The sequence below is a fragment of the Vulpes vulpes genome, chromosome 10, assembly GCF_048418805.1.
Source record: "Vulpes vulpes isolate BD-2025 chromosome 10, VulVul3, whole genome shotgun sequence".
In the NCBI taxonomy this organism is placed as follows: Eukaryota; Metazoa; Chordata; class Mammalia; order Carnivora; family Canidae; genus Vulpes; species Vulpes vulpes.
The window spans coordinates 32,606,554-32,678,642 of record NC_132789.1 but is presented as its reverse complement, the minus strand read 5'-3'; positions in this window follow the sequence as shown (position 1 = coordinate 32,678,642).

Below are 72,089 nucleotides of genomic sequence, written 5' to 3'. Positions count from 1 at the left end.
ATGTAAGAAGTTATAAAAATCTTCTAAATATATTAATAGCTAAAAAAAGAATATGTATTGTGTTTTTTATGTAAGATAGCAGAAGTAAAAAGGATGTTCACTGAAAGCACTCAAACCCACCAAACACAACTTCTCCACATTCTAAAGAGACCTTGAAATTACTACAAACAAATACACACACGCATAAAATGTTCCATATCTTCTGAATCCATACACAGGCTTATTATGTTCAAACTGCAGAAAACAAAAGGCAAAAAGAAAAAGATATTATTACAGTATATCCCCTCACTAACCATGCAAGACAGATAATAAGGGGACATCTTTAACAGGCTGAAATAAAAACGAACATAACTTTAGAGTGGGATTCTATTTCAGACAAACACTAAATGTGTTATCTCTTTGGTCTTTTCCTTAGGAGCTGATGACAACACTCTGTTGTCTCCAATGAAATGTTCCTGATATTCAAAAAAAAAAAAATAATTCATAGACTCCTTGGCTGAGAAAAGAAAGGATGATATTAATAGTTCATACTCAGCATCATTCACTTGATCTCAATAATAGATATAAAATTAAGGAAAAAATCTAAAGTCAGAGTTTCTTTTAGTGATATTTAAAAAAAATATTATAAATGCTTTGGTAATACTGGAATGTATATTCAGGAAGACATGCACTGAGCAACTTCAAGAGAGTGGACCTCCACTAAGAAAAGTGTTAAATGGAATTGTTCAGGCAAAATGAAAATAATACTAGACAGAAACACAGAAATACATAAATTAATGAAGAAAAGAAGAATAGATAAATATGTAGGTATATCCAAGTCATACTGACTATACAAAATACTGATAAGATCTTATGAGATTTCAAATATATGTAGAATTTATTTTTTTAAGATTTTATTTATTTATTCATGAGAGACACAGAAAGAGATAGAAAGGCAGAGACACAGGCAGAGGGAGAAGCAGGCTCCATGCAGGGAGCCGATGACTCGATCCCGGGTCTCCAGGATCACACCCTGGGGTGAAGGCAGTGCTAAACCACTGAGCCACCAGGGCTGCCCAAATACATGTAGAATTTAAATATAAGACAATGGCATATAGATGGAGTAGTATCAAATGCACTTAAAATATTGTAAAATCCTTTCATCATCTGAGATATAGTAAAAGTATTGATTTATAGCAGATTTAATAAGTTAAATTTATTTGTTGTTAACCTTAGAGGAAACACTAGTTTAAAAAATATGTGACAAATTAATGTGAGAATTGAATAATATTAAAATAATTGATTAATCCAAAAGGAGGAAAAAGAAACACAGAAGAGGTGAAAAAATAGAGAAAAAATTAAATAGTGGATTTTAACCTGAGTATATCAGAAATTACAATAAATTATAAAAGATTTTTATACCACTTAAAGACAAAGATTTTCAGGCCAAACAAACAAAAACAAACAAACAAAAAAACCCACTATGATACAAGAATCAAACTTTAAATATGAAAACACAGATTTCAAAATTAAGGATTGAAAAAAGATATTCTCTGCAGATACTAAGCAAGGAATACTCATGAAAATTAGTGATATTAAAGTAGACTTTAAGACAAAAATCACCAAAATAGATTCAGAAGTATCGTTTATAGTGTAAGATAAATATAAAAAGGACAGTCAATGAGGAATAGATAGTAATTTTAAATTCCTGATGCCTTAATAGCATGGCTTAAAATACATTTAAAAATTTGAAAAAAAAAAAAACTAAAAGAGAAAGCGTTCTGAAACATTTCATAAATCTCTGTGAAATATGGAACAAGCAGAAATAGTGATGAGATAGGAAAACTGAAACATGATTAACAAATTTTCTCTTTGTCTTTGCTCTTCGGGCAGTTTGAATATGATAGGATCTTTAAAGGAAATTCTATTTGTTGAAGTTTTGGGATCTGTGGTTTGCTGTCTGACATCAATTTTAGAAAATTACCCATCATTATATCTTCAAGTATTCCTTCCACCCTATAACCACTCTCTTTTTGGGAATTCTGATTAGTTGTAGGTTTCTGCAGATATTTCTAAGATCTCGAATGCTGACTTGTTGTTGTTTTTTCCCTCACGCATTTTTCATTTTGTATTTTAGTTTGGGCCATTTTTATTGACCTGCCTTCAAGTTTCTGATTCCTTTCTTGGCTAGACTGAGATTACAGAAGAGCCTGGCAAGGTTGCGTTTCATCTCTGCTACTGTCAGTCCATAGCTTTCATGCCTGCAACAGGTGCATCTTCCCTACTGCTGGATGATCTCCAGGCTTGGATGTGGGAGTGGGAATTACCTGAGTTCATCCAGTTAGAAGTGGGACCACGTTGCTATGGTTACCTTTGGTGCACCTCAGACTTCAAGTTCCTGTAGCAATCCTTGGTTTCTCAGGTAACGATAGGTTTGCTAGACAGTTTCCTCCATGCCTGCTCTATCGTCCTCCTTAGGTGTTCCTTTGCATTGCACATCAGACAAGCCCTGTTTGCACAGACAGGCCTGTTGAACCTCCCCCACCAACATCCCCTGGACTGGGAGAGAGAGGGTTAATGGGAGCAGCACCCAATGTCCAGTAGGGTAAGCCTCAGTCTCAGGCAGTCTCTGTGCCCATGGGTCTAATGGTGTGGCCTCCTCCACTCAGTCAATGATGATTTTGTAAAGAAAGCCTATTCCTGTTCCTCTTCCATGGGTAATGTGGTGGGTAATGTGGTGAGTGAGGTGGGAATGGGATACTGCCAATGCTGGAAGAGCAACAGTGTTTGTTCTTGCACTTCCTCCCAGAGAGTAAAGTCTTTTGTTCTGCATTGGAGATAAGGGATAGGATACAGGTCCAGATGGTATTTCATGCCCTTCCCACACAGGCTGCTGTTCTCCTTTGTTAGGTTCAGCATCATCCGTGGACTTTTTAAAAACTCTCTGCAGTCATTTCTGTGAACATTGTTGCTGAGTTCATGGATACAAAGCATGAAGAGGGAGCAGGCTTTTCCAAGTTCTATGGTCCCCATGCTGGTGCTTCCCACTCTCACACCATCATTTTACTCATTCCCTGACCACCCCAGCCTGACCTTCCTAAGGTAAGGCTAGTTTACATCCTGTATGTTCCTGTGTGCACAAGTCTCTTCTCAAAACCAGCTTCATATTTGTGTGGGTTGTTGTCACAAGGATCAGGATGATGCTCTCTCCAACTGTCTATATCACATAGCTCAATCTTGAATTAAATATTTTTTTGAAGTGAACAAGGAGCTATTACTAAACAATTAAAATACCAAGGATGTATTCAAGAAATTTTCAAAACCTTAAATCGCCTAAACTACTTTCTCATCATTGTGCAACTAAGATATAGATCAATGACATTTCGAATTGGAAATGATTCAAATGTCTAAAAATTAAGCAATATACCTTTAAACAGGCAATGGGTCAGGCAGAAGTCATAAATTAAAAATATATATATATGATAAAATATTACATATTAAACATGCAGGGAGAATTTAAAGCTTAGAACAACTTTTATTTTATTTTATTTATTTTATTATTTTATTTTATTTCTTGAGAGAGAGAGAAGGCATGGGTGAGTGCAGGTGGGAAGGGCAGAGGGAAAGGAAGAGAATCTTAAGCAGGCTCCATGCCTGGTGCAGAGTCTGATGCAGAGTCAATCTTACAACCTGAGTTCATGATCTGAGCTAAAGTCAAGAGTCAGACACTTAACTGACTGAGCCACTCAGGTGCCCCTAGAGAAACATTTATGACATTAAATTCACATGTTAGAAAAAATACATCTAAAAAATCAAGTATTTGCATAACCAATCTCAAGATACATTAAAAAGAGTTAACAACAAAGAGTTAACAAAAGCCAAATATGTGAGAAAAAAAAGACAATAAATATAATTATCTATTAATTACATAGAAATACAATAAAAATAAAACCAAAATATTTTTACTTTAGAGGAATTGTAAAATGTGTATTCTCTAGCAAGTTTGACATAGAATTAAAAAAAAAAACCCAAATCCAATATCCTGTATTTAAAAGGGAACAACACTACAGAGCCTACATACAGTAAAATGTAACAAGGAAATAAACTATTTTGCAGCTTTAAAAATTTTTTTTAAAGATTTCATTTATTCATTTAAGAGAGAGAAGCCATAAGCAGGGGGAGGAGAGAGAAGCAGACTCCTCACTGAAGGAACAGCCCCATATGGGGCTCAATCCCAGGACCCTGAGATCATTACCCAACCTGAAGTCAAATGCTTAACCAACTGAGCCACCCAGAAACCCCCACATTTTTTTAATTTGAGAAAAATTTGGTACGTTCCTTGTAAAAACACTACAGAACTGATCTAAAAAATATTAGAAAATTGGAAACCCTAAATGACATTGTCTTATGTTAAAAATCCCCCATAAAGAGGGCATCCCAAGGGGCTCAGTGGTTTAGTGCCACCTTCTGCCCAGGGCCTGATCCTGGGGACCCAGGATAAAGTCCTACATTGGGCTTCCTGCATGGAGCCTGCTTCTCCCTCTACGTGTGTCTCTGCCTCTCTCTCTCTCTCTCTCTCTCTCTGTCACTCATGAATAAATAATAAAATATTTTTTTTAAAAATCCCCCATAAAGAAAGTTGAGATCAAGAAAGATTCAACAGTGAATTTTTTCATTTAAGGAAAAATTAATACTAATCTTATACAAATTCCTTCAGAAAATAGAAAAAGAGAACATTTACCAGCTTGCTTTGAAAATCCAGAATAAACATAATTTTCCCTAATAAGAAAAAACAAATTAACCTTATATTTTATAAGATGGGAAAATCAGAGATCAATTACTTTTATGAACTTAAATATAACAATCCTAAATAACATATTAGCAAATTGAGTCCAGCAAAATATAAAAAGCATAATATCACAGGTCTGGTTAAGCCTATTTCAAAACTGAAAAGTGAATTTAATATTAAAAAATAAATGTAATTCTTGGGGCACCTGGGAGGCTCAGTGGGTTAAGCGACCAACTTTTGATTTGGCTGAGCTCATGATCTCAGGGTTGTGAGATTGAGTCCCCCGTCAGGCTCCACACTCATGTGGAATCTGCTTGTGTTTCTCTGCCTCTCCCTTTATTTATTTAAATAAATAAATAAATAAATAAATAAATAAATATCTTTTTAAGAATAAATATAATTCACAGAATTCAAAAATAAAAAATTCTCTATCATCAAGGAAGAGATGCACAAGAAGTATTGCACAAAATTCAATATTTTTTATAAGTACACTAAGAAATCTAGCAATGAAGACCAAAAAGCAAAAAAAAAAAAAAAAAAAAAAAAAAAGACAAAAAAAAAAAAAAAAGAAGACCAAAAAGCTTCCTTCATCCAATGAACTATATCCACAAAAAAATTCAAACAATGGGAAAACATTACACATTTTTCTCAAAGTTTGGAAACAAGATCACAACATTCATGGAACATTATGCCAAAAGTCTAGATGGTACTAGAATTTAAAGAAAAATAAAATATGCAACTAAATCTAAATGCATTATGCCTTGCATCCCGGAAATTGAATCCTGGGTATATACTCAAAAACCTGCAAGAACATACTTGTAACAAAATGGATGAATCTCACAGAATAATATTGAATGAAAGAGCCAGATTCAAAATGAAAACACACTATATTTGTTACATTGTTAAGGAAATCAAGAACAGGAAATACTAATTTGTTAGGATAAATGTCAAAATAGCAATTGACTTTTGGTGTGTTTGGGTGTGACATTGCCTGATAATGCTGCACAGAGAAGCATGCCATAAATTCCTTAATTTGCATGGTGTTTTTTTTTTCAGATACATGCATATGTAAAAATAATGTAACTGTACACTTAAAGTTTATGTATGCTTTTATGTAAATAGTGCTCCAATCAAAAAAATTTTAAAGAGTTTATTCATGAGAGATAGAGAAAGAGAGAGAGAGAGAGAGAGGCAGGCAGAGGGAGAAGCAGGTTGCCTTCAGGGAGCTCGATATGGGACTCAATCTTCCAATCAAAAAAATTTTAACTAAAAATTAAAAATAGAAGTCTTGTTTCTGAGTTATTGTCTTAACCCTAAGAAGTCTTGGAGCAAAATCATCTGGTAAAAAAGGAAATTAAGACCAGAGAGAAAAGTTAACATCAATGTCACTATGGCCTGAAGCTCACAATGAAGATTTAACTGGCACAAATGTGCAGTCAATATAGAACGTTGTGTCCTGTAAACACTTATTTTCCCTGATGTTATAGATCCTCTAAGCTCCTCTACTGCCTTCAGAATAGCTGAAATCCCAAATGTTGACCTTATCTGAAGAGGCTCAGTCCCTTCCTAAACACCTGCAGTTTATCCACCCCCATGTTAGGTGTACGATGATAAAGAGATAAGGGACACATTCTCTCCTTGAAGGAAATCTCAGTCTAAAGTTGGCAGATTTTCTCCTTGACCAATTTTGAACAGTCTCCTCTGAGCCCTCTTTTAAAATAGGTTTCCAGCTTGGCCCCCATTCTGTCTTTTGGTCTACATAACCCAGTTTTAGGAAGAATCCCTCCATCCTTGATATCTGACCACCTTCAGCATCTGGTCAAGTTCTTCACTCTCCACACTTGATATGTGATCACTCTGTGTTGCCTTCCGCGAAAATCTCTTTACGTTGCTTTACCCAAACTCCCCTATCCTTGTCATCTCCTTTCTACAAATTCCATCCATTGACCTCCACCCTGCACCCACCCACCCTCAAGCTCTGCTCATTGGCTTTAAATTTCCAACCGTGTTACTTTATTCAGAGTTGAGCACTCTTACTCTCCCCTGTTTCAATTGTTCTGAGTAAAGTCTTCCTGACCATTTTAGCAGGAGTCAGAATATTTTCTTTTATCATTAAGAAAACCAGATTTGTGAACAAATATTAAAGTATATTATAATAGAAGAGTAGGGATAACACAGAAGATAAATACTACCTTAGAATGAATGGTTTATCTTGAACACTGTTGGTTAGGTGTTGGTATAGCACCAAAGAGGTATCATCGGAAGAGGATACTGATGGATAAGATGCATTTGGTAGACAAATGAAGAGGAAAACCATTTCAGGAAAAAGCCACACCATTACAGAAGCATGGGTGAGTGTAAAGTGTTCTTGGAGCTAAAAATACTTCATTGTCATTTGGGTGCTAATGCTATTGTGGAAAACTAGTGTACAAATTAGCCTGAGGAATGTGAACTATGGTTTATAAGTAAAGAAAGGATATTGGAGGTTTCAAGCAGGGATGGGAAAGGATCACATTCGCATTTTTGGCAAACATCTCTAGAAATCTAGCAGAGAGTGATTTCAATGGGTAACATAGGAGACCTGTAACTAAATTGGAAACTTCTAGAAAAATACAACTAGGTAACAGTAGGAACCAGGAACTGCAGGGGTAAAGAAATGACTAGACATTACAGATTTAGGAATTCCTGACAGCAATATTTGTTCAACTAGCTAGAGAAGCAAAAGGCAAGGTTTGGGAAAAGGCAGGAAATATTAATGACTCCCTAATTGGAAGGATCATATTGACATCAGTCATATGAGAGGCATAGAATTCCTTTAATTAATTTATTTATTCATGAAAGATATACAGAGAGATGCAGAGACATAGGCAGAGGGATAAGCAGGCTCCCTGCAGGGAACCTGATGTGGGACCTGATCCCAGGGCTCCCGGGGATCACAACCTGAGCCAAAGGCAGATGCTCAACCACTGAGCCACCCAGGTGCCTCGAGAGGCATAGAATCTTTAAAAATGTATCTTAAATGAAGATAATGCCTGTGGGAAGATTTATTTGGACATAACTCATAAGTATCGATTGGCAATAAAGGTCATGATGACAACCATGACCATGGTACCATGAAACTGTTCACCGCTTGTCACTTTCCAGGCTCTGTATTAAATGCTCTACATACATTAGTCTATTTAATCCTTAAGTCTATTAGTATACTTATGGATCAGAAAGTAAATTATTACAAGGACCCAACAAAAAGTTAATTTTCTCCACAGGCACCTATATTGTGACTTCTTTTTGAATCACAACTACCTTTAATGATATCAGAGCTAGTAAAGCAGGAGTTGAAGTTTGGCTAGTGATTATGCTATTTTATTTAATTCAGCCATTTCAAGGTTAATTTATAATCATCTCTTTTAAACACAAGTGGTGTTTTGCTGGATTCTTCTAGGGAATTGCACCGAAGTCAGGAAGTCAGCAATAAACTGTTTTATGTCATCTAGGTCAGGCACTTATCTTCTCTGAGCAGGAGTAATCAGACCAATGGGACTGGATCACACAACCTCAGATGTTTAATATTCTATCAGTCAGCTCCTAAGGACCTCTGAGCATTAGAAAAACTCATTTACTGTTACTGACATATTAATTCCAAGACAGCAGTCAAACATTTTGAAAGCTGTACCTGGAAAAGTCATTTTTTAAAGCCACTTATGCCAGATGAAACTGGAAGGGAGTTTTCATAAACAGGTGGCTGCTTATCAACAATAAGATGAAGACAACTCTCCCCCATTGCCTCCTTCATCTGCTTTCATGATTCCTCCTCGTCAATGCAATGTTGTTGGCTTAAAAATGCTTAAGAAAAGCAAACTCTTTGAAATGAACTTCAGCTTTGTATCTGATTGGAAAGGGGCACTTTCCATCTTTCATAAATTTTTTCGTATGAAGAAATGCATGTTGTTTATACGGCAGTGAGACACGACAGGATACTAAAGTTTCGTGTTCTTCGACATAAACCACGTGATCTTCAAAAATTTAACTTTTTTGGGAAAAACCTACTTTCTTTTACATGGGCCAAGTACTTTACATGGTCATTTAGGAGCAAAAAGTTCTGTATTCTACTTTCACTGACATGGGAGTATCATTTTCAGGAGAATGGGTCGGCATGGGAAATAGTGGGTTTTAGAGAAGGGAGGACTCAGTGAAGCTTGGATTAGCACTACCATCAGCTTTCTTCTTGTTGATAGTGAGGACCTTGGGCCCAGAGAGGAGACACGAGCAGTGCATGGGGACCCAGGGTGACAAGAGTAGAGGGGGGAACCCAGAACCCAGGCTCTGCCCTCCAAAGCCAGAGCCCATTGGATGATACTTCCCCAGCCTATGAGGCTCATGCCAAAGTCTGCACTCCAACACAGCAGAATTTCTCACTCAAATATTCCTAGGTCAGTGTTGCTGTGAACACAGGATGTGTTTTATTCCAATTGACTACTTGGCCTCTCCAACTGTGTATTATGCAAGATGGCTGAGACAGTTAACTATGGCTAGTCCACTTCTTACCTAACTCTGTCCTCTTTCAATCAAGCTAGAAGGGCACTCACACAAAAGGAAGGAAACCTGAGGAGAGAGTTTGCTGACAGCCACTGTCCCAGTGGCGGACTCCCCATGCCAGCCCAGCATTTGCCCACACAGTGGGCATCCAGCTTGAGCTGCCATTGCATCCCAGGGTTGAGATGTCTTTTGAGTATTTGTCAAACTGATCTGTGGCACGAAGACTGAGGCATCTTCTGAGAATGCATTAAAGGCTCAGGAAGGAACAGTGAGATGATTTGTTTATTTTTCAGTTTCTGTTGTTCAACAAATATTTACTAAGCTCCTACTGTGTGCCAGGTATTTTCCAGAGCCCTGGGGATGTTGTGGGGGAAAAAATACCTGTGTTCTCCTGGGCAATGTGCCAGGCTGTTTATTATTAAGGTGCTGCATATTATTCTCTTGGGGGAAATCCTCCTAAAAAATTAGGTTGTGGTCAGTACTGAGTATTATATGGCTTACTGAAAGTCAGTTAGCATTCACAGTTGGTAAAAAAATAAATGATTTTAAATATGTTTCTGTTTAGGGAAGAACAAGGTAATTGAGTGTTAGAATGACTGTAGTCAGAATGAGAACAACAGTCCCAACTTTCCTTCCTTTCCTTATTTTTTCTGCAAAGATGAGAAAAGTATCTGTATGGATTGAACAGTTTACATAGTGCATTTGATGGCTGTGTCTCCCCCACAACCACCACATTCATTAACTTCTATTTGGAAACCAGCTCCCTCGCTGTGGATTCTGTTGATGGATACTCAGCCTGCTATTTAGCGCATTCCCCTGCCCCTGCGTTTCCTATAAACTGAGTGTTACATGGGGAGGCTTAGATTTAATTAATTTTAATTTTCTGGCAACACATTAAAATCTCCAGAGCAATTATTTATTTTAATAATAAAGAAACTTGCCCATTTCCAAAATCCTTATTCATGAAGCCTAGACAATACATATTTATGACTGTTTCTTATACAGCAAGGCTCCTACCATGCTTCCCCCACATAAAGGTAATACCGAAAATTATGGTTTTAATATTATGTTCCCCTCGCCATGGAAAAACTTCAAGCATAAACAAAACTAGAGCAAGTAGGACAACGAACTTCTATAGAGTCATTACCAAACTACCAAAAAAATCCAGAGTCTTGTTTTATGTTTCTAAACTGGATTGTTTTGAAGTAAATTCTACAAATCATAACAGTCGTCTTTGAATATTTATGTGCTTATTTTTAAAGGAAAGGACTCATTTAAAAAAAATACATTCAATAATATTTTAAAACTGAAAATAAAATATAAGTAATTAATATCATCAGATATGCTGCCAGAGTATCGATTTTCCCAATTGTGCCCAAAGGAAGTTCATACGTGAGCATCTGCCTACATCTCAGAAAGCTCTCTTACATATATGTTTCTCTCCCTCGTTTTTTTCTGTTTTAACTTATTTATTAAAGATTCTGAGTCATCTTTCCTGTAATATTCCCACATTTTGGATTTTGCTAATTACATCCCTGTGTGGTACAGTGTTGTATGTTCTCCCATCCTTGGATTTTTCTGAACTGGTGTTAGATTCTTTCCTTCTTTTCTTCCTTCCTTCCTTCCTTCCTTCCTTCCTTCCTTCCTTCCTTCCTTTCCTTTTGGTATATTGTGTCATTCTGATGTTGTATGTTATCATTCAAGAAGTTAACTATGATGTGGTTGTTTCATTTTTTGTGATATTAGCACCCATTGGTGATTGTTGTCTAGTTTCATTATTTGACTAGATGTTTAAAAATAGGTTTGATTCTAATTCTATTTATGCTAGTTTTGTCCCAGCTGCAGAGAAAAAGCAATGAGAATTGCATGTGTATCTTCTACAGGGTACTGTGAGATCCACCTAAAAGGCTAGTTCTTGCCTACTCATACTGTCGGTAAGAAGTCACCACAGGCCCCCAGGATCTTGCTTGAGTCTATTTTGCACAGATTCTGTAAGATTGTCGATCAATCATTAACATATTGGAGTAGGATGCAAGCTCTCTACTACGTTCTCAGAAGGCAGAAAGGAATCAAAAAGATAAAAATCCTTTAGCTCATGTATTCCATATCCTATAGTATATCCTATCCTAAGCAATGCCTGAAACTGAGAAAGTAAATTATTTTGAATTCCATTAAAAATGGAGAGAAAATAGAGTTATTGATCAGCATGAGAATGTGCTTTATAAAAGGTGGTCTTGTCTTCCAAGTTATGTTCTTGGAACTTGCCCTAATTCCCCCAAAATCCCTGAAATACTATGGACTCAAAATGGAAAATCTGGACTTGATTTGGAACAAAACCAACTAAAAGGAAAGTAGTTAGTTTGGAGATGGAATGAAAAGAGGACATGTGGATGGATGAATCATCTGTACTCAACTCCGGTCACTGGTATTCACCAACTATGCTTATGATTTTAAGAGCAACAATGTTCTCCCATGCATTTCAAATCTCTGGAATTCTTATAAATATAATTAGATGGTACATAAATAATAATTTAATCCTGGAAACTCTACTAGATCTACTTATAACAGCAAAGTATATAAAATAATTGGATATACCCTCTAAAAAACAGTGTGTGTGTGTGATTCATGTGTGTATGCAATGCTTGTGAGTGGAACTCCTTCCATTCAAAACAAAAGAAATCAGATCTTTTTTTCACTCCTTGCCCATCATTCAGACCCTCCTGAATCCATACCTTGAAGGTAGCAGAAAGGTAGGATGGGAAGATAGCACAAATTGAAGTGAAGATTTTAGAGGTTATTTTTTAAGAAGCAAAATGTAATCAGAGGGTTTTGAATAATAATTGGGAAAACTTCTCATAACTAAATTAAGAGTTTAAGCTCCATAATATGGAGTTTAAGCTCCATAAGTGTCTCCAGAGACACTGAACCAAGAGGATACAAATTTATAAATTTATAAATGCAGACACGTATAAGAGATTTATCATATAATTGACTCAGGTGATCATGAAGGCTGAGAAGGGTGCCACCTGCCACCTGCGGTCTGTGAGCTGGAGAGCCAGGAAAGCTGCCTTGCAATTCAATCCGAGTCTGAAGGCCCAAGACCTGAGTGTACATCCCAGGCCCCAATTTATATCTAGATAGATAGATAGATAGATAGATAGATAGATAGATAGATAGATAATAGATAGATAGATTTAGATTTTATTTATTCATGAGAGGCACAGAGAGAGAGAGCCCAGGCCCCAAATTAAGAGCACTGGTGTCCAACAGCAGAAATAGTCCATGACTGAGCTTGAGTCTACGCAAGCCCTCCTAGGATCAATGATGACCAGTTCAAATGTCTCTTTCAGAGAAACCTTCACAAACGCAGACACAAATCACGTTTTACCAGTAATCTGAGCATTCCTCAGCACAACCATGGTGACACATGAAATTAACTATCACAATAAGTATTTAGTGAGAAGACATTGGCTCTTTTTCTGCCTAAGAGATACAATTCTTTCATTAATATTGTTGAATGACCTTCCAAGTCAACTATCAAATATCCCCTTTTAATACAGGGCAGTAAGAGCAGACTTGGGGTCATAAAAACCTTTCGGTTTTGACCATATCTTTCCAGGCAACTGCAGTTCCAAGTACTTCCTAAACATTTTCAGTACCTGCCTGGCCTCGGGGTCCTGGGTGAGTGAGATTTCCTTGTTGACACTCCACCAACATGTCACGTATAAACTTGCCCAGAGTACAGAGGAGCCAGTCCTAGAGGAAGTGACGGATCTGGGGGAGCCTGATGGGGTTCCTTTGGTGGTGTACAAAAACTCCAAACAGCACACTTATTGTGCTTAAGATACATGTGAAAGGATCAGCACCGCTACCCTATTTGCCTGTGGTGACCGATGTGCAGGAGATGACATGACTTGCCCAGAGTCTGCAAAATAAGAGCATTCCTGCAAGTCTGCTCAGTCTTCAAGCCTCTGATATTTACTACTTTAACTTCTAATATCCAAAGTATAAATCTCATCTTCAGGGACTTATTATTTTTCTTATAAAAGGGAAACAAGCTAACCATTAGTCTATGGATTTCTTTTCCTTTCTTTTATCTTTTTTTTCTGAGACTTAAGAGCACCACTGTCTGTTGCTATAGTGATTAGACTACGATTAAGAACATTATCTACATTAAACCATGTGGGGATGTGCACTTGGACGTTCTTCCTTTTTATCTCTCAAACACCCCAGAATCTCTCCTAATAAGAAACATAAAGAATGCATTTCTTTTCTGTCTTCAAAATAGTCAATGAGAGAAATACAGTATTTGGTCTATATTGTTAAAAACAAGACAACAGGCCCAAGTAGAGTCACTTACGCTAAGCCTGAGACTTAATTTTGATTTTGGAAGAGCCCAGAAATGGGATCTTAAACCCGTCAATCAGGAGTTGCCTGACCAGCACTGGTTAGACCCCTGCCATCCCCCATAAGGAAAGTGACCCTGCAATCACCAGCCTGCTGTTTTGCCTCATCTAATTTCCTTGTTTCCGTTCCCATCTGTCTATAAGTCTCTCCTTTTGAACAGCTGCATGAAACTCCTCTCCATCTGTTAAACTGTATGCTGAGCAATTCAATAATCATTGGACAAAACCAATATGATCTTTAAAATCTATATATTTGGATTTTACTCTTTAACATAAGTATTTCATGTAATAAGCACTTGCTATGGACTGAACTGTGTTCCCTAAAGAGTATATCTATTGAAGCCCCAACCCACAACATAATGGTATTTGGATACCAGATGTTTGCCAGGTGTTAAGAGATTAGCTAAACTACCAAAACATCGTGGCTTCTGCATCCATTCTGGAGGACCTTGAACTGTCACTGGACCTCCATTAAAGTTCATGACCTGGATATGAGCCCACAGACTGACAGGTAAAAGTAAGTTCCTGTTATGACTCCACTAACTACCATTGTCACAGAATTCTCCCCCTCCTCTTGGGGCTTTTCCCTTATATAAGACCACTGTGAAGCTTGTCAAAACCTACTCTTTGGGATTTGAATTGACCAGTCTGACTTTAGTCTAGGAACTTCAACACAAGCAGGTACCTGTGTCCCGCTGTGCTCTCTCTCTCTCTCTCTCTCTCTTGCACCCTGCCTTGGCCTCCCCACACTGCCCCTGCAGGACTGTGAGTAGTAAACTTCTCTATTTCTATTCCCTTAGTTCTTTTTTTGAAACATGGCTCACCATCCAATACCCCAGGACTCTACTTAACACATGTTAATTAAGCAAAATCACAACAAAAGGTAATTAGGTCAAGAGGTGGAGCCCCATGATGGAATTGATGTCCTTACAAGAAGATACCAAAAAACATGCTGTCTCTCTCTCTCCCTTTGCTCTCTGCCATGTGAGGATATACTAGGGAGGCAGCCGTCTTCAAGGTAGGAAGAAAGCTCTCACTAGACCTTGACCACGTTGACACTCTGATCTGGGACATCTTAGCCTCTGGAACTGTGAGAAATAAGGCCCCCAGTCTACAGCATTCTGTCACAAGGCTCCAGCTGACTATGACTATACTCACATAGTCACTCAGTGAGTACAAGCCAGGAAGCCAATCACAGTCTCTCCATAGTTACACACATTCCCCAACACATGTGTACCTGTTAGTGGCCTGGCAGACCTAGTTAGGGCTGGTCATGAGTTAGAGCCCTGGGTATATAATAGAGTCGCATCATTTCAGAGAATGTAGAATATAGGAATGTGACCAACCCAAGGCATAATTCAAAGCAATTTTTTCGGTGCTGTATCTTTATCATTATGTAATCCTTATCTCCACAGATCCACTCTGGCACCTCCCAAGAACTTAACCCTTCCTACTGCTCTGCCTACTAACACATTTCTCAGTGTGAATTTCCTAGGTTTGCCTGATTACAGTGTCACATATTTCAAAACCAAGTCTCTCTCCTTTTTCACAAACTCTCCATTCCTCACCTGGATATATGTTATCAGGCAAGCGAATAATTTACAATGTGATGCCATCACTCTTGACCAATTCTCTTAATCTTATCAAAGGCATTTTATTTTATTTATTTATTTTCAAAGATGTTATTTATTTATTCATTAGAGACACACACAAAAAAAGGCAGAGACACAGGCAGAGGGAGAAGCAGGCTGCCTGTGGGGAGTTTGATGCAGGACTCGATCCCAGGACCCCAGGATCATGACCTGAGCCAAAGGCAGATGCTCAACCACTGAGCCACCCAGATGCTCCCCTACCAAAGGCATTTTAATCCTAATTATAAGAATATATAGCTAAATTTTATAATAGACTTTTTAAAAAAGTAGTTTCTAAACTATTTTTAGCTTAGCATTTTTTTATACAAGAAAAGCTTTCACAGAAATAAAATATATGAAACAGATTTTTAAAATGGCCTGATATCCAAAGCCAGTGGGAAGACACTGGAGAGAAGCTCTCAGGGGCCTCAAGTCTTGTTTCCCTGAGCACAACCTCGTCTGTCAGAATAATGGCTGGAGTCAGCCTCATCAGGGAAAAGAGGGGAGCAGGAGAAGTTCTAATCAACACCTTCCATCCAGAAAATGAGTTGAAATCGACAAACACAACATACCCCATTTTCACCTACCGCAAACATCTTCGGTGTCCATAGATGTTCTCTCAGGAGAAGGAATCAAGAAGAGACCAGTGTTAGAGGCTGTCCCATCTACTCAGTTTTTTATCTCAACATTGATGCCTGAAGGATCCCTATTGATTTTTGACCTATGACAAAAAAGAAGTCAAGAGCTACAAATGCACAAGGGCATTTGATGATAAAATCTGTCCAAAATCCAGCTACACAAAGCATTATCAAAAAGCTGCTTGGGTGATGGAGTAAATCAATTAGATTAAAAATAATATGAGAAATATATTTGGAAACTTCCTTTTGAAATATCCTTCAAAGAGCCTTTTGTTTTGAAGATACGAAGCCTTCAGTCATGTCAAATAGCTTTCCTTTCATTAATTTTAAGTTGGGGAATAGACAGAAGTCATACATAAAACATAATGAACAAGGGAAATGCAATAATACTGGTGCATTGCAGATCATACAAACAAAAAAATTGTCAGATGGCACACAATACACTCCAATACCAAGCTGTACAAACTATGATGTTTCAAATAGTTAAAAATAAAATAATTAATAATAATGAACTTTTTTACATGCATGTCATAACCTAATCTTTGTACTTTTCATAAATTCTTGAGATTTTCACTACACCTTTCTGTAACATTTATAGTAACCTGCTCAATTAAATGTTGTACGTTGAGACACAGAGAGTTTAAGTTTAAGTAACCTGATGTGGTCACCCCAGTAAACCCCTTGGTCTTTCCCCAAAAATCAGGCTGAAGCTATGTAGGGTGTGGCAAAGGTAGCTAAAGTTCTGATAGAAAACCTGTTTTCTGGCTAGAAGAAAATCCAAGAAAGAAGACAAACAGATGTGGCTGGTTGCCAGAGTATGGGGGAATGTTGGTGGGAGAGAGCGAGGGAAGGATCTGCAAACTATGCACATGAACACCCCGCCAGTCCCTGGGTCATCTCTGAACGACACAGGCTTCACCAAGGCTGATACGATGAAACTGAGGTGTGGGCTTCCATCCACAGAGTGGGAACGATAGAGCTTCATACAAGTCTAGTCCACTACCTGCTAAGACAAAAACATCAACATTCTTCAAGAGCAGGAAACAAAGTACAGAAACTTCACAACGTAATATCCACAATGCTGCTAAGGATATAATTCAAAATAACCCAACACACAACAACAACAACAAAAATGGAACCCATTTCCAAAGAAAAGAGCAATCAACAAAAGCCAAACAGATGCCAGATGTTGGAATGATCAGAACAAGCCTTTAAAACTTTATCATATGTTTAGTAAAGAAAGGAAAATGCACTCAGCATAAATTTTAAAAAGACATAAAACTTCTTCAGGGAAATAAAATAGTGGGGAAAATGAAAATAAAATTTTAGGATTGCAAATTAAATATTGAAAAAAAAATTTCACCAGATAGGCCAGTAACAAAAGGACATAATAGATTAAAGTCACTGAACTCACAGAAGGTCAAGAGAGCTTGCATGAAGAGAGAGAAACAAGACGTTAAAATAAGAAAGTATGGGATGATAGAAAATGGCTTAATCGCTGGTTAATAATTAATGAGTCTCAGAAGAAAAGGAGAGTAAAAATAAGGTAAGAAAAATATTTTAAAGAAATAATGGAAAAAAAAAAACCAAAAAAACCAAAAAAAACAAAAAAAGAAATAATGGCCCCAAATGTTCCAAACTTGGCCAAACACATTAAAATGTAAAATAAATAAATAGTAAAAATAAAAATTCAAGAGTCTCCACAAAACAGGATGAACTCAAAGAAAACCATGCTTAGCCACATGAATTAACTTAAGAAAAAGACAAAGGGGCCATCATGAAAGCAACCAGAAAAAATAGCGCTTTGTAAACAGAGACAAGTTGATCAAAATGATGTGAAATTCTCAAGAAACCAGAGTAACAGCAGAACAGTAGACCAGAAAAGAGTAGAATAACATATTTAAAGTGATAATAGGCAAAAGAAAACAGAAACAGTCGATCTGCGTGGGCACCTGGGTGGCTGTCAGTGGAATGTCTGCCTTCAGCTCAGGTCCTCAGGGTCCTGGGATGGAGTCCTGAGTCGGGCTCCCTGACCAGGGGGGTATCTGCTTCTCCCTCTCCTTCTGCCTTTTTTCTTGCTCAGTCTCTGTCTCTGTCTCTCTCTCAAATAAATAAAACTTAAAAAAACAGTCAATCACAAGTGAAGAATATAGGTAAAATAAAGACATTTTCAGATAAAAGAAAATAATTACCACCAGAAACTAAGTACAGGAAATGCTGACAGTATATTTGGAAGGGAAAGGACACCAGAGGGAGACCTTAATAATGAAAAAGGAGGGTTAAAATGGCAAATATCTAAACATATGTGAAATATATTTTCTTCTTAATATCTTTATAATATAAATGTTTCACAAACAAAAATTTTCGCTATTGTTTGCACTTGAAGAGTATGTACATACAGTGATGGATGATGGGTGACTGCAGGGCCACATGTGAGAGTGAGGTTTGCACTGTTGACAGCAGGTGAAGGGCATTAGCTCTTGGTAGGTTATAGAAAGTGAAGGAGGCATATTCCAATACCCATAATTCAAAAGACCAGTACAGGGATCCCTGGGTGGCGCAGCGGTTTGGCGCCTGCCTTTGGCCCAGGGCGCGATCCTGGAGACCCGGGATCGAATCCCATGTCGGGCTCCCAGTGCATGGAGCCTGCTTCTCCCTCTGCCTGTGTCTCTGCCTCTCTCTCTCTCTGTGACTATCATAAATAAATAAAAAAATAAAAAAAAAGACCAGTACAAAGATGTCCACACACAGACAGTAGAAAAATTAAAATGAAGATTTTTTAAAATTCTGAAGCAAAGTAAAAAGAGTCAAGAAAGCCTACAACAAAAATTGGAGAGACAAATAAAAAGCATTAAATAAAATTATAGCATTAAATAGAATCACAGTGACAATTACATTAAGCATTAATAGTCTAAATACGTAAATTAAAAGCCACGGATGGTCAGGATGGATGAGAAAGCATCACGCAAGTATCTGCTGCCTACAAAGACAGACTTCCCATGTAAAGAAAGGTTATAAAGGGATAGAAAAGACAAACATTAAGGACAAGAAGGCTGGGGCAGCTACAGCAGAAAAAATAGAACATAAATAAGATTATTTTCTACTGTACCCTAATCCTCAAAGGCCTAAGGGGTAGTCTGTGAGGGCTCGGAGTGTGGAGGTTCTTCTGCTCCATCATCTCTCCACCATCTCCTCCTGGCACTTGCCTCTCTGTGGCCCTTCTGTCGCATGGTTCTGTCCCTGCATGGTCCATGTGTGCCTGGGGCCTTATTTGGGCCTTGTGGTGTCCTGGTCGCCCTAAGCTGCTAGAACAGAATGCCAGAGACTGACTGACTGAAACAACCAACACCTAGCTTTCCCTGTTTTGGAGACAAGGAGGCCCAAGGTGCTTGGAGCCTTGGTTCCTGACCAGATGCCTCCTCCTGGCGTGCAGATGGCCATCTTCTCGCTGTGCCCTCATAGGGTGGGGAGAACAAGGGCTCTGGTCTCTTCCTCCTCCTCTAACACGTTCATGAATCCCACCACAGGGGTCTGCCTCACATGCCCTCATCTAACCCTAACTACTTATTTTTCAAAGGCCTCACTTCCAAACTCCATCACCTTGGGGGCTAGCATTTCAACATAAACATTTTGTTGGCCTCAAAGTGCCAGCAATATATTCAAATTAAGTTGGGAAACAGGTGTAGATCGGTGCTACTTCAAAGGTCCCACTGTCTCTTTTGTTCAGTATTGCACAACGTAGAATTCCATGCAGCACAGTTGGTTTTGTCGTGAGGCTTACTACCGGGTGAGACGATGGGCCCACTCTGCCTAAATTCACTGAAGTGACACTACAAGCCCCACCTGCTCTTTGAAGACTCTTCTTGCCTTCTAACTGGCACCAGTGGAGTGCATTACAGCTCGCCAGTTAGCGTCCAGTGACTTTCTGTTCTCTGCATTTCTTCCTATTGAAGTGGAAGGTTGAAGCACCACACAGAATCCATGAAGAAAAAAAAAAGATGTTTACTTAAGAGCCACGACTCTATGGAAATGTTGTATGATGACACGGAGTAAAATGCATGTTGCAGGACATTTTCTTTAACAAAAAAACCAAAACAAAAACAAAAACATGCAGTCCTTAACCTGCTGTTTCCTGAACCCAAAATTTATTTTTTCAAGGATCAACACACCTTGATCCCTCCGTCCTTCGAGGACCTTCTCAAAGGTCAGTCTTCTCACAGTGGACCGCCCCCCCGCCTCCCCCCCCACACACACACCAGCTTCTATAATCTGGAGCACAACAGGTTTTTGTTGGGTTTTGTCTCTGGTTTTCTAGAAGAATGGAAGTGTGGTGGTAGCTAGAATTTGTGTTTTGTTACCCACCCTAGCGCTGGAGGGTAAGTGTGACGGCCATTTGTTGAACACATGGATGAATGAGTGAAACACCTGGTGATAGGCAGTCTGTCCCAGACACCGTGGGGTTTCTGGAATACAGGAGCATTTTTGAGGGGGATTACAGGGTCAGAGAACTGAGAAACTCCTGGCAGTACAGCCTCCCGCCAGGCGGGAGCCCAGCAGTGCACCCTGACCTCACCTCTGGGGGCCCAGCAGTGCACCCTGACCTCACCTTGGGCAGCCTGTCTTCTGCCCCAGGGGCATCTGTGCTGTCCAATCCATCATCCCAGGACTCTCAAGGTGCCCAGAAGTTGGGCCAGCCCCAGGGTAGGAACCCCAGCTCCAAAAGGGGATTATCGCCAAGTTGGGGCCTTCCTGAGGAAACCTAGACCAGTCACTCCGCAGCCGGGAACCCTGTGAGGAGACAGTGATCTGAGATACCAAACAGGGGCCAAATTTCCTTTTTCCCCTTTCCTACCTGTCCCCCTGCGTGTCCCCCTGGAGACCTAATCATGACGGTGCCGGTGTCTAGCCAGGGGTCCGCAGGTCGGACTTGAGCTGGTTCATAATCGCAGGAAATGCCAGTGTATCCCTGGGCCCCAATAAACCTGATTTTAAAGCCTCCTCTGCCTCCTTTATGATTCTCGGGACTCTGGGAGGAGTAGGAAGTAACCTTCAGTGAGGACACAATGATGTCCAAGAGGGAAGGCCCCTTATTGCCGGAGTACATTTGGTCACTATGAGCCAACGCCTCACTGTCCCTTGAAAAGCAAAGTCTGTCCTTGTGAGAACAGTCATTCTTTAAAGAGGTTACTATTTTATGATATCGATAGTGAAGGATTAGTGGGCTTGGAGCTCCCACTGGTGGGTGTGTTGAAAGGGACACCTGAATGCAGAGAACTATTTCTCTGACCCACGAGGTGAGCGCAAGAGTCCATTTTTCTGACCCCATTTCCACTCCTGGGATCAGACCTCCTAAGCATTGGATATTTCTTGAGATTGTATAGCTCCATTTGGGCCATTGCACAGACCCTATGAGGCTCTTCCAGGGATGAGGTTCCTCGTTTTGGAAAAGGGATTGGGGTTTTAGGCAAAGGGGCATGAAGAAAGGGTAACTGAACATGTGTTCTGAAGACCACAAAGTCAGGTGAGAATGAGGGAAAACTCTCCTGAGGCCTCGGATCAAAGAGATCTCAAGAGGCCCCGACCTTAGCCTGTAACTTCCTGCGTCATAACTCACATCTAAAATTGCTCTGATCCTTCAGCAGAGAAATGCTTGCTTTTCTGAGTATCGTTCACACATATCTTCACAAGTGCAGCGAAACCGCATGGTCCAAACGTGGGGTGGATGAGGTTACAATCTGCATTCAGACAAAAAGCCAGGGCCGGAGAGAAATAGGACGGTCACCGAATGACCGTTCACCACCCAGGAATCAATCTAAACTGTGTCTGGACATGGTAAAGTCCTATTACAATATTATTATCTTAAAGTGTGGGGGTGACATTTTAGAAGCTTGGAGTTAAAGGCAAAAGGAAACCCATGCTAGCGTTCGCACTTGCCAACGTCTTCTGCAGACGCTATCCTGGATCCCCGCGGTCCTCAATAAATGCCCACGGTCAACCCAGCACGTTGGGTTCCAGCCAGAACAAGCTCGGTGGGCTCCTTGGTGGTGATGCTGCTGCTGCCCAGCTCCCTGCTCCCCTTACTGCTCTGACGCAGTGGGCGGGCTGGACACCAGAGCACAGCGACCGCTGTGACCCCTGGTCAGGTAAGGAGTGGCTCGACTTCCACGGAGACGACCCGCACACTGGCATCCTGTTTCCAGAGACTGTCTTGTCCTGTTTTATATTTCTCACATTTTTCTGCAATCGCTGTTTCACACCATTATTTGAAATGTTGTTCTTCAGCCTGAGATCTGATCCATGACTGTGCACGCATCTGAATTCCCAAATGCATATCGACATTCCTGCATAAATACCAATTGCAAAGGTTTGGGGGGAACGGGGTAGAGGCATCTTGAGAGAATACGTGCTCACTCAGAATCATCGTCTTTGGCTGCACTTGAGTGGCTCTCAGAAAATGGATCTATATTCTCTGAAGCAATCAGTGGTGGGTAGTATCGAGGCAGGCACTGTTACCATATTTGGAATATTTCTATCTGAAAATTATAGGAATCAAGGTTTCTTGAATTTTGAACACCTTGCATGAGCATGTGATGAGAAGCATCCAGAATTTCTCAGGCCTCGTGTTTTGCACATGGCTAAGAGTGATGGAAGCCCCTTCCTCCCCCCAACAACCCTGTGATGTGTGCTGTCTCACGCCTGCTCTCCAAACGCAGAAATGAAATGTGCAAATAAAACATGGCACAGCTCCTGTCACGTACACCCTCGCCACGCCCATGCTAGCACCAATCACACCCATATGAAGCCTTCAGTCATCTCGCCAAAGGCCAAGCACAAGGCACTGCAAAATAGCGATTTTATTTTTGTGTACTGCGCTTTCCTAGCGTCTTCTCGCACAGATGGGGATGTTTTCTCCAGTGGAGGTGCATGGGATTGACGTGCAAAGGGAAGGAGAGCTGGTCCAGCTCATTTCCGAGACGACAGTCATTCACCTGACCAAGGTTTAGTGGTTGGGATGCCCAACCTAGGGAGCGGCTGACCCTCGCAGAGGCTAAACCTGTGACAGCGTCCGCCCTGCCAGGAGGTCATCGTGAGCTAGCCAGCTCGCACAAGTTTCTCTAGCATGTGTGTGTGGCCAATAACTTCAAAAGACAGGGGTAGCATCTCGCATTGGGTCAGAGAGATTTATCTCCTGATCAGAGTAACAAAAATAATGTCTTCTTCAGGAAAAAGGCAAGGCACGTTGGGGGAAGGCTGCTTTGCCAACTTTCAGGCCTTCAGCTGTGATGCTGAGCATTTACCTGCATAGGACCTGGGGGGCGAGGGGAGCCCGTGCAAGGTCCAGGGTGCTGGCTTACGAGCGAGTGACCGATTACCCCAGTGGTCCTTGTTTCCTTCTCAGCTCAATTTAGGAAAGTCTGACAAGTAACCGTAGCAGTCACACTGTTGCTGAGGGGTGTCTGGAGCACTTGGCACAGTTGATGGATATTCTAGGGCAGATGCTGTCAGGAAGGGATGTGGGAGCCAACTTTCTGCTTACATCCGCAGACCAGAGAAAGCTGTCTCCTCCGTCGGGGAGAGGAAAGGCCGGAAAACAAACAGGCTTTGCTGTAGGTGTAAGTTCCCTGAAACAAATAGCTCTACCTATTGTTTATGGACATACGACAACTTTCAATTTCAAACAAAACAAAACAGAATGTTGGTATGGATGCCCAATAACTTCTGGGAAGCACTTTAGATTTTGGTGTTGGGAAGAAAAATAACTAGACCCAGATCATTAGAAAGGGTTTATGGAGACCACTGAACGTGTTCCACAGGAAGAAGTCTGCTCCCCTGTTCAACTGGGTGGTGTTCAGAAAGGAGTGGAAATTGGAGCTCCAGACAAATAACTAATAGATGACTAAGATATTCAACCAACCAAGCCATGTAGACAAAAACTAAAAGTTTACATCTTTTTTATTTTTTTTATTTTTTTATTTTTTTAAATTTAATTTAATTTTTATTTTATTTTATTTTATTATTTTATTTTATTTTTATTTATTTTTTATATTTGTTTTTATTTAAGTTCAATTTGCCAACATATAGTATAACACCCAGTGCTCATCCCATCAAGGCTTACATCTGTAAACACCACACGCATTTTAGACGTTTTGCTTCAGCGCTTTTGTGCAGAAAGGCGAGTGTGCACTGTCCCAGGCTTTGGGAATCAGTAACAGTTTGTGTTTGCTTCAAGGATCGCACAGCTCACAGCAGCCAGGCGGCTCCTGAAGTCCTGCCTGCTGCTTTCATCGACGTCTTTGCAAATTTTCTTTAAGAAGCCATAAGCATGTCTGGATACGTTTGACTACAGGTTACTAGTTTTATATAAAATGACAGCTGAGATCGAATGGACTTAAATTTCATTCTCCTGTGGTATGTATAGAATTCCTGTATATATTTTCTCCATGTGGGTATCTGTTATTTCTTTTTTTTTTTAAGATTTTATTCATTTATTCATGAGAAACACAGAGAGAGAAGCAGAGACAGAGGCAGAGGGAGAAACAGGCTCCTCACAGAGAGCCCAATGAGGGACTCAAACCCTGGGATCACATCCTGAGCCAAAGACAGACACTCAACCACTGAGCCACTCAAGCATCCCTGTTGTTTCTTAATTATATCACAAATATTCATTTTTATGACAGATGATTTAGAAAATATCAACAGCTAAAAAAGAAAGTGAAATATCTCCCTTAATCCCAACGCCAAAGTGAATCACTGTTACCTTTTTAGGGTATTTCTTTCCAGTTAGTACAGTTAGTACATACAAGATTCATTCCAAAATAATATGTAGTTTGTTTGAAATTCTGTTAATGTTGTCTAAAATGAACAATCTACAACAATTTACTAAGAATCACATTACTAACTTATTTGCATTTTTTCAAAATCAGTTTGATTGTTAATGTAAGTGCGCTGTAATACATTTAGCAATGGAATAATGTATGTATAATAATGAATGAACGATCCACATTAACTATGGATCTATTTGGTCATTCTTGTTCTTCTAACTGAAAGATCTAGTCTGTTTTTCCCTTCAGTGGTAGAAAGTCCTAGTCGTCCTCTTTCTGAATTCAACACCCAGTCCTGAGCCCACAGGTGGACAACATGACCTGGGTAGACCATGCTTTGAGGAAGCTCCCTCATGCTTGAGTGTCTCCATGGGACGGAGCTACATCCACGGATTCTTATCACGCACCTCAGGACCGTTTTGTACTTCTCTGTTGTTTATGCTATATTATATTGCATCTTTTCCTTATAGCAGACTTATCCTAACCACTACATTTCCTACTTATATAACCATACATTCTTTTGAAGCAACGTTCTTTATTTCTGCATAGTTCTCTTCCCTGAAAATCAGAACACTTTTTTAAAAAAGTTTTTATTTATGTATTTTAGAGAGAGAGAAAGAGAAAGCATGAAAGAGCAGGAGGGGCAGAAGGAGAGGGAAAGAGAATCTAAAGTGACATGGGATTTGATCCCACGCCCCTGAGCTCATGACCTGAGCTGAAACCAAAAGTCGGATACATAACTGAGCCACCCAAGCACCCCAAGAAACTTTTTTTTTCATAATCATATAACTTTGGTGCACAGCATAAATCTGGAAATTTATAAGAAAAAATGTCTTCTTTTTACAAAAACAGAAGCTTTTTTCAGAGTTGTCAGAAGATTTGTCCAATACTACCCAGGATTGGGCTTAGCTATCATCATGCTTAGTACGTTAGCTCACCACTGACCTCACATGAAGGAGCAAAAGAGAAGTTGCCCTTGACCTTCACCTGTTGTGACCTAAAATTCGTAATGGTCTCTGACAAACGGTCATATGTGATAGAGTATAAAAAAGTAAGGTGTTACAGATTTTGTAAGACGGTAGCCCAGCCTTAAAAATTGTAGGAAATTTCCTAGAGGAAGTAAGGTCAGCAAGGAGCCTTAATGTAGGGATACATCTGGGTGAAGGAGGAGGAGGTATCCAACAGTCAGCAGGGAAAGAACCACATTTCCTTTCTCCTAATCCAATTACTATTCCATGGAGTAAGATGGTGCTTGTGGGGATAATGAAAAAGTAAGTCTCTATTTATTCTTATTGACTTCATTCAAAGTCAGCTAAAAAAAAAAAAAAAAAACCTTCATTTTACATGCAATTTACATCTCTCTTCTGCCATAACATTAGCATTCTCTACAAAAGTGAAATACATGTTTAAGTCTATGGGCTTTTCATGCATGGAGGAGCATGGTTTTGGCAGAGCTTTCAACAGCTCCTTAAAGATGGATGGAACATTCAATCATTTGTTTAAATCTGTGTGTTTAAAGCTAAAGAAAGTAAATGGGCCTTCAGCGTGGTCTCTGGGTCACGTAAGCACATTATTTTTGCAGCCTCTGGGATGGTTCTTGATCGATAGCGCAGGAGCAAATTACTTCAGATACTGCTGGCCTTCCCCCACTGAACTCTTAACAATAGGTGTTCAGGTCTGCTGCATTTTATCAAATGTTTAAACAGTGATTAAAATGACTTATGCTCTAGATTTTGTGACGAAATGACGCAGTCACTCATTTCACGTGCCTCCTATAAACCTTCAGTTATTTTATGAGTACAGGATCATTAAACAAAGTGTATTTGAACATTTGTACATATATAAAATACATAAAATGATGATATACAACATATATAGGATGTCTATGTAAGATAAACTTCCTTTCAAGGATCTATAAATCTGATATTGAAAGTCCACAAAAGGCGTACTCTTTAAGATATTAAATTTTTGATACATTTTAATCTGACATAACAAATTTAAATCAATAGTTTTTAGGTATAAACTATGAAAAACTTCTACATGTTTTCTTCCTAGTATTGTATAAAACTGTAACAGTTACAAGCGCAGCCCAAAGGGAAAATACCCTGAACACAGAAGAAGAAAATGATAAAACATTAGCATTAGGGTAAAATGTCTATTTCAGTTACCATACAAGCAGAGATAAGAGCAAGCAACTATATTTGAGTAATTCAATTTTAACATTAAAATGTGCAAAATATAAATATTATACATGAAATGCTTTATAAACAAAGATGTAGCTAATATAATGATCGAGATGGAGTTTTATGAAGACATTTTCTGTTTTATGAGAAATATGAATTTAAAAATAAAAATATTAAAAAGAGTTAAAAAAATAAATGCTTCTTTTTACAAACAAACAAACAAACAAACAAACAAAACAAAACAAAAAAGAACAAAACAAAACCAGTGAGGAAAAATTGTGTTGTCTCCATGGCTACTCAGGTACTAAGGGACCATATCAGGCTCTGTTCTGTTGGATGTGCCTTTCTCTCCATTTACTGCCACCATTGGATCAATGCACATTGTGATTCAGAAATTTAATGGATTCATCATTTGTGAAAAAATTAACCAAATGACAGTAAACTGCCATCTGTATTCATTGTTTGTGTATTACTATATAAAAACAAGAAAGACAAAAAATAGTTAAGTATACTGTGTAGTCTAATCTGTACTGCACGTGTACTTTGACCCAGTCTGTCAAAGATTGCTCTCAACTATTGCAAATATCAAATTCCTATGTTACAATTTAATATTAGATTATTAAATTTATGTTTGAATAATAATTATTAAATTAATTAAATTCAACTAATTATTTTTAATTCATAATTCTTTAATTAATAAATTAAATTATTATTAAGTTAAATTAATTTTTATATTTAATATTATTAAATGTATCTAATTGATACATTTATTCATTTACCTCCAGCCTCACCAGCCTACATCTCTCATTTCACCCAGGGACTGAAATATAAGTGAATGCCATCTTCAAGGATATGTGCTGGGATATTTGAAGAACTCAACTTATATTCAGTGCTCAAGAAAGTTTCCTAATGGTCTAAACTCTGGAATGGTTAGGACAGACATTCTAGAATCAGCCCTTACAAAACAAAAACAAAACAAACAAACAAACAAAACAAGATCACTTAAAAAATTGATCCATAAGCATTTGATTACAGAGTTTATCCCTTTATGAACTATGTGGTTTATTGTAACACTGTCTGAGATTAGAGTTCTCAGATTTAGCAAATAAAAGCATAAGATATCCAGTTAAATTTTAATTTCATATATAACAAGTGGATAGGTTTTTAGTATAAGTATGTCCTATGCAATATTAGAGACACCTTTCCCTATCTTTTTCTTCCTAATCTTTATCTACATAACCATTTATTATTTGTCTAAAATTTAAATTTAACTGGACATCCTGGATTTTATCTGACAATCTTCTGTAGGATGTTGTGCTAAACAAGGTCATCGTGCAGTTGCTTGTTCCAGTATCTGTCCTTTCTCCCAACTTCCTTTTTTCTGCCCAATCTACTCATAGTCTCTGCTTGCATTTCCACTCTTAACAACCACATGGTACCTCTGGCCAATTTGTTTACACTAGATAGCCCCCCAAAGTCAATTCTTCCTTTGCAAAATGGAAAACTCTCCTAGGTTTAAGTCCCTGACTTGAATTTGGTTGGCTAGCCATTTCAGGCACCCCCACTGATGCATGCACTTATCCCAGAACTAGCTTGTTTTCTGTTGTGTAATCTTTTCTGAAGCACATTTCATACAATGATCTTCCTGTGAACATTATGCTTTATTTCTGCCTCTGAACCACTGTCTCAAAATGACATTTCTAACATGACAACATCTGGAGTTATTAAAAGACAATCATGAGTTGTTATCATGTTGAGTTCTCAACCCAATTCCTAGAATAAAGTATAGAGAAAAAGGTCCTTAACATCAGATTTACAATGATCTTTTGGATTTGACACCCAATGTAAAGACCACAAAAGACAAAAGAAAGAAGTGGGACTATATCAAGCCTGAAAAGCTCCTGCACTGCAGAGGAAACCATCAACAATACGAAAAGGTGGCCTACTGAGTGGGAGAAAGTACTTGCAAAGTATTTTATGGTTATTATCCAAAATATATAAAAAATTTATACAACTCAGCATCAAAAATAATAGTGATAACCCTATTTTAAAAATAGGCAGAGACTGAATAGATATTTTTCTAAAGAAGACACACAAATGGCCAACACCTGAATGTGTGCTTGACACCACTCATCATCAGGGAAATGCAAATCAAAATCACAATAAGATATCACCTCACTCCGCAGAATAAAAAAAGATAAGACACAACAAGAGTTGGCCAGGTTGTAGAGAAAAGTGAGCTGTTGTGCACTATTGGTGGGAATATGAATCAGTGCAGCCACTGTGGAAAACCATATGGAGTTTCCTCAAAAGATTAAAAATGGATTTACCCTACAACCCAGAAATCCTCATTTTGGAGTATATACCCAAAGAAAATGACAGCAGAAGGTCAAAGAGTTACCTCCACTCACGTTTGCTGTAGCATTACTGATAGTAGCCAAAATACGGAAACAACCTAATTGTCTTAATGATGAATGAACAAACAAGATGAGTATGTGTGTGTGTGTTTATGTGTGTGTGTGTGTGTGTGTAATAGAATATTATTTAGTCAGAAGAAAGAAAGAGATCCTTCCCTTTACAACCAATATGTGGACTTGGAAGGTATTTCAGAGAAAGATAAATACTATATAATATCACTTATGCATGGAATCCAAAAAAAGCTGAACTCATAGAAACCAGACTAGAAAGGCAGTTAGCAGGGATATGGAATGGGGCAAAGGGGAGATGCTGCCAAATGTTCTCATCATGAAAAATAACTGGTGATTATGTGATATGATGCAGGTGTTAGCTAACACTATGGTGCTCATCATTTTATAATGTATGTGCATTAAATCCATACATTGGGGGCTTCTGGGTGGCTCAGTCAGTTAAGTGTCTGACTCTTGGCTTCAGCTCAGGTCATGATCTCAAGGTTGTAGGATTGAGCTCTGTGTTGGGTTCTGCACCAGGTGTGGAGTCTGCTTGAGATCCTCCTTCTCCCTCCCTGTGCCTTTTGCCCCACATATATGCTCTCTCTCAAATAAGTAAGTAAGCAAATAAATGAACAAAATCTTAAATCAACACATGGTGCACTTAAACTTACACGATGTTATATGTCAACTCTATATCAATAAAGATGGGAAAAATTAACTCATAAGTATAATTTAGCATTTGGTAGATTGGTTCTTCCCTCCCCCCTTAGAAGTGAATTCTGGTCTTGTGACTTCTTCCCTCTAAAGAAATGTTAGCAGAAGTGTCAATGATGAACAGCTGTTTCAAGAGTCAGAATAAGACCTACCATCTTTCTCCCTGCGGCTGTGGTGGTTTTGGCGGCATATTTTGAAACAGAGTGTCTGAGTGAAAAATTAGCAGACCCTCCTTGGTGGCCCATTTTGGTCACATTGCCCTATAAGAAATAAATTTATCTTAAGAATTTAGAGTCATCAGTATGTGGAGTAAAACTACTTCATGCTGATGTGTATAACCGCTATAGATAATCTGAATCACACAATAAGACAGGCTTATATGTCTGAGAGGAACTATAACAAGTTAGTCATTGTGTCCTTTATTGTGAAGCAGTGAACCAAAAATTAAAGTCATCCATTTAATTTTAAATAGAAACTAAAGGACAACTTTTACTCATTTCAGCTTGAAAAATACATTAGATTTTATACTCCAGATCTTCATCTTCTCTAAAATAATGGCATAGCTTTTCTCATTTTACGCAGCTCTAAAAAGGGCATAACCAACTTACTATCCTATGCACATTTATGGCATTATCTATTAACTGCTTATAAATGAGTTTGTCTCTGATAAATTGCTTATATGTTAATTTAAAAATAATAATCTCTATCATTAATTATATTTCATTGAATAAAAGTACTCTATTTCTATTTATACTAACAGTAATATGACATTCTAGATTACCCTGGTTGTTATTAATAAAATGTTAATGCACTTATTTATGCACTGTGAGGAAAAAAATTAATAGGCTTATGAACAAATATCTAATATTGAAACTCTTTATACTGATCTGCATTACATCTGACCAACAGGATACCTTTGAAACCGACCGTCTGATTTTGTTTGACTTGTTAATCGTTAATGAAAAAACTAATTATTGGAAGGGACCATCTGTTGAATACACAGAATGTATTTGACCAGATGGAGTGAAAGGTACTCACAGGAAGAGACACACATTTAAATCTTCTGCTATGCTTATGCCTGTGACTCCATTTTCCTACTTTGGGGTTTGCACTTGGATCAGCATTTTTGATGACTATTCACCTTGCTCTTCTCAATGGTTTTATACTTCATATTTTTCTCTCTTAGGTTGCAGAGAATTCTCCATGGTTTCCAGAGTGTAACATAATCTCTAAAGTCTCACTGGTATTTCTTACAGTTTCTTTGGGTTCCTACTCAGTCATTTCTTAAATTCTTTAAAAAAAAACACTAATATTTGAGTTAAGGTAGTGAGTAGTCAGAAGTGCATAATATCCTTAAACACGTTTACGCCTTGGGCAAGTTTTAAAAAGTGACACATGTCTAAGTTTATGTATGTTAATCCTAACTTTCATCCAAAATGAACAATTGCTAAGAAAAGCACATAGTTTTTATATTCAATCACTAGCTACCTGTCACCTCTCCATATCAATGGCTATGGGACTGAAGTAATCCCAGGATGCAGCCATGCAATTTTTAACGTATCAAATTTTCTCACTTGAATTTATGTGAGTTTATATGTATCATCCCAAATAGTCTGTGAGGCTTTCAAAGAAAAGGACAATCCCACATTCATTCCTGCATTCCTTGTATTAGGAACATATTTGATAAATGTGTTTTTTAAACAAATGTCTGCTTTGTATCTTCTGTGGTGCTTCAGTATAATGGAGCACAGTATTTGAATTTAATGGAGGCAGATTTTGGCTCTTCATTTCCTGATTGTTTCCTTTTATTTTCATACTAGTTTCTGCAGAGTGCACATACTCATTAATTCTAGCCCCTTCTCTCTTGTTTGTATATCAGGCTGGGTCCATATCTTCTGGGCTGGCTTGGATCTATCTACTCAAGGAGAGAATGTAAATCACCTTGCATCTGCAAACCATGTGCTGAAGAGATGTTGAGCATCAGTTCATGAAGTGGAGGGTCCATTCCCCCCCTTATGAAAACATTCCACATAGTATGCAATTCTAAAGGCAGGTCATGAACTATTTCTCTAGGTTTTAAAATATTTGAAATGTATAGGTGGGAGAGAGTCACATAACCATGTATTTAGTCATCAAATACATATTGAGTATTTATAATAAATAATTCAGTGTGTTTCTTAAATGATTAAAGCATAGACCCTGTCAGAAAGTAGCTCATAATTTATGAGAGAAAATAAGACAAGTGGATATATAAAATAAAATTAAACACTGCTATAGAAATACCAATAGAGCTAAGACAGAACAAAGAAGGAAAACAAGGAGTCCAGTAGAGGAAGAGCAACTCAGAAATAAAAGATATGACATTTGAAATAAGCCCTAAAGGTGGACATGACTTTCACTGGTAGAGATAAGTAAAGGGATCAGAGAGTATATTTCAGGAAGAAAATATTAAAGTCAAGCATGGAGAGAATTTTAGAGTTACTCTACAATATGAATGGAAATAAATCTGTAAATATTGAACTCAGAAAAGGTTGAATATCAGTTTAAATTTTCTGAAATTTACTTGTTAAGAATCGAGAAGTCAGTGAAAGAGATCTGATGGAGAAAGTAACACAGTCAAATGTGTTTTCTTCTTGTAAATCTGTCGACAGTGATAGAGTGAGGGTGGGGAGAGAGAGAAAGAGAAGTCGAGTGTTGTAGGGAATAGCACCTATAATTTCCCAGATGATGATAAATTAATAAATAATAGTAATTAACAAATAATGAAGATGACATAATGTGGCAGTAGTTTTATTCCAAAATTTTCAATAGATTTCGTTACACTAGGGTTTTATTTTATTTTATTTTATTTTATTTTAGCAAGAGTGGTCTACACTAGGGTTTTATCTATATGGTTTTATACCCCAACTCTCCTGTCCTTCTGATGGAATCAATTCCTAATTTGCTCATGTAGATGACTAATTAGATAGTTTTAATCAATAATCTTGATGCAAGGCCATTGTTTGGACCATTCCCTACCATTCCAGCTCCTTCACCTCTTCTCCAGTGGCCTCCCTCCTTATCGCCATTCCCAAAACAATCCAGCCTCTCGTTCTGTTCTTTTTTTTTTTTTAATATTTTAAATCTGACTATAGTTGACACACGATGTGACATTAGCTTCATGTATACCACACAGGGATTCAACAGCTCTCTATGTTATGCTGTGCTCACTGCAGACATGGCCCCCATGTTACCGCACGCACCGTCACAGGATCATTGACCAAAGCTCCCTTTCATAATGAGTACTAGTCTCTCTTCCTTCTTCACTTGACTAGCTCCTACTTCTATGCATTAGTTTGGATGTTTTAAGCAGTAAAAAAACAGAAAACAATTTACCAGCTTAACTGCTAATGGGGATTGATTGACTCTTACAGCTGATAGGTAGGTTTCATGGATGAGTTAGTTAACTAGCTCTACATTGACAGTAAGGACTGTGTTTTTTATTTTCTTTTGGTCCACCTGAACAGGATCTGTAACTATCAACATTACTCCAAATTCAGTCCTGCCTTCTACAAAGGTTCCCTTTTACTATTTATGCAGTATCACGCTATCTCAACCAACTTAACTCATTTTCAACACGTCCCCACTTAACACCATAACTTTTACAACAGATGTTATATAATACCATGGGCTACAAATAGACCATTTTAATTAGAGAAGTCTAATATCTCACAAAACCTTTGGATCTTCCAACATTCCCTTTTCTTGTAAACCCTCTAAGAGTGAATAGCTGTAAATGAGTAATTAAATGTTTGAATAAAATTTTTTTTCTTCTGTTCTTCTCGATGCCCCCAAACCTTGTTTTGAATGGTCCTGATGAATTCTCAGATTCCAAGCAGTCCCACCGATAAACTATAAGTACTGCTGTTTGCAAAGTAAAATGCTTTGGTGGAAATCTGAGTCTTTGAATATCTCAGGATATTCAATATCTTTGAATATCTCAGGATGAGGGATGAGGGAAGGTCCTTGGATAATTTAGGATCAGGACTATACTATTAGCTATTTGCACAGCCACAATGATGGAGGCAGACTTCGAGATTCTAAGGGAAGTGTTTTCATATTTTAATCTTCTCAAAACATCTCTCTGAATCAGACGGAAGGAGGATGCTGCCCTCCTTATCAGGATGGTGCAGATAACAGCATTTCTCAGTGTAAGTCCTAAGATTCATGGGCCGATAGTTTTATTCATGTTCGAAGTTTGCCCAGAAACTCCAGGCTGTGTTAAAAGAGAGAGAGAGAGAGAGAGAGAGAGAGAGAGAAAGAGATAGAGAGAGAGGGAGAGAGAGAGAGATCTCTCTAGGACATGGGGTACTAGTAATGAATTCATTGTTATGATTTGTCGGGAGATTTTCCCTGTGGAGGCCGACGGTTCAGCAGCTTGTGTTTACTGGATTTTTTTCTTCTTACAACCCTCCAGGGTAGGGACTCTGCTTCTCCCCACTGCTCTCGTGGCAGAGCTGAGATTGATCGAGGCTGAGCAATTAGTCCAATGTCGTGTAGCTAGTAAAATGAAGAGTGGGGGATTCAGCTCTGATCTACCTCATAGCAGAGTGAATACCTATAGGCATTAGCTGTCCATTCATTCATTCAATATTTAAGTGTCATTCATTCACCACATGACTGAAACTTTTGTAGAAGCTGTGGTGTAAGAGATGAATAAGAGAAGCATGGAAGTGACTCCAAGCATCCTGCCTGAGAAGTGGACTATAAATAGATACATACATACATACTTAAAAATAAGGAAAATATGATAAAATAGTATGTTCTATGCGGAGAATAAGATAGGATGATGTGGTAAGAGGGAGGGGACCTCTGGACGTAGTGACCTGGGAAGTCCTCTGTGACATGGTCACTTTGACAGAGCTGGGAGTGGGAAGGAGCTGACCATCTGGAAGCCAGGGGTATGGAATTGCAGTGTAAAGTGTGCCCTTGGTCTGAGCAAGAGGCCAAGAGTCAGACTGTGTGGCTAGAGTGTTGGGGTGGGGGGTGTAAAGAGGGACAGGAAGGCAATCACCAGAGCAAGAAGTGTGAGCCTAAATCTAAGTGCACTAGGAAATCCTTGGGGCCTTTAAGCAGGTCGGGGCAACCATGCTTCTATGTAGAGGAGGTGGAGAGGAGGGGATGGAGACAGTGACAGGGAGACAGTGACAGTCATCCAGCAGGGGGACAGCAGTAGCTGATGAGAAGGTGTTAGCAGAGAAGGGGAGAGAAGTAGATAAATTTGGAACATGTTGGTAGGACTGAAAGGTCATTTTGTTGGCTCCCTATTGAATGAATATTTTACAAATCATTACAGGATACTTAAAAGAAAAAAAAACACTTGTAATTTGTGAAAACATATTCTAGTGACTTCCCAAGTAGCCGCTATCCTATTCCACTTACGTTTTTTGGCTGTATAAATTCCTCCTGTGCATGTCATCATCACTAGGCCATTTGCTGAGGCTATCAGTAATACTAAGTCATTTCAGTGTAAATAAAATGAAAGAAAAATATAATTTTAAAATCCTTGTTATAGCTGGAGAAAAAGAATTCTTAAAATTTATAAGACGTCCATCTTAGTAAATATACTTCTTAATGTCTCTCCTCCACATTTCATTGTATTATTTTAATTTTAAGCATAACTGTCCTTTTAAAAATTGAATGCAGAAGTGTATTTTGTAATGTATGAGTGTTCCGTAAATTCCATTAAGTGATTCAAGTAAGAACTATTACGGAATACTTGCTCTTTTTCCCTCGATGCTTAAAAGTTGTGTTTTCCTCTACAATCTCTCAATGGGGTTTAAGTAAATTGAGTCCCACACACAGGGTACTATCCTTTGAATCAGGAAATTAGATAGTTTCATAAATCTCAGAAGAAATGCATCCCAGGGTCCATGATACGATTTGACCTTATTTAGAAATAAAGTAGCTTTTTGCAGTTTCATAGATGCTGGCAGAAGACATGAGGCTCCCGGATCAGAGATCGAGGAATTTACTACTCACAGGTGGCAGGAATCCCAAGTGTAATATCTGCCTGGCCTCCCATTGATCCTCGAGGTTCATGGGAGTGATGCAAAGGGCCCCAGTGGGTACTGTGCACGCAGCAGGTTGTGTGTAGCATGGTTCTTTCTTTTCTTTTCTTTTCTTTTTTTTTTTTGCTAAGTACTATTCCTGGTATAAATGTACCAAATGTGGGAAACACTGGGATTGAAGACTCATCCCTTTTATAGTCCTGGCTAAGAAAGTCTGTTTTTTCTATCAAAAGAGGGGCATTGTCTCATCCCTCAAGTTTGCTTGTTGCACGGACAGTCTTGAAAAATGATCTAAGTAAAGTGGTCTGATTCCTACATTCTTGGTATAGTCAGCAAGAACGTATCTCAGGGCCCAGGCCGGATGGCTTCTACCAATAGCACATCCATAGTTTATGTTCCTAGGGTTCAATCTAACAGAAATATAAATAAAGCATTTTAAATGAATATAATTAGTGAGGTCCAATAAATTGCAACATAATTTATAAGAGTCCTAATTTATTTTTGTCACTATAAGATTGATGACAGTGACTTTTTTCACCAGAGCCTTGTTTCCTCTGAAGTTTCTGCCTCCTTGATCTTAAATTTACTTTCACTGAAATGTCCTTCAAACTTTTCCCATTTATTTTGCTGAACTTGTGAGGTCTATAGTAATTAATCTTATAGAATATCTGTGTTATAGTATTCCCCACTTGCATCCCTGGATTACAAATGCATGAAAGTATCCTTGACCTTGATATCCAGTTATTCAGTTTATAAAGACATATCCAATATAGTCTTGATTTTTATTGATGTTTCTATTCATCTTTTTGCTTCTGAAAATTTGTGCAGTTTGGAGACGTAGCCAATTTAAGAAACTTAAACTGTAAAATCGTTCAATATCGTTTGCTTTTGTTTTCAGTTATTTCATGCAGTTATAGGAAATCAAATTGCAAAATGATCCAAGTGACTTAAATAAAATAGAAATCTACTGTAGACATTCGGCATTCACCAATAGGAAAAATATGCAAAAAGCCTGGGGACTGAAATCTGGCCCCTCAAATCACAGCTGTGGTCATCTGGCTACAGACGTAAGGGGAAGCACCAGGCAAACTCTGTTAATCTACTTTAGGATGTCATCTTGTATCCTCTTCACATGTCTCTTCTAGGATATTTGTACAGTCCGTTTTCCGTACTGCGTAATTTCTCAGTGTGGTTAACACCGTCATTATAAGGCCCAAGTCACTGTGAAAGGCCAACATGCCTCTCCTGCAAAAGCTTCACCCATTTTTTTACGGGCTGGTCCCTCAACCTTCACTGAAGGAGGTTCACTGAAAGAGCACAATTATAAAATAGGTTGTCATTCACTCTTCACATACATTTGGGCTGAAAATTGAGACTAATCTGCCTCTCTGAAATTTAAATTTATTTAAGCAATAAATAACCAAGAAGTTATTTTTATTTTGAAATAATTGCATATTTGCGTGGAGTTATAAGAAATAATAACGTTCCTCTTATCCAGTCTGCCCCTATGGTAGCTTCCTGCAAAACCATTTTACAACTTGATGACCGGGATGTCGATATTAGTACAGAAAATACGCTCAACACGTTTGCCACACAAGGCTTCCCTCACACACTCGACCCCTTCTTCCCCTTGACGAACAATCATCTGTTTTTCATTTCTGTAATTTTATCATTTTAGGAATGTTGTATAAATGGGATCATACGGTATGTAACCTTTTGGAATCAGCTTTATTCACATGGTATAGCTCTGGGGAGTCATCCAGGTAGCTGTGTGTAGCACATGTTGTTCCTGTTTGTTCCTGAGTACTGTATCAGGTACAGGTGTGCCAAGTTTGCTTAGCATTCACCCATTGAAGGATTTCTGGACTGTTTCCAGTTTGGAGGCAACGATGAGCGAAGCTGCTCTGAATAGCTTTGTTTAGGATTCTGGGTGAGCATAATTTTCATTCCTCTGGGATAAATGCCCAAGAATACAATTGCTGAATCATATGTTGGCCACATATTTAGAAATGTAAGATACAGGCGAGCTATTTTTCAAAATAGCTATGCCATTTTACATTTCTACCAGCAAAATATAAGTGATGTAGTTTTTACACATGTTTAGCAGCATTTGGTGCCATCACTAGATCTTACTTTAGTCTTTGGGATAGGTGTGTAGTGATATCTCATTTTGCATTTCTCTAATGCAAATGGATAATGGCCACTGATATCGAATATATTTTTACACTTATTTTCCAACCATGTAACCTCTCGGGTGACATGTCTATTCGTGTGTTTTGCCCATTTTTGAATTGGATTTTTACATTTTTTACTGTTGAGTTTTGAGGGTTCCTTAGGCAGTCGAGGGATGAATCTTTCTGAATATGAGTTTTGCAGATATTTATCACCTGGCCATTAGCTTGTCTATTTTAGCTCTTAACAATTTTCTTCAGAGCAAAAGATTATAGTTTTGATAAAGTCCAATTTATAAAAATTTCCTTTCTGGATCAAGCTATTGGCTAAGAAGTCTTTACTTAGCCCTAGACACTGGAGATTTTCTCCAATTTTTTGTTTCATTCCCCAATTTTATGTTTTACTTCTAAGTCAGTGATCCATTTTGAATCAATTTTTGTATAAGATTTGAGTCAGGTTGGAGTCTAATTTTCTGCCTATGGATGTCCAATTATTCCATTACTCTTTGTTGAAAGACTATAATTCCTTCCTTGAATTGCTTTTTACCTTTGTCAAAAGTCAGTGGGCATATTTTTATAGGTTTATTTCTGGGCTTTCCATTCTGTTCCATTGATTGAAATCTTTTTTCCTTTGCCAGTATCACAGAGTTTTGATTATTGTGGCTGTAAAATAAGTTCTGAAATCAGGTAGACTAAGTCTTTCCACTTTATTCTTCTTTTAAAAAATTGTTTGGCTCTCCTATCTCATTAGCCTTTCCATATTAATTTTACTGAGATTTTGATAGGAATAGCATTAAACCTGTACATCCAACATTATAATGAGTCACTATGATTCTGACTGGCAGATGGATTTTAGCTGTGATAGTCAACACACACACACACATACACACAAATGATAATTCTTGTTACAGATTAACACATCCTCTTAGAATAAAAACCTTAGATCTTGGGACACCTGGGTGGCTCAGAGGTTGGGCACTTGCCTTCAGCTCAGGGCGTGATCCTGGAGTCTTGGGAGCAAGTCCTACATCGGGCTCCCTGCATGAAGCCTGCTTCTCTCTCTGTTTGTGTCTCTCATGAATAAATAAATAAATAAAATATTTAAGAAAAAGAACCTTAGATCCTTAAATACCATTGCAATCAACACAAAAACTGACAGATGCGTATCTTTCTGTTTTTTTTCTCTGAGGGCATTCCTGTGCTTTGGAACTCATAGCTAGCAGTACATCCACAATTTGTCACTCACTTATACAAAGGAATAAGAAAACTCGTCCTTTAGATCACCCTTGCTCTCTGATAGAAAGTTTCATGGAGAGGAGCTGAGGTACATCCTTTCTGCGTAGAGCACACTTGTGGTTGCACTCCTGTGTCTGAGGGAGGTCATGCCTCTTCTCTCACACTGACTAAGGTCAAAACCAAGGACACATCAGGATGCAGTGCTGAGAGGTGGAGTTTTTCATTTGTGGAGCAAATGGTTTAAAGTCCCACGCTTGCCATGGTCTCTTTGGAATCTACTTCTTATGCATCTTCTTGTCTCTGGCTCTGCTTCTTAGAGTTCAGTTGAAAGAAATAATACTATTTAGAATCTTTTTCATAAATCTTCATTTGACTCTCATAACCTTGAAGAGACAACTAGAAGATATTCAGACCTTGCAGTGACCTCAGCAGTGACCAGGGACTCGCGTTGCCTTTAGGCCGCAGGCAAGTGGCTCCTCATGTGTCACTGGAGCTCTCACGCTCCTGTTTCTTCCTGTCTGGCCATCGAGCTCACTTCCCCACCTTTAGAGGTTATTCCATTTGAGCACTCCAGGCAGACTCTGAGGACAAGCCCTTGGATCATAGTTGAGGTCACATGACTTTCAGAAGAATGTATTTATCTATGGTCTTAACCCACATGAGAAACCACCTATTAAAAATAAATTATCTATCAATCAAAACTACTGTTGTTACATGTTGGAAATTTCAGATTTAATCCAATTGGTAGTGAAATGGAATAGAGAGGCCAGGCAAAAGTTGGTTGAAACAGGCTTTTAATGGGACATGCTCTTGGGCAAGGTTCCCTGGCCTGCAGGGGAGGGAGCGAGTGGGGAATTCATGGGCCAGAGAAGTCGTGCCCAGGGGAGTGAAAGTGGGCTTTTTAAGAGGGGAGAGGTAAGGGGTTGGGTGTCTGTACGGGGTGATAGATATTAAATATTAGGGCATACTACAGGTGAAATCGGTATGGGGCAATAACTGTTTATGCCCTTATATGAGGTCTGGGTAAGGTACAGTTCAGGTTTCCTGCACAGGTTTAATCTCTCCCTGATGACATGTCCTTGGGTGGTCTGCTGGTGATGGGAAAGTTCTGAGGTGGGGGCAAAAAGGTGGAGGGTCCACTGCATTTTGTTGGTGCCTCCCAACCCCCCTTGATCCCACCTGCCCAACAGGAAATACAGGTGATTCTCAAATCCAAGCCTCTCTTTCAGGGCAGTAGATACCCAGCCATCTTTCCTCATTCAATAAAAATTTACTAGATACCGTGTGTGAAAAGCAAAGTTGTAAAATGCTAAATATGACGTGCTTATGACATAGTATCCCATGATAACCACAACAATGAAAAACAGGCTAGCCTCATTGTAGATTTTTTTTTTATTATTTTTTTAATTTAAATTGAGGATCAGACAATTTAAGCAATCTGTCTACCAACACACAGCTTAGGGCACTAAGTGGGACTGGAATCTGTGTCTGTGTTGTGTACCTTGAACCCCAAAGCATATGTGGCATGTCCACCTTGTGTCAGATGTTGTGCTGGGACCTGCCAAGCAGACGCAGTCCTGCTTAACCAAGGGTGCATTCTCCAGCAAGCAGATGACATGCAGCCTTGTGAGTGCATACACCTGGGCTGAAGGCTGCTGGGCAGTGCAGTGGAGCTGAACAGACACGGACAGGGCAGAGGCTGGAATTCAGGTAGGCTGCTCACATCAGGGAGTGCAGCTCCAGGACCCAGGGAGGAGTCCCTGCACCTGCTGCTTCCCACCCCTCTGGTTCCCTGTCTATCCATGACTGCTACCCAGACAGAGGAATAAAAATGACAGATGAGGTAGGATCTCTGAATGCCCTTGCAGCATGTGTGAACTTGCATTTCTGTCTCTGCTGGGTTAACTTGTGTTTCAGGGAGAAGGACATTCATTCAGGATTTTGGAAAGTATTTTGAAATGACATGAAGAAGTTCCATATGTCAAAAAAAAACCCCACATTATTCATGTTAAATGAATAGTGACTCCTGCCCCAGCAGCTCAATACCCAGTAAGATGAGGAGGGGGAAGGATTGGTCTGAAGGAGCAGCTTGGCGTGAATATGGATCAGCACACAAGCTTCGCCTTGGGCATCTTGCTAAAGGATCAGTGCATTCGGATGGATACAGCTCTGGTGGATACTGATTTTTTAAAGCCTTAGTTGCTGAGAAGTTTGTATTTTCCTGCACTTTGTTCCTGTGCTAATCTAAGATGTTACTAAAAAAAGCCCGGAGGCATAAAATCAATCACTTACCACTTACATTCAAGATATATATATTTTTAAAACATTATTTGTTTTTGGCTGTCACCAAAATGGATAAAGTGTTTATGGGTCACATAAATAACAAGTGAACACTCCCATGGGTAAGTTTGGTGTGTTGCAGCCATGTTGCTGGGGCCTTGGTCTAATGGATGGTGTGTTGCATCACCAAGGGTAGGCGGGCATTGCTGGCATTGCTTGCCACTTTTAGTTTCACAGTAAAGAAGGGAATAGGAAGAGGAAACATCTTGGTATGTAAGCCTCATTGTACAGTGACTCAATGTGTTTTAGTGCAAGTGATGTGTCTTCCAAGATAAGGAGGAATAAGACTGGCCAAGGCCTCCTGACCACCCCCAGCCTAGGTTCCTGACTACGACAAGCACTTTTTTCCTTTTGTGGCCTCATCCAGGTAATTCCATTTCCCTTGAAGCGCCTTTTACCCTAGAAGTTTGCTTCACACACCCTACCCCTCTTACTTTATTGACTCTTACTCCTTCATTTTCCAGTTTAGATGGTATCGCCATGGGAGTCTTCCCAGACCTGCCCACTATGGCCCAAGTGCCATCTTGGGTCATCCCTTGTACCACTGCTCTCTTTCTCCATTTATCGATGTATATAGCTTGTTATCCCACTGCTGGCCTCCCATCTGGACAATATGCTTGAGAAGGGTGTGGGCAGGGTCCCTCCACTCCTGCTCACTCCCATGTCTCCAGAATCTGGCCTTGTGCCTGATGAATGGTGGGCTTTTCCATGAATATCTGTGAAATGAAAATGGACTACCCTCTTCCTAGAATGAATTTAAGTTCCATTATATGCTTTCATCTTCACTCAACTACCAATTCCAGTGTTTCGAACAATTTGTTGTATTAGGCAAATAATCACATATTTATTTTCTTTTATTTGATTTCCAGGTTTCTTAATTGATCTTACTGACCTGTAGTACCAAGAAGGCAACTAACTATCCATGAGGGCCTACTCCTACTCCATGTCTCTTGGATGAATCTGCTTTTTAGATCTCTCTCCAATATACCCTATCCATAAGAGGAGGGATTACTCATGTGGTCTCTCAATGTACTTTTCTTTATGCAAGTTTCTGTAATCATCAATGTGATAATAATGCCTGTAAATTAGTTTTTGAAAGTCTTTCCTTGTACATTACTATGGCTTGATACTAAGATTATCAAATCACATTAACAAATTCACCTAACTTGCATTTGAGAAGACAAGTTGATCTCAGAAAAATAATGAAAATCAGGATTTATATCTTCTGCACAAATTAGAAACATCACCTTTCTCCCAGGTAGGCAAAAACATAAGAAAGTTGTATAGTGGAGGGGAGGAATAGGCAGACATTTAGGTTTAAATTCCAGCTGTCACCTAGAATCTATGCATACTGGGGGGACACATTGCTTTTAAAAAGTCAGTTTCTTCATCTGTAAAATGGAATAATATTACTGACTATGGAAAGTTTGGCACAGACTACATATACCCTCAGTACCAGTCACTGAGAACAATGTTTGAGATCTTTTCAAGCACTCAGTAAGAGATAAAATAAATGATTGATGCAGGTTTTGAGTTATGTTTCAACATCATATTTATGATATGTGCCTAAAAATATTTCCTAAATAACAATATTCTTTACTGAAAATCCTTTATTACTGTCCTTAGCCATACTTGAAAACTTTTCTCTCTGAGGGAAAATCCTTTGTATATTTTTAAAAAGTGAAAAAAAAAATTAAAATCAAATGTTTTAAGGAGAAAAAAAATGGGATCATTTTCAAATATAATAAAAAATGTTCAAAGTAGGGCACCTGCATGGCTCTGTCAGTTGAGCATCTGACTCTTGGTTTCAGCTTGAGTCATGATCTCAGGGTGAGGCTCCAGGATCACAGGGGAGTCTGCTTGAGATGATCTCCCTCCCTCTCTGCCTCTCCCCTACTTGCATGCACTCTTACTCTCTAAAACAAACAAAAAAATAATAATCTTTAAAAAATATTCAGTCATAAATGATCAACATAAAGAACCTATATTTATTACTTTTATTCCAGGCCCAATAGTTTAGAGAACCAAAGTAGCACACTCACAATTTAGCTCCAGAGAATCTGCCGAACTGAAATGTCAATCCATCCCATTATCTTTTTTTTTTTTAAAGATTTATTTATTTATGATATACAGAGAGAGAGAGAGAGAGAGAGAGAGGCAGAGACACAGGAGGAGGGAGAAGCAGGCTCCATGCTGGCAGCCCAACATGGGACTCAATCCCGGGACTCCAGGATTGCGCCCTGGGCCAAAGGCAGACGCTAAACCGCTGAGCCACCCAGGGATCCCCCTCCATCCCATTATTTAATTAAACTCTACTACACAGTTAGACAGACATTCAAGAGTCAAAACTACTTTTCACATGGCCAATGCATCCTCAATGATGCTATAGTATGCTAATTTGATTTTTAAAAAATAAAGCATTATAATCATTCAGAATGCTGGCTCTGGTGATGGAAGGTGATGAGAGTAGCAAGTCTCTCCCACTAAATTCTACATCTCTGCAGCCGTGATGACAACTCTTGATCAGACTTTGAGAATAAACTCCTGGGATCTTTTCACAGTTACTGGGTGGTGGTGCCATTCTGTACACCAGAAACAGGGAGCAAAGACGAACCAAGTTGTCAGCATGTTTAAAGGAACCCTAAATATGTGTGATGGACATGTGGTGCCTGATTTGGATGGCACCTGGTTTGGATGGCACCATGGCTGGTTGCATGGCAAGTCCATAACCAATGGCCTTTAAGGAAATGACTCCTAGACTCCCAGGCTTTTTTGGGCAATGACATCTCATATGCATCCCTGCAGTTCACAGCTGGTGAGAAAGATGTGTCTGTGTCTCTCTCCACACAAGCCAGGTTAAGTCTGGCTAATCAACAACAAGTAGTTTCAGTAAACATAGCTTGACACTTTGAAAAGTCAGTGAATGGGCTGGGAATCCCTCCAATGATCTTTCTTGTAAGGCTGATGGCTGCCTCTGAACCCAATACAAACATGTGTCTACAACTGGTGTCTATGCCCTCTGATCTCTGTAGCCAACACAATCCCAAATCAACTCTTTCTAAAAATCTCATATAATTTTAGCAACTTGCTTTGCTGGTCCAGTAAGTCTTCTTTGCTTACATAAACAATGAGTTCAGCTTTCATATACTCAGTACTTAATCTTTCAGTGAGGTCATTCTGTTTTATATGTGAGAAACTGCATGGTTGATGGGGAACAGAGGGCCAGCTGAGGACAAAGCACAAGCCTGGGGCAGCACATTGAAAAGTTTTCAAAAAAAAAAAAAAAAAAAAGTCCTTGCAGGCAAAAGGACACTATTCTGTGGACTCAACTGCCTTGTTGTTAGTACTTTGCTAAGGGCAAAAGGCAAGGTTAGCCCAATCCCCAGGACCCTATGAGTCTACTTCAACATATAAAAACTTCTTAGAAAACTTTGTCTATCTCTAAACACCCCCAGATACATGTTGGCAATCATCCCCCCAAGCACATGGTCCACCCCTATACATCTGAAGGGTCTCATGATTCAGGTATTATTAGATGGTAATAAGCAAACTTTTCCCAACAATAGCTAGCTCCCTCAGGGTCCTGGAAACCTTGCTTCCAAAAGTCCTTAGAGAATTACACTCTCCATGACCCCCCTCCCAACTCACAGGTATATAATCAGCCACTCCCACAAGCCCAGAGCAGCAGCTCTTCCTGCCCACGAGTCATATCCCAGGGCTTTAACAAAACCACCATTTTGCACCAAAGATGTCTCAAGATTCTTTCTTGTTTGTAGGCTCCAGACCTCACCCCACCAAACCTCACCTATATGCCAAAACTTCATCATGGTAACATGGAAGTAAGAAGAGCAAAGAGACTTGGCTTGCACTCATCTCTGCCACAAGCCAGCAATATGTCTTGGGTTCACTTATTTAATCTATTTGTCCCTCTATTTCTTCAGTTAAAAACTGTGAGCAATACTATCTATCTTTCAGAGCTGTATAAGATTGGAAAAGTCCATATTAGTTTTCTGGAATGAAGGTAACCTCTATGGCCTAATCCATTTTATACCCTAACAGAGCCAATGCTATTTGGGCAATTATTACCTTTTTTAGTTTTCCTATTTATTTACAGAAACATACACATATATAACATAGATAAGATGTCAATAAAGATTTTAAAAATGAACAAGATTTTATTTCTTTGAGGGAATTATACCATCTGAATTAGAATTATTTCATTGTCTTTCATGTTTTTTAAAAGATTTTATTTATTTATTTAAGAGAGAGAGAGAGAGAGCAGGAGTGGGGAGGGACAGAGGGAGAGAGAGAATCTGAAGTAGACTCTGAGCTGAGCATGAGGCCCGACCCCACAACCATGAGATCATGACCTGAGCTGAAACCAAGAATCAGTCACTTAACCAACTGAGCCACCCAGCTGCCTTGGTCTTCCATATTCTTAAAGACCATCTAACTGAAATAGAAAATAAATATCCTCCTTAATGGGTAAATGTTTAGCTCTATATGCCCTTCACAGCCTTCAGCTGAAACTTTTGGGTCAAAGACTTTGGTCTTTGAAAGAGGATCATGAGTCTCAGATTCAGTGACTTGTCCAAAGTCACAAAGTTCTTCCTGGCAGAACAGGGGCTGACTTCCAGTTTCACAAAATCCCCCCATACTATGCAGCTTTCAGAGATTTTCTCAGGATTATAGACCTAATGGTTGTCTGGAGTAATTATTTGCTTTAGAATTAACACTTTAAAAAAAGAAATAACATTTCATGTTTTGATAGGTTTGCAAAAACTGCCTGCATAATTGGCTTCTTTTTTTAGCCTACCCTACAATTTAAGCTAAAACTGATTTTTCAAAAATAAAAAAAAGAAAAGAAAGAAAATAAGTAAGCTTATTTTACAAAATTTTTTTTAAAAAACTTTTCTTCAATGCTTAAAAACAAAAATCAAAGCCTGCAAATAATATGCACTTTGCAAATTATAACACATTAAAACACACATATCTACCTAGCAAACCAAGATTTGTTGGTGCTCAACAAGCAAGAAACAGATGGACAGACTTTTCCACTGGCATGTGTTTCTTCAATGTCTTGACCAAAGAGCTTGTCTCTCTAACTTTCCAAAATACTTTATAAGGTCAGTATTATGTACATAGTTAACACACTAAGTAAAAGGAAAAACAATCTAATAATAATCTCTTTGGGGTGTCCTTTTAAAAAAAAGATTTTATTTATTTATTCATGAAAGACACACAGAATGAGAGAGGCAGAGACACAGGCAGAGGAAGAAGCAGGCTCCCTACAAGGAGCTAGATGTGAGACCTGATCCTGGGTTTCCAGGATCACACCCTGGGCTGAAGGCGGCGCTAAACCGGTGAGCCAGCAGGGCTGCCCTCTTTGGGGAGTCCTTATGGCTGTCTTGATGTAAGGAATCCCTTTCAACAAGCTGTGCCCACTAATATCCTCTATCCAATGTGCTTTCAAAGTGGGAATAGCTTGGAAGTAATAGCCTATGGAGGGGATGCTGGTAGGCTATAGTCAACCATCTTCCTGAAAGGCAATAGTGTCTGAAAGGACAATAGAAGTGAGAAATTTTTCTCTAATTTGACCTGAAAGCACAGTCTCTGTAGTTATACAGGTTTCAAACTTTCAAAATTACTGGTTTGCTAGCTATGTGGCCTCAAGTCAGTTACTTAAAATCTCTCACTCTCAGTGCATACACGATATAGGGCAACCTACCAGTGGAATAACTAGGATTGAACGAGGTAACAGATAAAATTAAAATGGAGCAGCATGCGGTTACAGAAGTAGTTCTTGCTGATGAGAAGGATAGTAATGACAGATGACATTAGTAGTGACGAAAGCATGGTAATGATCTGGGCGCTGATGATGGTGATTCATTGCTTTACCACAGAGGCACACAACCATTTCATTTCCTCAGGGTGGACAGTACATATAGGTCGACTCAAAACAAGAGGATGTTACACGTAGACTCTTGGACGGTAATGCTCATAATGTCCAGAATCTGCATTTTGGCCAAGTTCCCAGACATTTGGAACAAAGGGCCTTCAACAAAGTCCGAGGTGATTTTTCTGAACATGGAAGAAGGCCCTTTGTTCAAAGTGCTCATCAAGAGCCAGAGACCCACCTGTGCTTGAGAGTTGAAAAATAAATCTATTGATGGAATGGAATAGAGAGGGAAGATTCAATAAACTAATATTTTTAAAGCATCTAGCAATGCTGGTCACAGTGGACGTGGCATTATTCAGTTCCTTGCTAAATTAAGAAAGGTTGTTGAAGAAAATATCTCTTGATGTCTTGACAAATTTGGTTGAGTATAATCTTTAAGAATTCTTTCCAAGAAAGGATGGGAATCAAGAATGTGGTGCCTGAGTGAAGTGTTATAAAATAATTTCATATTTGACCAACTAGCTATGGAGTTTGTGTGGAATGAGTCGATGTAAGTAGGTTTCATATAAACAGACACAGTCTCAACGTGCAAACTGGGATTCATGAATATGAATTTTATTGCAGTTGAAAGCAAGTGTTTTCTTTTTGCTCTCCCAGGCACAGAATTTCATAAACCATGATTTTATCATCCTGGTCAATGGAGAAATAATTCAATATATTCAATTTTTAATAAAGTCCTCTGATTTAGAATAAATTTTCCTCTTAAAATCACTATGGAAGAAAGATTCTTACATACATAAGAGGGACTTTATTATACATATTTTATTTCCTTCTCAAAAGAGAAAACAGTTGAATAGCTGCAGAAAATAATGAATTATTTCTCGCTGGGTTCTTCTATCTTCCTAAACTGCATTTTGTGGGATTGTGATTCCTTTGAGCAGAGGGAATGACGCATCCAGAGAAAAGAATGGGATGTTTGAGGCCAGAAGCTGGCACGCACGGAGGCCATGGCCCTGGTGACACGTCAGGTGGTTTCCTCAGCCCTCTGGCTACTAGTTGGTGCTGATTACTCCAGGAATTGGGATGCCCATCTTCCTTTGTTTCATTTATAAACTAAATGGATGGTTTGCAGTTGTTGATCAGGCTGTGAAAAGTCTATAGAAAAGTGCTTTGAGAATTTCACAGCAATCAGGAGTGGTAATTGCTACAGGCCCAATTTTGCCCACTACACACAGTGAGAAGTGGGGGGCCATCCTGTCCTGGCCCCTACAATGTTCCCGAGGACAAAAGGGCACACCACACACTTCCAGCTGAGGCTTCTTGGTTCTGGTCCTTTGCTGGGGCTAAGTCACCAGTCAGATCAATAGATTCTGAATGACAGTTGCTTCCAGAATTTCTACATGGAGTGCTGGGTGCACTCTGTGAGCCTCTGAAACAGTGCTGCAGGGTCTCTGATGCAGGACAGCTTGGTCTAAAAAAAAAAAGCACTTAGCCTCTGTGTCTCTGTGCTCACAGACTACTATTTTTTTAATATTGTTTCCAGTCATACTTTGGCATATAAATACAAGAGGCAAGATCTTGCCAGTAATGTGTGTGATTTTCTGTAACTTACAGATTTAAAATAAGATAAAGTAGGGTATATTCATAAAATAGAATAGAGGATATATTTTGGCCCAAAAATGATGTTTGCAAATGATTTTTAGGGAACAGATTAATGCTCATAATATAAATTTAGTAATAAAAAGTCACAAATAGCACTGTTGTTCTTATTGTTGCTTTTTTTTCCCCATGGTCTTCTACAAATGTAGAAAGAAATGCACCAACGTGATAATAATATTTATGTCTGGTCATTTTTACTTTCTTTTTGCACTTTTCAGAATTGTCCAAATTTTTCACAATGAATAAATTGTTGCTATGGAAAACTACTTGGGAAAAACGATTGCATTTCTTCAGGTACAGGTCTTAAAATCCATATCTCTATTATTATTCTCCAATACTTTTCTTACATCATTGTCCTATATCTTCACAGAGATTGTCATGTTCAAAACATGAATTTTCTTGACTATTGGATGTATGTAATATCTGGACCGGATCATTTCTAGAAATACCAAAGAAAGAAAAATATATTTTTTTTCTCTTTTTTTCTTTTTTTTTTTTTGCTTCAAGGAAACAGAGGAAAGATGGAAGCTACTACAATGCTTATTTGGAAAATATTACATCCTCTGGCTGAATATTCAAGTTCTCTGAGCTCCACGCAGGCAAAGGAGTGTCACTGAGAAGACCTCATAACTTCAAAAGGACTTTTCTATCTCTACAAACTCCTAGTCCTGAAAGCTTCACACATGAGGGTGAACCTGTTCCCTGAAATCTCCCAGTCTAGCCAACATGTCCCCAGCACCTCTTCTGGATATTAGCTGACAACCAAGATGTTGGACAGCCTGACACTAGGGTGAGACGATATTCCCCAGCATGTGATTACTCAAATGTTCCACTAGAAACAGTGACCCCAGGACCAAGGGGCAGATTCCAGAAGTGAGTCTCTATAACCAACTAACATGTGATTTCTCAATGTTCCCCTTTACCGCCAGGCTTCCCATGGTTATTCTGAGTAATACTGAGTAAATACTCTAAAGCAGCATTCTTCAAAATTGCTAAGGTAAATATTTACCCAAGGAGCCTTCTCTTTTAATGCCTACTCACTGGTCTTTAGTGAACTTTGGGAAATGTTCTAAGGAACAGAATAGAATGGGATCCATTTGTGAGATTTGAATGATGCTCTCATCTGGCTCTCATGTGCCATGTGTTTCAGTGTGTTATTTGTTTCTGAAATGAATCAAAGAGCCTGGTCAACAGAGGTCACACAGCAGAAAATTGTCACAGGTAAAAGGACAGACAATGAATCAGGAATAAATAAACGACTCTACCTCTTCCAGGACTTTGTGTATTTGTAGGAGTTGGTGCTAATGAGGGAATTCAATGCATTGATCCCAAAGAAACCCACCCACAGCCCACCACCAGCTTCTCTTATTGAAACACCTGCATCCTAGTGGGGGGTGGGGAGGGTGGGAGGGTGAGTTACCAGCAACAAGAAGAAAGGGCCTATGATTTAGAGCTACAAGGACATCCAGGAATTCTAGGATCTGGATTCAAATTCTGGCCCCTTGCTGTGATAAGCAGAGTAACGTCCATGTCCTAAATCCCAGAACCTGTGTCTGTATTACCTGAGCCAGAGGCTGCAGATGGAATTACAGTTGCTAACCAGCTGACCATAACACGCATAGAATAGTACCTGGGATAATATGAGCGGCCCAACGTGATCACCGAGTCCATGAAAATGGAAGGACAAGGTGGCAACAGGAGAAAGGGCCAGCCTGCTGCTGCTAGCTGGTGCAGGAAGGGAGCCCAGCTGAGGGGTACAAGTGGTTCAAGGGCTAGGATGACAGGGAAATGCCCCAACCCCAGGGCCTGAGCAGGTGCAGCCCTGCTGACTTGCCTCAGGAGGGGCCTGCAAACTCCCCGGAAATCATGCAAAGTGGTCAACACACTCCCAGTGACATAAGTGAGAGATTTCTTGCTATTATTACCTGAAAACCTTGAACATGTCTAAATCTTTCTTTTCATAAAACCTCAGGTTTTATGTTGTTAAATTAGGGTAATTGTCCTTAGCTTCCCAGGTTTGTTGTGAGAAGAGACAATTTTTGTCAAGGCAATACTGAGTTCCTGAAATAAAACAGGCCCTCAGCAGGTTTAGTGGAAGAGGTGTAAGTGGGAGAAATTAAAGGCAGACCACACCGAGAGCCAGTGAGGGTGTACAATTACAGACAACAGTAAAACTGTAAGTGAGAATATCAGTTAGTACCACCCCACTGGTAAACCATTCATCTTACAAAACTCAAGTCATGCCTACCTCTCAGGCTCCGTAATTGGCTGCCAACTGAATACTCTAGAGCAATTCTCACATGTGTTTTAGAAGCCATGCACAAAAAAATGTTTACAGTAGCAATTTTTGTATTACAAGATGGAAAAAAATGACCAATGACAAGAAAATTGATAAACTGTGGTGTAGCCATCTAATTGAGTACTATATCACCATAAGCAGGAATGAAACAATGCTTCACTCCAAACATAAGTGAATCTAAAAACACAATGCTGATATAGTCATAACAGCTTACATATAATAATATATAATTTATTTAAGTCCACAAATATTCAGAAAAAATATTATTCAAAGATATATATGTAATAAAATACTAAGAAAATCAAGAGCATGATTAAGACAAAATTCAAAATAGTATATCTTAACTTTGGGGGAAAGAAGGATATTGGGTGTTTGGGGACAATACAAAGTTAATGAAAGCACTAATAATTTCTGATTCTAGCTAAATGGTAGGCAAAATTATAAGACACAAAAAGCACAGGCTATTATAGAATAAAATAGGATACACTCCATCAAAATTTAAAATTTCTGCTCATTGAGAGACATTTTTAAATAAATAGGCAATCCATAGAATGAGAAAATACATCTTATATACCCATATCTATATTTTATATCAATATTATTGTCACTGATATATACATACATATATATGACAAGTGACTTATATTATTCAAATACAGATACAAATATGATGAATAACTTATATCCAAGATACATAAAGAAATCTTAGCCATAAATAACAAAAATACAAACAACCCAATTTAAAAAGTAGGTGAAACAGTGTTCAATACACATTTCAACAGAAACAGAAAGCAATAAGTACATGAAAAACTACTGTGCATCATTAATCAAGAAGGAAACAGAAATTAAAATTATAACAACATTGAAACACACCCATTAGATTGGTTGATATTAAAAAATAGCTAGGGCAGCCCTGGTGGCATAGGGGTTTAGCGCCATCTTTGGCCCAGGGTGTGATCCTGGAGACCTGGGATCGAGTCCCACGTTGGGTTCCCTGCCTGGACCCTGCTTCTTCCTCTGCCTCTCTCTCTCTCTCTTTGTCATGAATAAATAAATAAAATCTTAAAAAATAAAAAATAAATAAAAATAAATAAAAATATCTAAACACTAATAATATTAAAAATGTTGATTAGAACATGGACTTGTTGGAACTGCCCTATATTGTTGGTGATTGTAAAATCCTATAATTTATTTGAAAAACAGCTTGGCCTTTTTAAAAATTGTTAGACATAACTCCTGTCAAATACAGAGATTTCACTTCTGTGCTTTTACCCACAGAAAATGAAATCATCTGTCTATAAAATGACTTGTTCATAACAACTTAATCCATATAAGCTCCAAACTGGAGACAACCACAAGCAATCTGCAGCATGTCAGACCATGCAATGTCATTGTCCACATCACAGAGGAACTCAGGACTAGTACACATAGTCAGAGGTATGAATCTCAGAAGATGCCGAATGAATGAAGCCAGACACGGAAGACAATGCTGTGTGTAAGTTGACTTACGTGAGGTTTCTAGAACAAGCAAAACTATTCTATGGTGAAAGAAACAGGCGAAGTGTTTTCTGAGTGGACTGAGCACAATGGTAGATGTGACCATGACTGGGAAGGACCAGAAGGGGATTTCCCATGGTGATGGGATGCTTACCATCTTCGAGGGGATGAGTGGTACATGGATATATGTATGCATTTGTCAAAACTCATCAACCACCATGGAAAAATCTGGGCATTTGTTTATTTGTAAATCATACCTAAAAGAAATTTTGAAAGAAAAATTCTGCATCTGTCCACCACTAATTCTTCTCTTGTGCTTCTCACCTAACTTCATGTGACTGCATTGTATCTGAAAACTTAAAATGAATCTACGATTTAGCTGATCAAGACATCTGGGAAATGTGGGCATCAAAGGGAAAATAAAGCATCCCAAGTGCTAACTGAACCATTCACAGCGATATATTTGTTTGCCGTGCGGACCAGGCTGGTTCTCAAACCAGATGCTTCCATGGACTCTGTACCATAAGGAAGCAAGCAGACCATGGGAGAACACAGGCTACAGCTAAATAGGGCAGTTCCTAAATAAATAAATAAATAAATAAATAAATAAATAAATAAAGCAGTTCCAGACAATTTCTGACATGTAGAAATTCGGGTACAAGGTTGTCAGATTTCTAGATTTCTAAAAAAAAAAAAAACAGAAAAGAAAAGAAAGAAAGAAGAAAGAAAGAAAGAAAGAAAGAAAGAAAGAAAGAAAGAAAGAAAGAAAGAAAGAAAGAAAGAAACCTGGATTTCTAAAAAGTAAAATCTCCAAGTTCAAGTCTGAGCTCAAAATTGTAAAATTAATTTCAAAGCAATTCCCATCAATAACAAACCTAGCTACATGGACCATTGCACTGTAAGCAGGGGTCACCAAATATATGGGAGTCACCAAATCTTCACGGGTTATCTGTGAACTTTTATGTTGTCCTGCTAAAGCAAATCGAGGATAGTCTCACTGAAGTCACAGAAGTCAGGGAGTCCTCATATCAACCCACCCTGCTTTCTAAATTTAGAGTCTTGGTAACAAGACACATTGACATTGACAGGGACTAGGAACTGTGTGGCGACACATAGGAAGTAATAAGGAACTGAGGGTTTACATTTGGTTTCCTACATACTTGTCATGACTCTTCTGAAGCTCTTTGCAGCATCGATGCCTGCTCTGGCCATGCCTCCTCAGTCTCTTAGTAATGATGCTCCTAACGGTCGCACACCCAAGTTGAGACCCTGTACCTGCAAACTACCCCCTTATTTGGGCTCCCACTACAGAGCAGGAGTTTTTAAAGTGTCATAATAACAGCTCTATTCACTACATTTAATTACATAACTCTGAGTTTTGACAAATGCACCCACCATGTGGCTTGACCTCAAGCATACAGGAGGCTCCTTTTGTCCCTTGGCTGACACTCTCCCCAGACACCCATTACCATTTACTGGCTTGGTCCCTGCAGGTCTGCCCTTTATCCTCTTCTTCTCTTGTTTCTGAGTCGGACTATATGTAGCCTCTTGCGCGCTTAATTCATGTAGCATGATGTCTTCTGATCTGCGATGTTTCTGATGGGAAATTTTGCAGCCATTCTTACTGTTGCTCTGTATAAAACATTTTTTTTTTCCTCTGGCACGTTTAATATCTTCTCCTTTTTGCTAGTATTTCTCAATTTGTTTACACCTGATTATATTTGAGAGTATTTCTTTGTGTTTATTTTGCTTGTCGTTTGTTGAGCCTCTTAGATCTTTGAGTTTATAGATTTCATCCAGTTTGAAAATTTTTCAATTCTCATTTCTTCAAATATTTTTCCTCCTCCTCTTCTAGGATTCCGACCTGTCACATTAGTTACGTTCAACTTGATGCCTCGCCATCATCCAACACTTCACCTGTGGTTTCTATTTTCCTTTTCAGCCTTTATCTCTCCGTACCTCACTTTGTATAACTCCCATTACTGTGCCTTCCAGCTCACTGATTCCTTGTCCTGCAGTGTCTAATCTCGTTTATTTTTTCTTTTTCATTTCAGATAAATCTAGACACCCTGTCTCAGTCTTTTTGTCATCCTTGTTTTTTTCTCTCTTCATCAGCATGACTTTGTCTCTATCACCTTGAGCAAAGGGAGCATGTTTATCATAACTGTTTTTAATATCTTTGCCTACGAAGTCCACCATCCTCTTGTGCCTGGGTCTATACCCGCTGATTAGCTATTACCCTCTCTGTCATGAGGTAAGGATCTGCTTTTCTGAACATGCGACATTTTTTATTACATGCCTGACATTTTGAATTTTATATGGTTATGTCTTGGATAACCAATTGTATTTCTTCACAGAGCTTTGGACTTTGTTCTGTCATGCGCTAAGTTACTGGAAGTTGGTTGGATCCTTTTGGACCTTGTTTTAAGCTTTGTTAGGTTAGATTCAGAGTAGAGTTTTAGTAGCTAACAGAGTCATAGTATGGAAGGCGCTCTATTTCTGAAGATGCTAGCTGAGGTCAAATGTGTCCTGGGGTCTCCACTCTGGCTGGTGAGCTCCACTCTGTCCATGAATAGTCCCTTGCTTTATGTGGCTTCTGTCCTCAGGTTGGAATCATTTCATCCTGTGCTTTGGTGACTTCTCAAGGGGCCCTGCGGGTCTGCAGAGCACTCCATGCAGCCCCTCCTTTCTTGCCCTCTGCCCCACAAATGTCAATCCTTTTCTTCCTCCCCAGCAGGGTCTCCTACAGGCTCTGCTCCTGTTTCTACTCTCCATGCTGTAGCCTGAAACTCACCCTCAGGCATTAAGCTGAAGTAAGCAGAAACCTCACCCAGCTCTGTTTAAGGATGTGGGCCAGCTCTGTGTATTTTGCCCGGGTTTTCTACTTGCATAAGGTGGGACTGTGAATCTGGTCTCTGTGCTCGAATATGACCAAAGTATTAAAAAAATTATAGAAAGAAATATGATTTGTTTGTAAACTTTCTGCTTTTTCCTAGATGTTTCTCCACATAAACTCTGTTACTGTGGCAAATTTAAAATTCAAGAGATGAAGCTTCCAGGGCCTGGGGAAAGGGGAATGCAGAGTTACTAAATCAACAGGCACAATGTCTCCACCAGGGAAGATGAATAAGCTCCAGGGATCCTACAGAGCCTACAGCCCATAACTCTGTGCTATACTCTTAAGATTTTGTTAAGAGGGTATATCTCACATTAAATATTCTCATGACAATAAAATGATATTTTTGAAAGAGTAAATTAAAGATATCAAGGCATGGCACTCCTCTTCTTCTGGATCTTCCACACACCATTCCCTGCGGCTCTGCTCTAACATTACAGCCCTCACAGCAGAGCATCAGGTCCCCAGGCCACCTTCTGTTGTGGCCCTCTCTGCGATCTTATTTGGTATTTTGTAAGGAGTGTCACTCTCCGTGCATTGCCACCTTCTACAGTGTGAGGGTAGACTCACAATGACCTTCGACAACCTGTGAGACAGACAGTTATCATGAGCTTCATTTCAAGGTAACTTCTGTGCCCCTTTCCCATGATACCCACACTGATAGTGTCACAGAAACAGCTTTTGTGCAAAAAGTTTTTCCACTTAGAATTTGAAATGTCCTCAGTTCTTAGCCAAAATTTTATTACATTCTCAGAATATAAAAATAATTTTGGCCAATTGTAATTTATTTTAACAAAAAATAGATCAAAACTCAGTTTTTCAGGTTCTACAATCCCTCAGCATCTGGTTCTGTTAGAAAACCTGGCCTCATTTCCCATGTACATACAGACACCTATCCTGAGTTCCTGACTCTTCTATTTGAGAGAAAATAGATAAACTGTACTCTGATGTCTGCCTCACAGATTCTCTCTCTGGTCTCAGATTTTATCCCTTAAATGGCCATTTTCAAGTAGATTTGCAGAGATGACATTACTTTATGAATCCATGTTATGAATTAACATTCTAACATGTTAATTTGTTGCATTAATTGTCTTTTATTTTCTTCCAAACTCTTTGTACCATAACGGGTACAAATACAAGGCTATTGCTATTAAACCCACCCAGCTGGTATCTTGTCACTCCAGTAGAGAAACCTTTCATACATGTTCTGGGTACAGGTTATGACTAATATTTGCTCACATTTTAAGGCAAAGATATTATTGTGGAGAAATGATAGAAGATGATAATGCATCAGAAACACTTGAGCTCCTTGAAGAGAAATGCTATTTTATCCAATTCTGTGGATCCAGTGCCCTGAACACAGTCTGCCCTAAGGAAAAGTCTGTGCAGGATGCTGGATGTTACAGTTTCACAACTCTGGTACTATTGATGTTTGGGACTAGGTAGTGTACGGTTGCCAGGGGCTGTGGGATATTGAGGAGCATCCGTGGCCACTGCTAATTAGAAACCTGGGCAGAGTACCTTCAGCTATTCCCAATCTCTGCATTGCCAAACGTCTCTGGTGGGAAAACATTACCCCCATGTGAGAACTCCTATTCCAAATACCTTGATTAACTTATGCTTCTCTCTCCTATTCACTCCAGATGTTCTAAGGTACAGTTTTCAATATTTAAAGTCACTCAGGCATACACAAGTTGACTTGGCAATCAATATGATGGATTTTACAAAATCATAGACTTTTACAGCTGTTAGAAAAAGAGCATTTGACCAAAAAAAAAAAAAAAAAGAGTGAAAGAAATTTTTCAGCTTACATCTTTATAACATGGGCAAACAAAACAATAAACAATGCAAGAAAAGATAAAATCGGAGTACAGGAAACCAAAACAAAATAATACAGGGAAGAAATAAAGAACAAAGAAATAATAAAGAAGATAATTTACTTCCAGTTCAGAGTAGCAAAGTGATTTGCTAAAAGTTACTCAAATTCTGAGTCACAGAGAAAGAAAGCTTCAGAATCCAGTCTCTCTGATGCTCAGCCTGGCACTAGTCCCATCACGTTGTTTTGCACACTCCCAGTCTATGTAGATCCTAACAAATAAAAACAACAATAAACACTATTATGTATCAAGCTCTTACTATCACCCAGGCAATTTTTAGCATGATTTGCAGGTACTTTCTCATTTAATCTCCACAGCAATGGTTAGGTGAAATTATCACCTGCATTTTAGAAATGAAGTGATTAAGTAAAAGGTCAGTCCAAGACCACCAATCTAGTAAATGGTAGGTAATTTACAGTTAAAGGTCCTTAGAAGTGCCTCCCACCCTATGTCTACTGTATGATCAATGCCGTACCTTTGCTAACACATGTACCCTAACGCCTCCCCCGGTTCAGTCTGGAATATATACCATGCTTGTCTCTCCTCAGAACAGCTCCGTGGCCACGACCACCAGGGAGGAACACAGTGGTGTCCACATCCATTCCCTCAAGACGCTCCCAAATGTCAACAACAGGGAAGTGGAATTAATGGAAACTATCTCCGTTTGGTGATTTCTAACGAACCCATTGACCCACATTCCCAGCACAGATTCACTCTGTGATTCTAGCAGAGAGCTACAAGCTGTTTCAAAAAGCAGTCGTTCACATTGTCCTCTGAAACACTAATAAGTCCTGCAAGGATCCTACTAATGATCATCCCTTAAAGTTGGGTTCATTTTATTGGGAATACCATTTCACATTTATTTAAGATTCAAGTAAAACAGGCCCTTGAAAGATCAGATTAGGCAAGACACAAGAATGCATGTGCTAGTGGGGACATGATGTGGGATCAGGGCTGAGATGCTGGGGGTGGGGGGTGGGGTTCTCCAGGGACCAGCTCTGAATACCGAGGAACTGTCTGCAGGCGTGGGCATAAAGATCAGGAAAGCTGGTCTTCTGACCATTGCTGTTGGTAATGTCCCCCTTCCCTAATCAAAGCTGTGTATCATGCTCTACACGGAAATCGCATGAATAATTCAATTGCATACCATCTTTTCCTATAGTAAGCCATGGGCGTGTTTGTTACCTTTATAATTGGTACTTTCACAGATGCCAAAGGGATGAGCTACAAGTTTTGTCAGATGCAATGTTTTTGAATTTCACATAAAATTTAAAATTTAATTTACACGAATTACATTAAAAATGCTATCCTGACATTAATAATCGTCCATAATAGAATGTAACTAGGAAAGGGGCTGGAGAAAATTAACCGAAAGCAGCCAGAGACTCACAGCAAACACGCAGACCCAAGAGCTGGTCTCTTCCTCAGCCACGGAATCCCCTACAGAATTCCTGTTTGAATATTTCCAGCCATCTCAAGGCTTCCAGCTCCTTCGATTGTCGAAAGACTAATTGCTAGAGATGTTTTCCTCTAAATAGGTTTGATCCTGAGCAAGACACACAAAATACTGTGTGCCTGTTTCCAGAGGACAATGGCATATGTGTGCCCCGTCGGAGGAGCACCTGAGAGTCTCTGCTCAGTGCTCCCTGATCTCATAGCCTCCACATTTCACGCTCCTATAAAGGGGTAGGAAGCCACTCACATGTCAGTGTCCCAAACAGACTCAATTGAGAGCCTCTTACAACTTTTGGATCGTATGAATCTCTGAATTTCGCTACCTATTCCCTTCCAAAACATAAGAATTATTTCATGAACAGAATTGTAGATAAAGAAACTGAGGCACCACGAGATTATGGCATAGAGTCAGATGATGATGTAGGGCCTCTGTGCAGCCAAATGGGTAGCTCCAGGTGAGACAAGAAAGAGACCAGGCCCCAGGTTGGCAGGGAAAACCACCCTGTTTTCTGCATTTCTTCTTTTCTGTTTTTCCATCTTTCAAGGTCTCCGAGAAATGTGAGCCCAGAGCAAGTTTCCGCCTCCTTGTACAGAATTCGTGGGGAGCAGTTGACACACCGCATCTAGATGCAAGGGCCAATGCTGGAGTGATTGCCAACGGCTATCATACAGAGAAAGGGAAAAAGAAAATTTCAGTGTTTGTCTCCACGTTCCTCTCATTATAGCAAGACTCTCATTTCTGTGCACATTTTTAATAGCACCTTGTGCTTCTTGGATTTCAAGGGAAGGAGTCAATTCTTTGTCTTGTCATCTCCCAGGGCCACAGACTCCTTCTGTCCAAGGTACAATCCGATGTCTCTTTGTTTAGAAACCAGCGCAGCATTGAGTCCAACACTTACCTCCTCGATATTAATGACAGTTGAGCGGAAGTGCTGCAAAAATTAGGCTTTCATCTGCCCTTCAGCTGCTGCTGTTTGACAGAGGGAATGAGCTCTCTTCTCAACAAGAGGAAGAGCATGGTCATGGGGAAACCTACCCTTATACCCGAGAGGCGCCCCCTCTGCCCTCAGGACTCTGGACGCGGTCAGGGACTCAGTACTTTGAGGTCCCAGTGTCACCCGCAGAAGCAAGTGGAAAAACTGGACTTTTTCATGACTGCAAAGTACAGCAAATCTAAATTTTAATAAAGCATTTTAATACATCCAGACTCTAAAAATCAGCTCTGACAAGCGCACTTCTTTATCTGAATTTTTTAATAGTAAAGGAACATCCAAGGAATATTAACTTATTCACAACCCAGAGACTGTCTGCTTGAGTGCTGTCAATATTCTTCAAGACAAAGGTGTGCTGCGTGGAAGGGCTGCTACAAAATGACAGGTTAGGCTGAGGTCTCCTCACAGGTGCACTGTTTTGTACTTTGAGGGGAAATATATATATATATATATACATATATATATATATATTTCATTCATTCATTTCATTTCATTTATCAATCATTGCAATGATTTATTTATTTATTTTTTTGCTGGGTGCAATTTTCTTTTTTTTTATAATAAATTTATTTTTTATTGGTGTTCAATTTGCCAACATACGAATAACACCCAGTGCTCATCCCATCAAGTGCCCCCCACAGAGCCCGTCACCCAGTCACCCCCACCCCCCGCCCTCCTCCCCTTCCACCACCCCTAGTTCGTTTCCCAGAGTTAGGAGCCTTTATGTTCTGTCTCCCTTTCTGATATTTCCTACCCATTTCTTCTCCCTTCCCTTCTATTCCCTTTCACTATTATTTATACTCCTCAGATGAATGAGACCAAATAATGTTTGCCCTTCTCCGATTGACTCATTTCACTCAGCATAATACCCTCCAGTTCCATCCACGTCGAAGCAAATGGTGGGTATTTGTCGTTTTTAATGGCTGAGGTATATTCCATTGTATACACAGACCACATCTTCTTTATCCATTCATCTTTCGATGGACACCGAAGCTCCTTCCACAGTTTGTCTATTGTGGACATTGCTGCTAGAAACATCAGGATGCAGGTGTCCCGGCATTTCATTGCATCTGAATCTTTGGGGTAAATCCCCAGCAGTGCAATTGCTGGGTCATAGGGCAGATCTATTTTTAACTCTTTGAGGAACCTCCACACAGTTTTCCAGGGTGGCTGCACCAGTTCCCATTCCCACCAACAGTGCAGGAGGGTTCCCCTTTCTCCGCATCCTCTCCAACATTTGTGGTTTCCTGCTTTGCTAATTTTCCCCATTCTCACTGGTATGAGGTGGTATCTCATTGTGGTTTTGATTTGTATTTCCCTGATGGCAAGTGATGCGGAGCATTTTTTCATGTGCTTGTTGGCCATGTCTGTGTCTTCCTCTGTGAGATTTCTGTTCCTGTCTTTTGCCCATTTCATGATTGGATTGTTTGTTTCTTTGGTGTTGAGTTTAATAAGTTCTTTATAGATCTTGGAAACTAGCCCTTTATCTGATATGTCATTTGCAAATATCTTCTCCCATTCTGTAGGTTGTCTTTTAGTTTTGTTGACTGTATCCTTTGCTGTGCAAAAGCTTCTTATCTTGATGAAGTCCCAATAGTTCATTTTTGCTTTTGTTTCTTTTGCCTTCATGGATTTATCTTGCAAGAATATATATATATATATATATATATATATATATATATATATATATTCATTCATATATATATATTCATTCTGCCATAGGGAGAAAACAATATAGCTTTTCTTTTTTGAAAAACCACTAAGTATTTTAGATCTTTAGTGGAAAAGGCCATATTTTAAATCTAATTCTCCCTGGATTTGTACAAAACTTGTCAGTTCTGTTTTTCTGTCTCTGTATTCAGCTCCTCATGTCCATCCCAACTGCCTTATTTCTCTCTCTTGAATTATACAACAAACTCACATGCCCCTCCCCAGGCCTCTGTCTCTGAGTCACCCCTTTTGGGAAGAGCCACCTTAAATGGCTGGCCCCAGGATTATTCCAAAGAGCCACATGAGGGTGTGAGGTTATGACAAGATGCTGCAGACAATGCCTCCCTCCGCAAGGAAGAAAAGAGGAGGGTGCTCAGAACCCTCCCACCCCGACCCCCTCTTAGAGTCATCTCAGGTTAGGGGTGGTCATCTCACAGTCAAGCCTGGGCTACTGCAGGGCCTTACTTCCTGAGCCACCTTAGGAAGGCTCTCAGCTGGAATGTTTGCATCTCTAAGCTCCGGCAGTGTGGGTGTCATACATACCTCACCCTATAGACGTGAGGGAGGCATCAACCACAACACTGGGCGGAATGTCTTTTTTCATTGACATATAGTTGACACACAATGTGACATTAGATGCAGGTGTACGACGTACTGATTGGACTAGTTTACGGGTCATGCTGTGCTCGCCGCAGGTGTCGCTGCTGTCACCAAACACAACACTATTACAAATGGGCGGGTGCCTTTATCATGAGGAATCTAGTGTGTAGTATATCCTCAATCATTGGTAACTCCCATTATTAATAAAATAAATGCAGATTTCTTAAAAAAGGAAACAGAAAGTGGATGATTCAAAAAAAAAAAAAAAACAAAGAAAGAAAGACAACAAGGGAAAAGCTACATCACTATTGTCCCATAAACTAGAAATGCTGCCAGTGCAAAACTGAGGCCTGGTTAAGAGAGAAGGAGGTTACTTGGAAACACACCCACTTGTACGGGTAGGAAAGGACGGTACTGGAGTCCTCATGGGTGATTGCAGCAGGGACAACTGGGACCCAGTGGCCCTGGCCTCACCCTTCCCACCGTGACCTCCCCATCTCAGTGACTCAGGTCAGACCCATCCCAGCGCTCAGTGTTCCGCCTGAGAAACATCCACATTCTACAAAGGGAAGGATGAGGGTGTTTCTAGATGCTTTCATTTCTACCTTAGCATCTCTGGGAGAAAGTGAGATGACCACCATTTCATCCCAACATGCAAATCCTCATCAGGGTACTCCAGAGAGCAAAATTTTAAAAATTGTAATGAAATCCAATATGTCAGTGTTTCCTTTAAAGGGTCGTACTTTTGGTGTCAGTTTTTAAAAACTCAAACGGTACCCTGAAGATGTTCTCCTGTGCATTTTTATAAAAGCTTTATAGTTTTACAGTTTATACTTAAGACTCAGATCTATTTTGAGGGAATTTTTGTATAAAGTGTGAAAACAGATTTTTGTGGTTGTTGTTGTTTTTGTTTGTTTGTTTGCCTGTGGGCGTCTGAGGCTCTAGCACCGTTCATTGGAAAGTCTTTCCTCCGATCCTTCTTCCATTTAACTGCTTTTATTTATACCTTTGTCAAAAATAACCAGTTGGCCATATTCATTTGGGTTTATTTTGGGACAGTCTGCTCTGTTCAGATGATCTATGTGTTTATCTCACTGCCAACCACATGGGTTTAATTACTGTAGCAAAAGAAAAGAAGTCTTGAAATCAAGTAGACTCATGCCTTTCACCTTACTCTTCTTTTCAAAATCATTTTAGCTATTTTAGTTCCTTTGCTTTTCCAAGTAAATCTAAGAATTATCTTGTCTGTGTCTACAAAAAAAAAAAAAAAAAAAAAAGGAACATAGAGGAATTTTGATACGAACCCTATTAAGTCTGTGTATCAGTTTGGGAGAATTAAAATTTTTACTATACTGAGTCTTCAGTGCATGGACGTGGTATAAACATCCATTTACTTAGATCATCTTTGATTTCTACAATGTTTTGAATTTTTCTATATGCACCATCCTATATGTATGTGATTAAATTTATACTGAAGTATTTCATTTTTTTCAGCAGTTGCATAAGGTATTCTATTTTTTATTTGCATTTACATGTTCATTGATAGTAGAAAGAAACAAAGTGACCAGTGTAAGTGGTCATGACCACTTATGACCACATTAATCTCATTTACTAATTCTAAGAGATTTGTTGTTGCTGAGATTCTTTAGGATTATCTATGTAGACAACATTGTCCTCTGCACACAATTTCACTTCTTCGTTCCCAATCTGAATATTCTTGTGTCATTCTGTTTTCTCATTGCACCACCTGGGATGCATCACAACACTGAAGGGAGGTGCTGAGAGAGGACCTTCTCACCTGGCCATCTTAGCAGGGGAGCACCCAGTTGCTCAGGACTGAGTGTGATGTTAGCTGCAGGTCTTTTGTAGATGCTCTTCATCATGTTGAAGGGCTTACCCCCTATTCCTAGTTTGAGGAGAGATTTTATCACGAATGAGTGCTGCATTTTGTCAAATGAATTTTCTGAATCAATTGGCACAATTATACGATTTTTCATCTTTAGTCTGTTGATGTTGTAGATTGTAATGATTTATTTTTGAATGTTCAACAAGCCTTTTATACCTGGAATAAATCTCCCTTGATCGTGATGCATGTTTCTTTTTATACCCAAGATTTGAAATACTAATATTTTGTTGGGGATTTGCGGGCCTATGCTCATGAGAGATATAGGTCTGCAGTTTTCCTTCCTTTTAATGTGTTTTTCTGGTTTTGCTGTTATGGTAATTGAGGCTTCATAGAATGTTAAGAGGAAGAATGTTAAGAATGTTAGAAGAAGTGTTTCCTCTGTTTCTATTTTATAGAAGAGATGGTGGAGAATTGGTATCATTTTTTCCTTAATTTTTATTTAATTTCCATTGAAATCATTTGAACCTGGTGCATTCTGGTGTTTTGTAAGGTTATAAACTATTGATTAAATTTCCTTTGTAGATATAGGCATATTTAGATCATCTTTTTCTTCTTATGTGAGTCTTTTTAGTCTTCTTTTGAGGAATTGATGCTTTCTACCTAATTTATAAAATTGGTGTGTAGAGAGTTGTTTATAATATTCCTTTATTATCTTTTTATTGCCCATGAAATAAGTGCTGATGAACACTTTCAAGTTTCAATAATGGGCATGTGAGTCTTCTCTCTCTTTCTTCTCCAGCCTGGCTAGAGGTTAATTAATCTTATTTATATTTTCAAAGAAGCGGTTTTTAGTTTTGTTGATTTTCTCCATTGTTTTACTGTTTTAATTTCATTAAATCTTCTCTCTTTTTTTCTTATTTTGGCTTTATGCTTAGATTGCTCATCTTTCTCTAATATCCTAAGTGGCATCTCAGTCTATTGGTTTTACCATATATACATTTAAAACTATAAATTTTCTTCTGAACATGGCTTTCACTACACTCTACTAATTTTGATAAATCATATTTTTATTTTCATTTTGTTCAAAATATTTTTAATCTCTTTAGACTTTTCTTTTGACACATGTGTTACATAGAAGTATTCTATTTAAAGTACAAATATTTGAGTATTTTCTAGCACTGATTTCTCTTATTGATTGGTAGTTGAATTTTATTGTAACCTGAAAACATACTTTGAATTAATTATGTTTTTAAATTTGTTAATGTGTATTTTAAGGTTCACAATGTGTCTATCTTTCCAATGTCCTATGTAAGATTGAGAGGAATATTAATATTGCTGTCATCAGATGAACTATTCTATAACGGTCAATTAGATTAAGTTGATTGGTAGTGCTATTCAGGTTAACTCTATTCTTATTGATTTTTAGGATGGTTGGCCTATAAATTACTGAAGAAGGTGCTGAAATATACAAATATAGTAGTGGATTTATCTATTTTTTCTTTTCAATTCTTAACAGTTTCTGCCCTACGTATTCATGTGCTGTTTTTGATTGTCTACATGTTAAGAACTGTTATATTATCTTGGAGAATAGATCCTTTTATCATTATGTATTGCATCTTTTCATTTTTGAAATGTTCCTTGTTCTACAGTTTGTTTTGTCTGAAATTAATATAGCTACTCCAACTTTATTTTGATTACTTTTATTTTTTATTTTATTTATCCATGAGAGACACACAAAGAGAGAAGCAGAAACACAGGCAGAGGGAGAAGCAGGCTCCATGCAGGGAGCCCGAAGTGGGACCTGACCCGGCCCTGGGCTGAAGGCGGCCCTAAACCACTGAGCAATCCAGACTGCCCTCTTTTGATTACTTTTAACATAGTGTTAAATCTTCCTCCATCTTTTGATTTTATATTTAAAGTGGATTTCTTGGGCAGCCCGGGTGGGCTCAGTGGTTTAGCGCCACCTTCAGCCCAGGGTGTGATCCTGGAGACCCAGGATTGAGTCCCACATCAGGCTCCCTGTATGGAGCCTGCTTCTCCCTGCCTCTCTCTCTGTGTCTCTCATGAATAAATAAATAAAATCTTTAAAAAATATATAAAGTGGTTTTCTTGTAGATGACACATACTTGAGTCTTGATTTTTTACATGCAAGAACAATTTCTGTTTTATAATTTAGATCATTCACAATTTAAGCGATTATTGGTATAACTGGATTAATATCCACTGTTATTTCTTTATTCATTGTACATTGTTTCTTTTCTTCTTCCCCTGTCTTTCTTTGTCTTCTTTTTTTAATTAAATATTTTATATAATTCCCATTTACCTCCTGACTAAGCATATTGATTATACTTGTTTTGTTTTATTTATTAGTTGCCATTGAGTTTACAAGATACAATTATAACTAAGCTAAACTCATCTTCAAATAATACTTTATCAGTTCACTTGTAGTATGGATAACTTAGAATATTTCCTCCCTCCCTTTTCTTATGATATTTTTATCATTCATTTATCCATACGCTATAGTCACTCAATAAATTGCTACAACTATTACTTTAAACAGCTATTACTTTAAATAGCCTTTACATCGATTCAGATTTTTAAAAAATGAAAGATGCAATTTACTTTCTTTTTTCCTTTTCTGATGCTTTACCTTTCTATAGATCCAAGTTTCTGTCCTGTATCATTTTAGTTTTCTCTGAAGGACTTCTTTTAATATTTCTTGTAGGACAGGGTTGCTAACAATGAATTCCCTCAGTTTGTCTAAGAAAATACTCATTCTTCTGCCTTCTTTCCATTTTTCAGGATCTTCTTGCATGTTATATATGATGTGCAGGATCATCTTTTAAATTACAATGACTTATTTTTATTTCTAGAATTCCTAAAATACTTTTTCAATCTCCTTTTTCTTCTTTTCTTTTTTCTTTCTTCTTTTTTCTTCATTTTTTGTATAATATCATGTTATTTCCTTTTTTTGTTAGTCCATTTTCCTCCCTTTAATTATTTTAAGTGTATTTATTCTTTGGTATTTTTTCTGCTGACAGTTTCTTCTAGCTTTTGTTATTGTTAACATTCTGATTGTACTATTTGCACTTTTTCTTCATAAGGGATCATTTCATTGAATGACTTTTGTGGTGTATATTTGTATGTACACATGGACATGTGTATGAATGTGTGTGTATCAGTGTGTGTGTATGAGAGACAGAAAGGAAAGGAAAGAGAAGATGAAGACAGAGGTTAAGGACTTATATTCAGTGGAAACTGTATATGTTTGCTTATTTTGGTTCTTTGCCATATTTTACCAAAGCATCACAAATCCTGGGAAAGAAAGAGACAAAGATATGAAATATGAAAATAATGGTGAAAGATATAAAAGAATGGGATGGCATAACTTACATTTAATATAAGAATGAGAAAGAACTAAAAAAAAATGAGAAAGAACTGAAATATGCAAACAGGGAGAAGTGTTGCTACAGAACCTTTGCGGCTTTTATCTTCTTGAAATCCATGGATTTCATGTGTCAGAAATCAGTTTGTATAGAAATTTCTTGGCTTGGGGATTGCACCGTCATACAAGTAATAATAACTGATAGTCCACACTTGCACACATTTTTCTCTTGCTTTTCTGAGCCACAGGTTGAGATCTTTTTTTTCTTCCTTTAATTGAAGGATTCTCTTCCAGGGCAGCTGCTCTATTCAGGGTTCCCAATAAGCAATAAGTATTAGCATTTAATTGGTGCTTTGATATGTTAATTAACAACTATACTTATATAGTTTTAGAACTGAGCACTCTATTAAATGTGTTTTTAGCAGAGCTCCAGATAATGCTTGAATTTAAACTTTACTAATGTATACCTCTGTTAAAATAATCCACAAATGGGTCCTTTCATTAACACAGTTTCAGCATTTCCCATTAATCTGAATTAGTGAAATTTCCCATGCACTGCTGCTTTACTTACTCAAGGGGATGGGTCTGGGCAACGTATTTCCCAGGAGAGAAGAGGTGTCATATGTACACCATCACTGACTGTATCACTATATCACATAGAAGCTTAGCATTTTACACGTAGTATATGGGTTAATCCTCTGGCAACCTTGTGACTCCAGATCCCTTACATTCTTATTTCACAAAGGCTGGGTTAAGTGGCTTTCCTAGAGTCACCACCTTATAAGTGATGGACCTGGTATCCAAATGCAGCTCTGCCTCCTGAGTGAAGACATTAATCATTACTCTGCTGATACAAAGTCTGAATGCAGAGAATTAGGAAAGATTTAGAAGAGATGTCAGTCTTTGAGGCTCAGTAAATGTAGGTGTATGACAAATATCTGGGATTCAGTCAGCATGCAGTAAATACAGGCCAAAGGGAGGAACTACACATGAGTACCATGAGGAAAGTCTTGGAAGTGATGGATATTTTCACTATTCTGAATTTGGTGATGGCATCACATGCCGAAGCTGTGATTGTACACTTGAAATATATGCAGATTATTGCATATGACTTATACTTCAATTAAGCACTTTTAATTTGTTTGTTCAATAGTTAAACATCCCCCATTTTAAGATCCTTCACGTTGGATATTCTCAATCTGAAGAATGTTTGTTGTTCATAATGTCGAACTTTACCTGAGTCCCATGCTTCCAAAAGACAGTGATGGTTATGAAGTCCCCTCACCCTTTTGTCTTCCCAAACGCCTCCAACTTTTTGTGCTCCATGGAACAGCCCCCCCCCCCCCCAGAGGCCACCGTGCTTCTGTGTATGTCAAGAAAATGCCATCTCTAGTGTCCTCACGACTCCCAGGAAGCTCGTGATGACTTGCTTGTTTACCTGCCTCCATAAAACTTCCTCTCCTTTTCTATGACATATTTCTCATCAATGAACACTCTCCCTGAGGATGTGGAGAAAGGGGAACCTCCTGCACTGCTGGTGGGAATGGGAACTGGTGCAGCCACTCTGGAAAAATGTGTGGAGGTTCCTCAAAGAGTTAAAAATCGACCTGCCCTGCAACTCAGCAATTGCGCTGCTGGGGATTGACCCCAAAGATACAGATGCAATGAAACACCGGGACACCTGCACCCCGATGTTTCTAGCAGCAATGTCCACAATAGCCAAACTGTGGAAGGAGCTTCGGTGTCCATCGAAAGATGAATGGATAAAGAAGATGTGGTCTGTGTATACAATGGAATATTCCTCAGCCATTAGAAATGACAAATACCCACCATTTGCTTCAACGTGGATGGAACTGGAGGGTATTATGCTGAGTGAAATAAGTCAGTCGGAGAAGGAGGAACATTATATGGTCTCATTCATTTGGGGAATAAAAAAAAATAGTGAAAGGGAATAAAGGGGAAAGGAGAAAAAATAAGTGGGAAATATCAGAAAGGGAGACAGAATATGAGAGACTCCTAACTCTGGGAAACGAACTAGGGGTGGTGGAAGGGGAGGAGGGCGGGGGGGGTGACTGGGTGACGGACTCTGGGGGGGGCACTTGATGGGATGAGCACTGGGTGTTATTCGTATGTTGGCAAATTGAACACCAATAAAAAATAAATTTATTAAAAAAATAAAAATAAATGAACACTCTCCTTACTGCAACAGCCTGAATGAAATCATTGCTTTCATTATCAGTGTGTTTTGTCTTTCCTAGTACCCAGAGATGTTCACAGAGGCTTCGACGTACCATGCATATCCTTGATATAATATTTGCTTGGGTGATGGGGAGTAGTATATCAGGGTTCTGGTCGGTTGTCAGTTGTTTATGTGTTCTTATAAACCCCTGTACCTGTATTTTCAGGCACTGGTAGAAACAGATTTACTGTTGTAAAGGTTAATCTTCTTTTCTTCATTCATCTTTTCTATAGCATCTGTGCTGTCTGTTCAGAGGAAAATGAGAACAGAATTAGAAATCCAGTCTGTAATGTTCTCTGTCTTCTTTGGAGTGAGCAGGATGTAAAAGCTTAGTGCTTAGGCACTATTGTACTGATTTCACTGCACTCATGTCTCTAAGTCATTTAGTCCAACTACCGGGGTGGCAGACTTGGACAGGTTATTTGTGAAAAGACTAAGACAGGAAGGAGAGAGGGGAGCAATAGTGTTTGCTGTGTAGCCTAGCCTGTTAGGCTGAACTGAGTCCTTTTGAACGAGAGACATCATTTCAAGTCAGAATGGTCTCCAATGTCCTTTATAGGAGAAGAATGTGGTGTATCTCTTGTAAAAAAAAAAAAAAAAAAGTCCTCTCTAGTTCTTCCTCCACGAGAAGAGTGAATTTCTCGGGACATCCCTTATGTAGTTTGCTATCACACTGGTTTGAAGTCTCCACTCACAAATATGCCCAGAGACGAGTTATTTATTGCTCTGAGATGAGAATGTTAGTGTCGTAAAAATGTTTGCTCCAATAAAACCACATTGTTTTCTTCTAATAATTAATAGCTTTGGGCACCAAAGACAACCAACAGCATTTATTGCACACCTCTTAGCTGTAAGCGGCTTTTCCTGTTTTGTGCTGGGGTTGGCCCTGATTTGAAATTGGAATATAACTATGAGCAAAACATGCTCAGTGGGGACCATCCCAAATCAGAGATGGCTACCCAGCCCAACTTCTTGTTATGGCTTCCAGTGTGAAGTAGGGAAGTATGGAGGGTCACAGTCCCAGCAGCAAAGAGGAGAGGTAAAGCAGGAAGGTTTTGGTGGCCATCACTTCAAACCAGTTGTCTTATTAATGCGCTTCTGGGTTAAAGAGTCAAGTCATAAACAGCTACATGTACCTGTCAGAGTGAGATCATCTGCCATGAGCACAGAATCCACAAATAGCCACCCACAATACAGAACATGATACAGAACAGAAATGGAGAACACTTACAAACCACCTAAGCTCTTTTATTAACTAACAGGCAACTGCACAAATTAGTCTCAAACCCCTGCAGAATTGTAGGACACACTGGGTGCTAGGAATCTAAAAACTGAGTTTAAAACCACCCTAAATTTCCCTGCTTCCACATACTTTCTTATCCAGGGCACTGAAAAATCTACTGGAGAAAAGAAAGATCTCATAATCTGGCCATTTATTTATTTATTTATTTATGACACAGAGAGAGAGAGAGATGCAGAGACACAGGCAGAGGGAGGAGCAGGCTCCATGCAGGGAGCCTGATGTGGGACTCGATCCCAGTCTCCAGGATCATGCCCTGGACCAAAGGTGGCGCCAAACCGCTGAGCCACCAGGGCTGCCCTTGGCCTCCTTTAAATATCACTAAGCATGCCATCCACCAGTGGTAAGGACATAAATACTCAAACAAATACAAAAGGGAAAAAAATCACCCTGAGATAAAACAAAAAACAAAGATAAGAAACGACAAATACCCACCATTTGCTTCAACGTGGATGGAACTGGAGGGTATTATGCTGAGTGAAATAAGTCAATCGGAGAAGGACAAACAGTGTATGTTCTCATTCATTTGGGG